Below are 72,089 nucleotides of genomic sequence, written 5' to 3'. Positions count from 1 at the left end.
AAACGGTAAAGGTAGGAGATGTGGTGGTGATACGATACCGGGGCATCTCCCCCAAGCTTGGCAGTTGCCAAGGGGAGTGCACATACCCATGTGATTATGTCTCCTTCTTCGGGGATGGTGATGTGATATTCTTGGAGATAATGCCCCTTAGGATACGATTCTCTTCCTCGAGCTTATTGAGTTGCTGCTTGAGATCCATTATCTCCTTACGAAGATTCCCTGTAACGGCTAAAGCTCCTTGCACCCAAGGGTGTTGCATAGCTGTGGGAGAACAAGTGACACTCTTCTTCATATTTTCATAAGAAACAAATCTAACATTGGAAGGGATAACCGAGTTTGGAATAGCTGAGCTCTGTAGTTCCCCCATCGTGAATCCAGCCCGGAAGCGAGATGTGACTTCTTGATCCTCCTCCATGGCATCTAGCCTCATCAAATCAGCCTCCATCTCTTCCTCCGTTGCTGGCCCAAAGTGGTCAGCATCGCTGTTTGTCCTTGGTCTCGATGCCGAATGAGACACCCGGCTCTCCCCGACTGACTCTTGAGAAGGCATCTTGCTCTGATCTGCAGCAGCAACAACTCGAAACAAGAACAGAAGACAATTGCGTGATACGGGAGTCAAAACCTTCGGGAGATTATATAATGAATTTTTACCGACCAAAATACGTAACGTGCAAGAAAACGGAGTCCGGAGAGCACAGGGGGTGCCCACGAGGCAGGGGGCGCGCCCAGGGGGGTAGGGCGCGCCCTCCACCCTCGTGGAGGCCTCGTGTCCTTCCCGGACTGCTTCTTATTTTTCTATTTTTCTAAATATTCCAAAATGGATAAAATTTGCCTTTAGAACAGTTTTGGAGTCGGTTTACTTACCGTACCACATACCTATTCCTTTTCGGAATCTGAAACGTTCCGAAAAGTGTCCCTTATGTATTCCTCCGGGGTTACGGTTTCAATAACATTGGTTTCAACATTTATAGGATTACCTAAGATATAATGTTTGATTCTTTGACCGTTCACCACCTTCGGATTTGTGCCTTCGAAGTTGTTGATTTTTATGGCACCGGAACGATAAACCTCCTCGATAACGTAAGGGCCTTCCCATTTAGAGAGAAGTTTTCCTGCAAAAAATCTTAAACGAGAGTTGTATAGCAATACATAGTCACCTAGATTAAACTCAAGCTTTTGTATTCTTTTGTCATGCCATCTTTTAACCTTTTCTTTAAACAATTTGGCATTCTCATAGGCTTGGGTTCTCCATTCATCAAGTGAGCTAATGTCAAATAACCTCTTCTCACCGGCAAGTTTGAAATCATAGTTGAGCTCTTTAATAGCCCAATAAGCCTTATGTTCTAGTTCGAGAGATAAGTGACATGCTTTTCCATAAACCATTTTATACGGAGACATACCCATAGGATTTTTATATGCAGTTCTATAAGCCCATAATGCATCATCATGTTTCTTGGACCAATTCTTTCTAGATCTGTTAACAGTCTTTTGCAAAATTAGTTTGAGCTCTCTATTACTCAATTCTACTTGACCACTAGACTGTGGGTGATAAGGAGATGCAATTCTATGATTGACATCATATTTAGCAAGCATTTTTCGGAAAGCACCATGAATAAAATGTGAACCACCATTAGTCATTAAATATCTACGGACTCCAAACCTCGAAAAAATAACTTCTTTAAGAATTTTAATAGAAGTGTTATGATCAGCACTACTAGTTGGAATAGCTTCTACCCACTTAGTAACGTAATCAACAGCAACTAAAATATGTGTGTATCCATTAGAGGCAGGAAAAGGTCTCATATAATCAAAGCTCCAAACATCAAATGGTTCAATAACAAGTGAATAATTCATAGGCATTTCTTGACGTCTACTAATATTACCAATTCTTTGACATTCATCGCAAGATAAGACAAACTTACGGGCATCCTTGAAGAGAGTAGGCCAATAAAAACCGGATTGCAATACCTTAATTATGTGCAGTTCTATCTCCAGCGTGGTGTCCTCCATAAGCTTCGGAGTGACACTTGCGTAAGATATGTTCCTGTTCATGCTCGGGTACACAATGTCTAATAACACCATCTACTCCTTCTTTATAAAGATGTGGGTCATCCCAAAAGTAATGTCTCAAGTCATAGAAAAACTTTTTCTTTTGCTGGTATGTCAAACTAGGTGGTATAAATTTAGCAACAATGTAATTAGCATAATCAGCATAGCATGGAGCAGTACGAGAAGCATTTATGACATTTAATTGCTCATCAGTAAAGCTATCATCAATAGGTAGTGAGTCATCTAGAACATTTTCTAACCTAGACAAGTTGTCTGCAACGGGGTTCTCAGCTCCCTTTCTATCAATAATATGCAAATCAAATTCTTGTAATAAGAGAACCCATTTAATAAGTCTAGGTTTAGCATCTTTCTTTTCCATAAGATATTTAATAGCAGCATGACCTGTGTGAATAGTTACTTTAGAATCCACAATATAAGGTCTGAACTTATCACAAGCAAATACAACTGCTAAGAATTCTTTTTCAGTAGTAGCAAAATTTCTTTGAGCATTGTCTAGAGTTTTACTACCATATTGGATAACATTTAATTTCTTATCAACTCTTTGCCCTAGAACAACACCTACAGCATAATCACTAGCATCACACATAATTTCAAAAGGTAAATTCCAATCAGGTGGCTGAACAATAGGTGCAGCGATCAATGCTTTCTTACGTATTTCAAATGCTTCTACACAATCATCATCAAAGACAAATGGTATATATTTTTGTAATAAATTAGTCAAAGGCCGAGAAATTTTTGAGAAGTCCTTAATGAACCTCCTATAAAAACCGGCGTGACCAAGGAAACTTCTTATACCTTTGATGTCCTTGGGACATGGCATCTTTTCAATAGCATCAATCTTGGCTTTATCAACTTCAATACCTCTTTCAGAAACTTTATGCCCCAAGACAATACCTTCATTAACCGTAAAGTGGCACTTTTCCCAATTCAAGACAAGATTAGTTTCTTCACATCTCTGCAAAACTCGATCAAGGTTGCTTAAGCAATCATCAAAAGAGGATCCATAAACAGAGAAATCATCCATGAAAACCTCACATATCTTTTCACAAAAGTCAGAGAATATAGCCATCATGCATCTTTCAAAGGTAGCAGGTGCATTACATAAACCAAAAGGCATACGTCTATAAGCAAAAGTACCGAAAGGGCAAGTAAAAGTGGTCTTTGATTGATCATCGGCTGACACAGGTATTTGAGAGAAACCAGAATAACCATCTAGAAAGCAAAAATGTGTATATTTGAATAATCTTTCTAGCATTTGATCAATAAAAGGTAAGGGGTAATGATCCTTTTTAGTAGCTTTACTTAATTTGCAGAAATCAATTACCATCCTATAACCTGTAATAATTCTTTGCGGGTCAATTCATCTTTATCATTAGGAACGACAGTAATACCTCCCTTCTTAGGGACACAATGGACAGGACTTACCCACTGACTATCAGCAACGGGATAAATTATACCTGCCTCAAGGAGCTTTAGTATTTCCTTTCTTACCACTTCTTTCATCTTAGGATTCAGCCGTCGTTGATGATCACAAACTGGTTTGGCATCTTTCTCCAAATTTATTTTATGTTGACATAGAGTGGGACTAATGCCCTTAAGATCATCAAGAGTATATCCAATAGCAGCGCGGTGCTTCTTCAGAGTTTTCAATAATCTCTCTTCTTCATGGTATGAAAGGTTAGCACTAATAATAACAGGATATATCTTTTTCTCATCAAGATAAGCATATTTAAGAGTATCAGGTAGCGGTTTAAGCTCAAACACGGGATCACCCTTGGGTGGAGGAGGATCCCCTAGGATTTCAATAGGCAAATTGTGTTTCAGGATAGGTTCCTGTTTAAACAATACTTCATCTATTTCCCTTCATTCATTCATAAACATATCATTTTCATGGTCTAGCAAATATTGTTCTAAAGGATCACTAGGAGGTACGGCAATAGAAGCAAGACCAATTATTTCATCCTTACTAGGCAATTCCTCTTCACGGTGTTGTCTACTAAATTTAGAGAAATTAAACTCATGAGACATATCACCCAAACCAATAGTAAAAACATCCTTTTCGCAGTCTATCTTAGCATTAACAGTGTTCAAGAAGGGTCTACCAAATATAATGGGACAAAAGTTATCTTGTGGGAACCAAGAACAAGAAAATCAGCAGGATATTTAGTTTTCCCACACAAGACTTCAACATCTCTAACAATTCCAATTGGCGAAATAGTATCTCTATTGGCAAGTTTAATTGTGACATCAATTTCTTCTAACTCAGTAGGAAATATCATGCATAATTTCTTTGTATAAGTCATGAGGTATAGCACTAGCACTGGCACCCATGTCACATAAGACATGATAACAATGATCTCCTATTTTAACAGAAATAACACGCATGCCTACCACAGGTCTATGTTTATCTTTAGCACAAGGTTTGGCAATTCTAGCAGTTTCATCACGGAAATGAATAACATGCCCATCGATATTATCAGACAAGAGATCTTTAACAATATCAATATTAGGTTCAACTTTAACTTGCTCAGGAGGTGTATAAGTTCTAATATTGCTTTTACGAACCACAGTTGAAGCTTTAGCGTGATCCTTTATCCTAACAGGAAAAGGTGGTTTCTCAACATAAGCAGTAGGAACAATAGGATCATTATAAGTGATAGTCTTTTCTTCAACTTTAATTGGTGCAGCTACTTTTACTTCTATGGGAGGATGATATTTAAACCACTTCTCCTTAGGGAGATCAACGTGAGCAGCAAAAGATTCACAGAAAGAAGCTACTATCTCAGAGTCAAGTCCATATTTAGTGCTAAATTTACGGAAAACATCGGTATCCATAAAAGATTTAACACAATCAAACTTAGGTGTCATACCTGACTCCTTACCTTCGTCGAGATCCCAATCTTCAGAGTTGCGTTTAATTCTTTCCAATAAGTTCCATTTGAATTCAATAGTCTTCATAATAAAAGAGCCAGCACAAGAAGTATCGAGCATGGTGCGATTGTTATCAGAAAGCCGAGCATAAAAACTTTGAATAATTATTTCTCTTGGGAGCTCATGATTGGGGCATGAATATAACATTAATTTAGGCCTCCCCAAGCTTGAGTGATGCTTTCTCCTTCGCGAGGCCAAAAATTATATATATAATTGCGATCACGATGAACAAGATGCATAGGATAAAACTTCTGATGAAATTCCAATTTCAATCGTTTGTAGTTCCATGACCCCGTATCATCACATAGCCTATACCATGTCATTGCATCTCCATTCAAAGATAAAGGGAAGACCTTCTTCTTAATAACATCATCGGGTATACCTGCAAGCTTAAATAATCCACAAACTTCATCCACAAACTTCATCCACATAGATCAGGTGCTCATCAGGATGCATTGTTCCGTCTCCTGCAAAAGGATTAGCCAGCAGTTTTTCTAACATACCCGAAGGAATTTCAAAGTAGACATTTTCATTTTCAGTAGGTTCAATAGGTTGAGGACCAACTCTTTGCTCTACTGGTCGGGGTGAAGATACACCAAACAAGCCCCTCGGAGGATTACTTTCCATAGTGAGAAGTGACAGTAAATTTCAGCACACTATATCAATTTTTCCTTACCAAATTCCACCGACCAAAGGCGCTTCACTCCCCGGCAATGGCGCCAGAAAAGAGTCTTGATGACCCACAAGTATAGGGGATCTATCGTAGTCCTTTCGATAAGTAAGAGTGTCGAACCCAACGAGGAGCAGAAGGAAATGATAAGAGGTTTTCAGCAAGGTATTCTCTGCAAGCACTGAAATTGTAGGTAACAGATAGTTTTATGATAGGATATTTTGTAACGAGCAACAAGTAACAAAAGTAAATAAAGTGCAGCAAGATGTCCCAATCCTTTTTGTAGCAAAGGACAAGTCTGGACAAACTCTTATATAGAGAAAAGCGCTCCCGAGGACACATGGGAATTATCGTCAAGCTAGTTTTCATCATGTTCATATGATTGACGTTCGGTACTTTGATAATTTGATATGTGGGTGGACCGGTGCTTGGGTGCTGTCCTTACTTCAACAAGCATCCCACTTATGATTAACCTCTATTGCAAGCATCCGCAACTACAACAAAAGTATTAAGGTAAACCTAACCATAACATGAAACATATGGATCCAAATCAGCCCCTTACGAAGCAACACATAAACTAGGGTTTAAGCTTCTGTCACTCTAGCAACCCATCATCTACTTATTACTTCCCAATGCCTTCCTCTAGGCCCAAATAATAGTGAAGTGTTATGTAGTCGACGTTCACATAACACCACTAGAGGATAGACAACATACATCTCATCAAAATATCGAACGAATACCAAATTCACATGACTACTAATAACAAGACTTCTCCCATGTCCTCAGGAACAAACGTAACTACTCACAAAGCATATTCATGTTCATAATCAGAGGAGTATTAATATGCATATAGGATCTGCACATATGATCTTCCACCAAATAAACCAACTAGCATCAACCACAAGGAGTAATATACACTACTTGCAACCTACAGGTACCAATCCCAGACTTAGAGACAAGAATTGGATACAAGAGATGAACTAGGGTTTGAGAGGAGATGGTGCTGGTGAAGATGTTGATGGAGATTGCCCTCTCCCGATGAGAGGAGCATTGGTGATGACGATGGCGATGATTTTGCCTTCCCGGAGGGATGTGTCCCCGGCAGAACAGCTCTGCCGGAGCCCTAGATTGGTTCCGCCTCGTGGCGGCGGAGTCCCGTTCCGAAAGCTTGCTTATGATTTTTCTTCAGACGAAAGACTTCATATAGCAGAAGATGGGCACCAGAGGTCCAACAGGGGGCCCACGAGGCAGGGGGCGCCCCCACCCTCGTGGACAGGTGGAGGCCCCCGTGACGTATTTCTTCCGCTCAGTATTTTTTATTATTTCAAAAAATAACTTTCGTGGAGTTTCAGGACTTTTGGAGTTGTGCAGAATAGGTCTCTAATATTTGCTCCTTTTCCAGCCCAGAATTCCAACTGCCGGCATTGTCCCTCCTAATGTAAACCTTGTAAAATAAGAGAGAATAGGCATAAGTATTGTGACATAACGTGTAATAACAGCCCATAATGCAATAAATATCGATATAAAAGCATGATGCAAAATGGACGTATCAACGACATTCGGTGGGTTTTCACCATAGAATAGAAGTTCATAAATTGCTTCAACTCTCCCATAATACTCGGTACCTCCTTCGCCGATAGTAGATACACAACAATTTGTAGACTTTCGGTGGGCCATAGATAGCTCTTTGCCATAGGTACGAAAGCGATACGCTTTGATGTCGTATTTGTCAAATGAACGGACCTTATAGTCAGAACCATTAGCGACTTGTCTCAATTCGGCGTCCATAGACTCTGAATTAGCCTACAAGTTTAATATGAAAGGATTGTTGCATTAGGCACAAATTAGCGAATGAAATGAAATGGTCTAATAGAAATTACCGTTTGTTTGAACCAAGAGATGAAACCGGGATAGCCGCCTCCTTGCTTTGCGAGAAGCTCATACTCTTCGACAGAATCCTTTTGGATCACCGCTCCATACGAGAATATGGCGACGTATCGACTGTACGAAATATCCAGGAATAAGAGCAGTTCAAAGGAAATAGAAGTTGCAAAACAATGTACCGAGAACTTACTCGATGTACGGCCGCACTTCTGTCAAGTTGTTGAAGATATACAACGTAATGGTCCGCCATTCTTCGTTATGCAAAGATACTGGTTTCGAACCACTGGCTGGTGCGAGATTCCCTTTGAATAGGCTGAGGTTGGATCCACCCTTTTGAGGTTACTCAGCATTGTACCGAGGCTTCGGATTATGCATATGACGATTTTTGGCTTCGTAGTGTGCTGTCACAAAGTTTGCCGCCTCCTCAGTGATGAATGCCTCAGCCATCGATGCTTCAATTCTATGTTTATTTTTACATTTTTGTCGAAGCGTCTTCTGCATCCTCTCAGTTGGGTAGCACCAACGATTTTGCACGCCCCCCCAATCTTGCCTCGGTCGGGAGATGCAAAATCAAATGCTGCATTGGATTAAAGAAGCCGGGTGGAAAGATCTTCTCTAACTTGCAGATCAACTCCGGCGCCAACTGTTCCATTTCTTCTAGCACGCCAGGCGATAGTTCTTTCGCACAAAGAACACGGAAGAAATAGCTGAGTTCTGCCAGTACTAGCCATTCATCCTCAGGGATGAAGCCACGCAACATCACCGGCATTACCCGCTCAATCCATATGTGCCAACCATGACTCTTAAGACAAAATATCTTCAATTTATCAAGATTCGCTCCCCTCTTTAGATTCGCTGGATACCCATCGGGGAACATCAACTGCTGTTGCACCCATAAGATAATTTCCCTCATAGCTGGCCTTCCAAGATTGAACCATGCCTTTGGCTTCGTCCAGTTTTGCTTTCCTTTCGGTTCTTTCATGTTTTGTAACGGTCTATCACATAGCGCCTCCAGATCGACTCTAGCCTTAGTATTATCCTTTGACTTCCTATCTATGTTGAACAATGTACCAAAAAGTGCCTCGGCGATATTCTTCTCAGTGTGCATCACATCGATGTTGTGTGGGCAAAGGAGGTCTTTGAAGTAAGGCAGATCCCATAAGCATGTCTTGTGAGTCCAGACGTGTTTAGAATTATACCCCTTGAAGTACCCTGGACGCTCTGGATCTGGCTCGAGAGCGTTTAACTGATCCAGGGTCTGTTGGCCTGTCAACGCAGGTGGTGCAGAGTTTTTGACAATTCTACCTCTGATGAAGTTCTTCTTGTCTTTCCTGAACTTATGGCGAGGATCCAGGAACTGTCTATGCATGTCGAAGCAAGAAAACTTGTGACCGGCCTGAAGCCAACGAAACTCAAGAGCTCCCTTGCATGTGGGGCACGGGAACCTTCCATGCACACACCAGCCAACAAATAGCGCATACGCCGGCAAGTCATGCGTCGAGTACATATACCAGACACGCATTATGAAGTTATGTTTGCTATAGGCGTCGTATGTCTTGAACCCATTATCCCAGGCTTCGTGCAATTCGTCCTTAAGCGGCTGCATGTACACATTCATATTTTTCCCCGGATAGTTGGGCCCTGGAATTATCAACGTCAGGAAAATGTTCTTTCTTTGCATAATCTGTCCGGGGGGGGAGATTGAGTGGAAAGACCAATCCGGGCCAACAACTGTATTGGCTTGCTGCCAGACCAAACACACTGAACCCATCCGTGCTGACGCCGGCTCGAGGATGCCTCGGATCTGTCGCTTTGTCATCATGTAATTCATCAAACTTCTTCCACGCAACACCATCCGATGTGTGTACCATCATCAGATTCCCATCTGCATCTAGTTCGGTTCTTTTGCCCGTTTTGTGCCATGTCATCTGTCTGGCCGTCTCTTCAACCATGAAAAGACGTTGAAGTCTTGGTACGATTGGCATATACTAAAGAACACTAACGGGGATTTTGGTCTGCTTCTTCTCACCCATACCGTTGTCTACCACAACATACCTGGAAGACTTGCAAATGGGACAATAGTTCAAGTCCGCATATTCAAGCCTAAATAAGACACATCCTTTCTCACACGCATGTATCTTCTCATAGGGCATCTTCAGTGCACGGAGGATTTTGTCCGACTGGTACAGGTTTGCAGGCATTACATTGCCTTTGGGTAGAAAGCGTCCAAATACTGTCATAATTGCGTCGTAGCATTCTCTGCCCAAGTTGAACTGAGCCTTCAGAGCCATTACTTGTGAGATGGCATCCAACTGACAAAGCTCAGTGTGCTCGTGGAGCGGACGTTTTGAAGACTCCAACATTTAATTGAAGGACTTTGCAGATTCCTCCATCTCCTCGTCCGAATCCCGAGCATCATCCAAGTCTTGCACCATCTTTTCCATCCCGGTACCATGATCCTCGGTGCGACGACGAACCACCCTCAGCTCGGTCACGTTGGGTAGACTCACCATGAAATGTCCACACCGTATAATTGGGCGTAAAACCACTCTTCTGCAGGTGTTTGTCCATTTCAGCCTTTGTCGTCTTTTCCCAATTGTTGCACCAGAAACAGGGGCACCGGGTTTTCCTCTGGCCATTTGCAAAAGCGGCTTGCACAAACCCCTTGGTTTTTGTGAACCATTCAGTGCTCCATTTGTTCTGACCAGTGTGACCGGTGTACATCCACGCACGATCACTCATCTTGACTTTCAGAGCTACTGGACACACTCAATATATATATATATATATATATATATATATATATATATATATAATTCACCATGTATATATTCATCAGTTGATCTAGTTTGTCAATTTTATTACGTCCATGCAACCTACACTCTGATAGGTAATGATAGGTCCTGATCCCACCCTAGTATGTGTAGATTGGGTTCATTTTCCCATGCTATGCTCCGGATCCGACGCAAAATTTCGGCAGCACCTCCCCGTTGTTCTCCTGATACACGTCTCTAAAATAAACAGAGAGGATGTGTACCTGGAGAACAACAGGGGAGGCACTGACGAAATTTATGCGTCGGATCCGGAGCAAAGCATAATGGGAAAACGAACCCAATCTACACATACTCGGGCTGTCCATGGATAGCGTTGGACAATTCGAAAGAATCACGGTTATAAATATGCAAATGCATGCATATTTATAGATTTAACCCTTTCGAACGGGAGACGCATAGTGGTTACGCATACTGATGATTGACACCTATAGCTAGCAAGTTTCATCGGCATGAAGACCGGAACAGAGCAAATGAAGGGGGAAGGAGGAGATGTCATTTGTGCTCACCAACGAACGCAGGGGCGGAGCTCGTCGAATGCACGGGGAGGTCGTCAAACACCACACCCTCGCAGCGATGAAACAACTGCACATTTGAATCCACCCGATAAACACAAATATGTATGATGTTTTCCATAACAAAATCGAAAAATATACAACCTAACTCATAATTCACAAATATATGACCCCGTCGGCCTCTGGAAGGCCAAAGAGCACCTTCTATATATTCTTTTCTTCTTCTTCTTCTTCTTCTTCTTCTTCTTCTTCTTCTTCTTCTTCCCTCCTCTTCTTCTCCTACTCTTTCTTCTTCTTCTTCTCCCCTCCTCTTCTTCTCCTACACTTTCTTCTTCTTCTTCTCCCCTCCTCTTCTTCTCCTACACTTTCTTCTTATTCTTCTTCTTCTCCCCCTCCTCTTCTTCTTCTTCTTCTTCCCCTTCTACATATTCTTCTTTTATTCTTCTTCCTTTTTCATCTTTTTTCTACTTCTTTTAATTATATGACTAATTATCTCAAACCCATGCACTAAATCTAGCACTAACACATATCTAGCACTAAACCTAACACTAACAATTAAACAGCAAAAAAAGAAAAAACAGAAAAATAACTCACCGGAGCTCAGGGGGGTCGGGGCTTCGCAACGGCAGGATGGCGGTGGCGACGGGGGCCGCAGGGCTCCGGCCGGGGCGGTGGAGCTCATCATGGGGGAGGGGCGGTGGAGCTCATCACTGGGGAGGGGCGGTGAGCGGTGAACCCGAGCCGGCAGGGAGGCGGGAGCGATGGGGCCGCGGTGGTGGGTGGTGGGGGCGGCGGCGGCGGGGTGGTGGGGCGCCGGGGCGGCGGGGTGGTGGGGCGACGGGGCAAGCGGCAGCGGCTGGTGGGGCGGCGGCGGCAGGTGGGGGGGCGACGGCGGGGGCGGCGGCAGGTGGTGGGGGCGGCGGCGGGCGGCGGGGGCGTCGGCGTGGTGGCTCAGGGAGGAGAGAGGGAGAGAAACAGAGAGATGGATCAGGGGCAGGGTGGGTCTCGCTGTTAGTTAGGTTAGTTCTTTGCCGTCCGCCAAACCTTTGCCGTCAGCTTTTTTTCTCTTTGCCATCTGCTAGCAGACGGCAAAGAGGGGGGTTGTTAAGTTTTTTTTAATCAGCTCGTTAGTGGGGACCACCACTCTCTTTGCCGTCTGCTAGCTGATGGCAAAGATTCTTTACCGTCCGATAGCGGACGGTAAAGAATTGGCTGGTGGCAAGGACCTTCTTTGCCATCAGCCAGTTCTTTGTCGTCCGTTTTCCGTACGCGGACGGCAAAGACCTTCTTTGCTGTCAGCCAGCGGACGGCAAAGACTTGGCTGACGGCAAATAAACTAATTCCAGTAGTGAGCACATAGGGATCGAAGATGATCCAAGTAGAAAGCTTCAGTAGTATGATAGATTTTGGGTGGTTCTTCAACCATTGGTTTAGTAGGTACAACTAATTTTTTGGTATTTTGCATTTCCCACCCATAACTAAAGATAGAAAACAAGAGCAGAAAATAAAAACTACTTAGTGATAAAGCAAACAAGCACACACGAGAATATTCACCCCACGCTATTGGTCCCCGGCAACGGCGCCACAAAAATGTATTGATAACCCACAACTATAGGGGCTCGTTTGTAGCCTTTTTCGATAAATAAGAGTGTCGAACCCAAGGAGGAGCTAAAGGTAAAACAAGTATTCCCGCAAGTTCTATCGACCATCGATACAAATCTACGTACACTTAACATTTCCTTTACCTAGAACAAGAATAAAACTAGAAGTACTTTGTAGGTGTGGATAGGTTTGCAAGATAATAAAGAACGTGAAAATAAAAGTTAGGTGTTGTTTAGATAAAGAAACAATTAAGTTAGTAAAACGAGTGTGTATTAGTGGTGGTACGATTTGCAGAATTGTGCCTTAGCAATTGATTACGTTACTAGACCGATAACAAGTTTTTATGTGGCAGAGGCCACTGCTAGCATGTCGTCCCTTACTTGATATTTGAAAGTGCATTTTATCGACTAGAGGGGGGGTGAATAGGCGATTTTTATGAATTCTTCACTGAGGAATTTTCGGGTGAAGAAATTCCTTAGCAAAGAACTACTTGCAGCAGAATACGGAATAATAAGTACTGAAAAATATGCATAGCAGAACACAAGCATGGTCATCATGATGAAATGAAGACAAGCACAGAGTACAGAAAGCGTAAACACAGGATAACACATGATGAAGACAAACAGACTGAAGAAATTGAACTGAGGAAATTGAGAAAGTCTTCAGTCAAAGTCTTCAAACACATACAGTAATGAGGAAATGAAAGAGTTGAGGAAATAGAACCAGTATGCTCGGTGAAGACAATGATTTGGTAGACCAGTTCCAACTCCTGTCTCAGTTGTACATCTGGTTGGAGTGGCTAGGTATTTAAACCTGAGGACACACAGACCCGGACACCCAGTCCTGAACACATAGTCCAGGACACCTAGTCCTCACCGTATTCTCCTTGAGCTAAGCTCACACAGACCTCGCCCAATCACTCGTGGTAAGTCTTCAGGTGACTTCCGAACCTTCACAAACTCTGTCACTCGGCGATCCACAATTCCTCTTGGATGCTCTAGACCATGACGCCTAACCGTCTGGAAGAAGCACAACCTTCAAAGGTAACAAGCGTCGGATCCACGCAGGATCAATCTCTTCAGTGATGCTCAATCACTTTGGGTTTGTGGGTGTTTGGGTTTGGGTTTTTCCTCACTTGATGATTTTCGCTCAAAGTCCTCGGAGGATGGGATGCTCTCAAATGACAAATGTCAGTTTCTCTCGGAGCAGCCAACCAGCTAGTGGTTGTAGGGGGCGGCTATTTATAGCCTAGGGAGCAGCCCGACATGATAAGACATAAATGCCCTTCAATGATATGACCGTTAGGTGTGTAGATATTTTGGGACAGCTGGCGCATAGCACAGCAACGGTCGGAAATTTGAGTATCAAATTCCTCAGGGCTATCATGTTCCTCACTGTGTAGGCAATCCGCACTGGCGAATTCCTAACTCCTCAGCCAGAACAAATTCCTCAGAGACCAGAAGAACTTCGTCTCTGTCACTAAAGAATATGACTGAACTGTATGAGATTTCCAATGGCTTCACTCGAAGGGATTGGTAGGTGTAGGATTTTCAGTTGAGCATCACATGGAAATTTTTCCTTAGTATTTCCTCGACCCCCTTTAACAGTAAGGTGTTTCCTATGACTCAAGAAATGGAAAATGAAACTACGAACACAAAAGTCTTCACGCTTCATGTTCCTCAAACGAATACCAAGTCTTCAAGGTCACACCAATTTCTTCACTTTCAAAGTCTTCAGAAAGTCTTCAGAAATCCAAAGTCTTCAGTCAAAGAACTTCATTTTTAGGGGTCGACTTTCTCTGTAAATATCAAACGCCTCATAGACTTATAGACCTGTGTACACTCATAAACACATTAGTCCCTTAACCTATAAGTCTTCAATACACCAAAACTAGATGCACTTACAATCTCCCACTTTTTGGTGATTGATGACAATATAGTTTAAGTTTTCAATGGGGATAAACATATGAAGTGTAAATACTGATATTGAGGAATTTGATTGCAAGATATAGAAGAACTCCCCCTGAAGATGTGCATAGTGAGGAATTTGCTTTTGAAGCAATGCACACTTGAAGAGTAAAATCATGGAGATCTCCCCCTATATCTTGTAATTCATACACGCATTTGACATAATATATGAAGAATTTGAAATGCATGACGAAATATGGTGACTGATGTAATTCAGCATGCGTGCAATAACATTAACGAGGAATAAGCATGCAGAAGGAACAGCAAAAGTATCAGGCCACCATAGAGTTTAAGTTTACAACTCGATCCAACAAAGTCATCAGAAGAACGAGAGTTGTAACTTAGAAAAAAACGCCCATATAGATAGACCCCCTTGAAGACTAACTTAAATTTCTCCCCCTTTGTCATCGAATGACCAAAAGGTTCGAAAATGAGGACTAACGCCCCTGAAGAATATCAAGTTGAGGAAGGAGCGCCAGCGTTGTTGGGGTCGTTTGTTGATGTAGGGCCTGCCGCAGTGTCGTCCAAGTCTTCATGCTCGTCGGTGTCACGCGATGAAGAATAGGAGCTGGCCACCAAGGACGGAACCTTGACCTTCTTGTATTTCTTCGGTGGAGGTGCAGACCAGTCAAAGTTCTCCTTGATACCCATTTTCTTCAGATCTTCTGCGCTATAAATGTGCGACAGAACAGCCCAGGTGCGGTTGAGGGTTTCATGAAGGTAGTAATGGTTTTTCTTCACTGCATTGTGGGTAGCAGTCATGTTGTGAAGAATTGAACCAAACTGACGCTTGACCCATTTGTGATTGCGATCAACCTTCCGGTGAAGACTGAGGAGAAGCAAACGATGAGTCATCACCCTAGGAGCTGTGCCTTGAGGATTTGGCTTGGTTGCGTTGGCGGCAGAGTCATGGGTGGCAGAGTCATCATTGGTGGAGTAGGATGCAGCCTTGCGAAATTGACCATCCAATGGACGAATGCCTTCATCAATAACAGCAGTAGCCTTGCCCTTTTCATCATCTAAGGAAAATGTCCGTTTGAGGACTTCAATCGGGGGCAAGTAGCTGCAATGGTTGAGTGTATCAGCTTTGTAGTTGAGTGAAGACCTTGTTCTGATGAATCTCATAATCCACGGAGCATAAGGCTTAAACTCAAATGGTGACATTGCGACAGTGGCCAGAGTCCTCATGAAGAAATCATGGAAGTTGACGGGAACGCCATGAATGATATTGAAAAGCAGATTCTTCATGATGCCAACGACTTCTTCTTCATTCGAGTCGTGGCCCTTGATAAGACTCAATGTCTTCGTCAGAATGCGATAGACAGTCCGAGGCACATATAACAATTCCTTCACAAGGAATTTAGTTCTTGGGGCCTGACCTGGCTTCAATGGCTTCATCAGCACTTGCATATAGTGATCTGTAAGCTCAGGTTCACTGTAGACGCAACGAGCAGCTTCAAGGGGAGGACTGAGAGGCAAACACGAAGCAATTCAGTAGCTGGTGCCTTGTAATGAGTATTTTCAGACATCTAGTCCAGCACCCATGAATTCACATCTTCAGAGTCTCCGGTGATGTGCAGAGTTGCATAAAATTGAAGAATGAGCTCTTCATTCCAATCACATATATCAGTGCAGAAATTTAACAGTCCAGCGTCGTAAAGAACACTGAGGACTAGCACGAAGCACGGCAGAGATTCCATATCCACGTGGGGAATGTGCTCATGATCGAAGACTTTGTCTTTGTTGAATAGCACTGAGGAATAAAAATTTGCCTGGCTGGCAGTCCAGAAACGCCTCTTCCTAATGCAAGCAGAGTCATAGGGGTTGTAATCAGTGAAGAATACGTGCTCGCCGAAGAAATCATTAGCCTTGAATTTTTGCTTCCTTGAGAATGGATCCTTTGGCTTGGGCAGGGGAGTGTCAGTCAGTTGCATTACAACCTCAGGAATCGCAATCTCAGGTTCTTCAGGCTGAAGATTTTTCTGGTTCCTCTTCAGTGGCAACCTGGGTCTTCAATTCTTCATTTTCATTTTCTTCAGCACTAGTGGCTGGAATTTCTTCATGAGCTTCATCAGATCCCATTTGAACTGTAGTTGCTGGGGACTGAGGAATTTGTTGCAATGGTGTGAAGAGTGGAGAGTTGGGGTGCTGACTTTCCCAAAAGTCATCATTCATCACTGGTGTGGTACAACCAATGTCCACGTCTTCATCTTCTATTTCTTTAACGCCGGCCTCTTCAGCAGTAAACTGAGGCATAGGCGAGGAAACTGTGGGGGTTGAAGGGATTTTATCCGCTTCAATTTCTTCATCCATCTGCTCTGACGAAGCAGCAGAAGGATTTTCTTCATCAGATCCGCTAGGGATCACATATTCTTCATCAAAAGGGACGATTTCCTTTGATGCCATGGAGGAAATAGGAACAACATCAATTGGATTAGCAAATGAGCTTGTCAATTTCTTCATCTTCTTCGGTGCTGAAGAATCTGAAGGAGCTGATGCTTTCCTTTTCTTCACTGCTGCACGCTCTGCAGCCTTGGTCTTCTTCACATCTGATGCAGATAGAAGAATTGGAGTTGGGGTAGGCGCAGGAGGAGCAGAGGAATGTGGTTGATTTTCTTCAGGCACAACTGATGCAGTTGCCCTGACCTCTTCATTTTCTTCAGGCGCACCACTAGTTGATGCCCTGGCAATTTCATCAGCGGCTAAAATGCAGTCATCAGCCCTGGAACTCACATTTTCTTCAGTAGCCTGAATGTCATCAGCGGTGCTGGCATGTTCTTCAGCTGGCTGAGCAGATGCTGCAGTCTGAGGAATTTCTTGTTGCAATGGGGCTGCAACATTGGAGGTGAACTTCTCAGTCAGTTTAACAAACCTGACCTTGGCTCCTTTCCAATCAGCATAATAAGCATTGAAATCATCGCTGAGGACTTTGATTTTAGACTGGATCTTCACAAGTTCATCAGTTGTCATAGAGACAACGTTGTTCTTCAGGAATTTCTCCTTCCTGTACTGCGCTTTCTTGAGCTGCCTGGCCTTCTCAAATTTCCATTTCTCTTCTTGGATGAAGGCAGTCAGCATATGACTTTGGCCAGGAGTCAGCTTGAAGTCAGGCATAGGAGTGTTTGGGTCCTTGTGCCAGAGATCAATGTAATCGAGGATCAACTTTGGATCCAAAGGCAGAGGCACATTTCTGCCCTTAGCTCTAGCGGCCCTGACTTGCCTATCTCTGATGATTTCAGCAAGTTCTTCATCATCAGCTTCGTCTTCTTCAGACGGCACTTGGAAGGTGACCTGCTTCTTGTGAGGACTTAGGCGAGAGCCTCGTCGAGTAGTGGTCTTTGTCTTCAGCAGAGAGGGTCCTGTTGAAGAATTTGGTGCAGCTGAGGAACTAGCTGAAGCTTCTGAGGCAATAGAGATGCCTGTAGTCCTTTGGCACGTGGCAAGATGCACAGGTGCTGAGGATTTGGTCAGAGCAGCTGAGGACTTTGGAGGAGCAGGAGCAGCGTGAGGAATTGGCCGTGAGGACATTGACGGTGAAGCACTTGGCTTACGCGCAGGCTTCTTTGCCGTCGATTTCTTCGACTTGACAGAGACCTCAGCGGCAGCACCAGTAGCAGAATCTTCATTGAATTTCCTCACTGCTTCTCTAGCTTGTTTAGCCAGCTTGGCCTGGCGCTTGGCCCATTCATCACGATAATCTTCACCACGCTTGAGGCTGGTGAGATCAGCTTCTTGGCTAGGTGCCAACGGAGGTCTTGAGCATGGAGGATTGAGTGTGAATTTCTTCATGTACTTGGGAGTCACATATCTGTACTCCCTCCACTCTCTTGCCCATCTCCTCTCTATCTTCTGAATGCGCACCTTGCGCTGATTTTTATCTTCCTCAGGGGGTGTTCAGTACCCAGCATAGATGTCCTCAGGGATTCCAAATGTAGTGTTGATCTCAGGCCTCTTTCCTCCTTTCTGTGGCTTCTTTCCATCAGCCATTTTCTTCAGATGAGGAATTTGAACAATTGAATTCTCTGAAGAAGTATGCAACCTTTCTTTGAGGAACGCTGCAAATGAGTTAAGTTGATGAGAACCTAGTGATTCAGCAGCGGACATGAGTACCTGTGAATAGAGTATAGTTGCGAGGAAGTTGAAGAGGTCATATGCGTTCTCAGAAGATTTTTCAAAAAGAACAAGTTTGAGGAATTTGACCAGATGAGTCTTGAAGAATTTCACTAAGCGTTCTTTTTCTTAGGTTCCAGAGTTGTATAGATCGAAGATCCACACAAGCGATGAATCTTGAAGAAAAATTATTGCTTAGAGAAACGAATCAAGAACAGATGACATGTGAGGTGTTTAGTGTGTGAAGAATTTGAAAAATAAACACCTTTGAAGATTTTGTAGAAATCATTTGAATCAAGGAGGGCAGTAAAAGTAACTTTTAATTACCCTGAACGAAGAACACGACGAACTGTGAGGTAGAGATGAGAAGTTCGTCTGTGCAGATCTTCCATGCCCTAACTCGGCGGAGGAAGATAGCTACCGCGGCGGCAGAGTGAAGATTTCCGCGGCCGACGCGAGTACGGCGACGACGAGGTCGAGGCAGTGAAGCTCTTCCTCACCGGCGACGATGAAGTAGCGGCGGCGCTAGGGTTTGAGAAGCTCGAGCTGGAGAGAGGTCGAGCGGAGTAAAGGAAGTGAGGAAGGGGAGAGGGGGTATTTATAGCCACGGTGAAAAACTGTTTGCCCGAAGAAATTGGACGAACGTGCGCCTGACCCTTCTCATTCGCTTGACATGTGTCACCCACGTACTGAGAAGTGGAGATCGTGTTAGATCGTGGGTGAATAGATAAGTATTTCGTGGGATGCGGAACGGTTTGAGCGGCAAAGCCGAAAATTTGGATAAGATAAGTTAAAAGTTCCGTTCGCAAATTCTTCAGCTGACAAGGACACAGTGAAGATTTTGAACGAGTTTCAAATAGAACGCACATGAAGAATTTGTGAATAGATTGGGTTGAGTATAGCATAGAGGGGGAAGGGTCCGATCACATTCACTTAGCAGAAAAACAACTTGAAGAATTAGCCATAAGTGAATGTTGTAGAGGACATAAACTCATATATATATATATATATATATATATATATATATATATATATATATATATATATATAGCCAATGAAGAAAAACGACGGAAGAAGGTGAAGACAATGCAAAGTTGAAGAACATGAACAACTGAGGAATTTCAAAACTAAGGAAAAACTCAAATTGAAGATTTTCAACTTTTGTGGTGGCGTGACCCACCATATAAGAATGATGATTTCAGACACCGCGTACAATTGTCGTAGGGCTCTGAGAATCAAATTCTTCATTAATTTCTTCACACTTAGAGTGTTATTCTTCATTGATTGCAGAAAAACGTTTCTTCATGTGTTGCACATCTAAGTCATCAATTTTGCATAAGTGTTAGGATGAGTGTCCTTTTCAAAGAACATTCGAAGATTCTAGGATATTTAGCTCACACCACAACTTGCTAAATATCTTCTCATCCAAGGGCTTTGTGAAGATATCGGCTAGCTGTTCTTCAGTCTTCACATGCTCAATAGAAATGTCGCCCTTCAACACATGATCGCGAAGAAAATGATGACAAATCTGAATGTGCTTTGTCTTCGAGTGCTGAACTGGGTTGTGAGCAATCTTGATGGCACTCTCATTGTCACAGAAGAGAGGCACATTCTTCACGTTGACGCCGTAGTCCTTGAGAGTTTGCTTCATCCACAGCAATTGAGCACAGCAAGAACCAGCAGCAATGTACTCAGCTTCAGCAGTAGACAGTGATACGCAGTTCTGTTTCTTCGAGGACCAACAGACCAAAGATCGTCCGAGGAAATGACATGTACCAGATGTTGACTTGCGGTCCACACGATCACCAGCATAGTCAGAGTCAGAATATCCAATGAGATCAAAAGCCGAGCCCTTGGGGTACCATAATCCAAGTGTTGGTGTGTGAGCTAGATATCGAAGAATATGTTTCACAGCCTTATGGTGTGATTCCTTCGGTGTAGCTTGAAATCGGGCACACATGCAAACACTAAGCATAATATCTGGCCTAGATGCACATAAATACAATAAAGAACCAATCATGGAGCGGTATACCTTTTGATCGAAGTCAATACCATTTTCATCAGTGCACAGATGGCCATTTGTGGGCATCGGAATTTTGACGCCTTTGCAATCTTGCATGCCGAATTTCCTCAGTACATCCTTGAGGTATTTCTCCTGAGATATGAATATGCCATTGCGCTGTTGACGAATTTGAAGACCTAAGAAGAATTTCAACTCTCCCATCATAGACATTTGATATTCTTCACTCATCATATAGGCAAATTCATCACTATAACGTTGGTCAGTACAGCCAAAGATAATATCATCAACATATATTTGGCACACAAACAATTCACCATCATAAGATTTAGTGAAAAGAGTAGGGTCGAGTGAACCGGGTTTGAAGCCTTTCTTCATGAGGAATTCCTTCAAAGTATCATACCATGCCCGAGGGGCCTGCTTGAGGCCATAGAGGGCCTTATTGAGTCTGAAGACTTTGTCAGGATGCTTTGGATCTTCAAAACCTGGGGGTTGAGCAACATATACTTCTTCCTCAAGCTTACCATTGAGGAATGCACTTTTCACATCCATTTGATATAAAGTGATATCATGATGGTTAGCATAAGCAAGTAATATGCGAATAGCTTCAAGTCTAGCAACAGGTGCAAAAGTTTCATCGAAATCAATTCCTTCAACCTGTGTGTAGCCTTGAGCTACAAGCCGTGCCTTATTCCTCACCACAAGGCCATTTTCATCTTGCTTGTTGCGGTAGATCCACTTTGTGCCAATGATATTGTGCTTGCGAGGATCTGGACGTTTAACCAGTTCCCAGACGTTGTTGAGTTCGAATTGATGTAATTCTTCTTGCATGGCCTGAATCCACTCAGGCTCCAGAAATGCTTCATCTACCTTAGTGGGCTCTGTGATAGAGACAAAAGCATAGTGCCCACAAAAGTTAGATAAATGTGAAGCTTTTGAGCGTGTGAGAGGACCTGGTGCTTCAATGTCATCGATGATCTTTTCAACTTGCACTTCTTTTGCAACGCGAGGATGAGTAGGTTGTCGTCGAGGAATTTGATCAGCATTTTCTTCAGCACCATTTTCTTCAGCATTTTCTTCAGGTGCATTAGCTCGACGTTCTTCACGTTCTGGAATGAATTCTTCAGCAGATTCTTCGGTAGGAATGACATCCTCAGTAGCCTTGAACTTGATAGTTTCCTCAGGTGCTGGTTCATCTATCACAGAGGGTAGGTGCTCTCTTTGCGAGCCATTAGTTTCATCGAACCGCACATCTACAGTTTCAACAACCTTGTGAAGAACATTGTTGAAGACTCTGTAGGTGTGCGAGTCCTTTCCGTAACCAAGCATAAAACCCTCATGTGCTTTCGGTGCAAATTTAGCATTGTGATGAGGATCTCTAATCCAACATTTAGCATCAAACACTTTGAAATAACTCACATTGGGTTTCTTGTCAGTGAGGAGTTCATAGGCAGTCTTCTTGAAGAATTTGTGAAGATATACCCTGTTGATGATGTGGCACACAGTATAAATTGCCTCGATCCAGAAGTGACGAGGCGTCTTGTACTCATCAAGCATAGTGCGAGCCATCTCAACAAGAGTTATGTTCTTGCGCTCCACGACGCCATTCTGCTGAAGAGTGTAAGGAGCAGATAACTCATGAGTAATACCAAGTTCATCAAGATAGTCATCAAGACCAGAATTCTTGAACTCAGTTCCATTGTTACTTCTGATGTGCTTGATCTTCACACCAAAGTTGGTTGAAGCCCTCGAGGAAAATCATTTGAAGACTTCCTGCACTTCATGTTTGTAAGTAACACTGTACCCATGTGTATCGAGAGTAATCATCAACAATAACAAAGCCATAGAGAGATGCGTCATTTGTGACTGCTGAGTAATGGTTAGGACCGAAGAGATCCATATGAAGCAATTCAAATGGTCGAGTAGTGGTCATGATAGTCTTCGCTGGATGCTTAGCCTTGGTCATCTTTCCAGCTTCACAAGCTCCACACAAGTGATCCTTGAGGAATTTGACATTCTCAATGCCAATGACATGCTTCTTCTTCGCAAGCGTGTGCAAATTCCTCATGCCTGCATGACCAAGTCGTCGATGCCATAGCCAGCCTTCTGAAGCTTTTGCAAGTAGGCACACGGCTGGTTGCGGTCCTGTAGAGAAATCAACAATATACAAGTCTCCTCTCCTAAAGCCTTCGAAGACTTTGGAATTGTCAGCTTCCATAACCACAACACAACGATACTTGCCAAAGACAACAACCATATCAAGATCACAAAGCATTGAGACAGACATGAGGTTGTATCCTAAGGACTCGACAAGCATGACTTTGTCCATGTGTCGATCCTTTGTGATCGCAACCTTACCTAGACCCAATACCTGACTTTTGCCTTTGTCAGCGAAGATGATATGCTTCAGATGCGATGGTGATAAGGGAGCATCCATCAATAGATTCTTGTCACCAGTCATGTGATTTGTACATCCACTATCGAGGACCCACTCAGTGGCTTTGGGTTGATCATCCTGCAGATGAATTAGTGCAGCTTACGAACTTCATATACTTCATCAGTGAAGAATATGACATCACAATTCATCAGACCAATTTCATCAAGCAATGCAATAGTTAAAAACAGTATGAGGACGTGAGAAATGAAAGTTCATTTCTTCATGATTAGCCTGCGTCCTTTCAGGCACTTTTCAGGTCTCCAGCAAATTCTTCAGACGTTAAAGTACATCTGGAGACCTGACCCTGCATAAAAGATTAGTTCTTTTTCTTCACCACCCACATCTGAAGGGGTGGCAAAGAGTTCATCACTCTGCGAGCTCCATACGAGAAAGGTGGCATAGAAGCCAATCCATTTCGTTTCACATAAGAGGAGTTAGGGTAAGCATATGAATAAGCAGAGAAATTCTTCGAGGACTTATGAACATAATGATTAGAAGAATAATGCTCATATTCATAGCCCTTAGCTCTTCCCTGCGAAACAGAGTTGTTAGCACGATGATGTTCATATGAGGACTTTGATCCTTTTGAGGAATATGATCCACGTGAGGAATTCGATCCGTATGAGGACTTGGATCCATATGAAGAATTTGGTCCATATGAAGAATTTGATCTGGGGTTCCTATTCTTCACAGGTGGTGTCATGAGGACATTCACCTGAAGACTTTCAAGGCACCTTTTGGGAACCCAGATTTTCTTCATAGGAGAACCGTTCCTGCAGTTAGTGCCAACATATCTAGCAAATACTTCACCATTCTGATTTTTAAACAGTTTATAGTTGGAGTCAAATGACTCATCAGAAGAATGAGAAGATTCACATGTAAAGCCAGATAAATTAGATGGATCAACTGGAGGTCCCTTTGCAGCAACCCATGAGGTTTTGGGGTACTGCTCAGGCTTCCAATATGTACCATCAGCATTGAGTTTCCTCTCAAAGGCAATACCCTCTTTCCTAGGGTTCCTGTTGAGGATCTGCTTTTTAAGCACATCACAAAGAGTCTGATGCCCTTTGAGGCTTTTGTACCTGCCTGACATGTACAATTCCTTCAGCCCTGCATCGTCAGTGAAACTAGCAATGTCCTCAGATGAGGAATTAGTGAGAGCAGAGACAGTTGAAGAATATGTAGCATTAGAAGCATTTGAACATTCAGGTGAAGAATTAACAGATTCACGTTCAATGCATTTCAAACATGGAGGAACAAATTCTTCCTGAGCAGCGCTGATTTGTTTAGCAAGTAATGAATCGCGCTCCTTCTGAAGATCTTCATAACTCACTCTTAGCTTCTCAAGATCTTGCTTTCTTTGAAGAAATTCATAAGAAAGCTTCTCATGATCAGATAAGAGAGTGTTATGATGACCTTGAAGGTTGTCAAACCTAGTCTGAAGTCTCTAGAGATTTTTAGTCAAGGTTTTAGTGCGATCCATTTCTTCACCCAACATATCATCACTTTTGTCTAGCATATTTTGAACCTTTTCAAAAGCCCTTTGTTGTTTCACAGCAATCTTAGCAAGTTTAGAGTAGCTGGGCTTGAGGTTTTCATCGGATTCATTCTCACTAGATTCAGAGGAGGTATATTTGAGTACCTTGGCACCCTTTGCCATAAGGCAATAGGTGGGAGCGTAGTCATCATTGCCTTCATCAGCCGTGTTGGTGAAGCCATTTTCTTCAGAGTTGAAGATAGACTTGCTGACGAATGCAGTAGCGAGAGCTAGACTTGCTACTCCAGACTCGGACTCCTCAGATGCCTCCTCTTCCTCATGTTCCTCAGATTCAGCTTCAGAGTCCATTTCCTTGCCAATGAATGCCCGAGCCTTCTTGGAGCTGCTCTTCTTGTGAGATGAAGACTTTGAGGATTTTGATGATGAAGATTTTGAGGATTTCTTCTTTTTCTTCGCATCATCAGAACTATAATCCTTGTATTTCTTCTTCTTTGATTCCTTTTCCCACTGAGGACAATCTTGAATGTAGTGTCCAGGTTTCTTGCATTTGTGACAAAGCCTCTTCTTGTAGTCACTGGATGAGGAATCATTACTCCTTGAGGATCTTCCAAAGCGACCACGTCTTGAGAACTTCTGAAATTTCTTCACGAGCAGTGCTAGTTCCTGGCTCAGTTCTTCAGGATCACCAAGGCTGCTGCCAGAGTCTTCATCTTCAGACTCAGAAACTGCCTTGGCCTTCAGTGCACGTGATCTGCAAGGGAGTCAATTGGACTCAGAAACTGCCTTGGCCTCAGAAACTGGCTCGAACCATAGAGGTCTCTCTTTTCAGCAAGCCGGAACTCATGAGTATTTAGCCTTTCGAGGATATCAGCGGGATCAAGTGACTTGTAATCAGCACGTTCTTGTATCATCAATGCCAGAGTATCAAATGAGGAATCAAGCGATCTCAACAATTTCTTCACCACCTCATGGTCGGTGATGTCAGTGGCACCAAGCGCTTGAAGCTCATTTGAGATGTCAGTGAGGCGATCGAAGGTTTGTTGAACATTTTCATTGTCGAGTCTTTTGAAGCGGTTGAAGAGATTGTGAAGAACATCAACTCAAGAGTCACGCTGAGTTGAGACTCCTTCATTCATTTTGGACAGCCTATCCCAGATAAGCTTAGCAGTTTCCAAAGCACTCACTCTTCCATAATGTCCTTTGCTCAGATGGCCACATATGATATTCTTCGCTTGAGAATCGAGTTGCTTGAATCTCTTCACATCGGTAGCGTTCAGTGAGGGTGAGACAGAGGGAATACCATTTTCCACAACATACCAGAGATCGTTATCAATTGCCTCAAGATGCATTCGCATCTTATTCTTCCAGTAGGGGTAGTCCGTCCCATCGAAGGTAGGACACCCAGCAGAGACCTTGATCATACCTGCGGTCGACATAACTAAAACTCCAGGCGGTTAAACCAAAATCACACAGAACAAGGGAGTACCTTGCTCTGATACCAATTGAAAGTGCGTTATATCGACTAGAGGGGGGGTGAATAGGCGATTTTTATGAATTCTTCACTGAGAAATTTGTGGGTGAGGAAATTCCTTAGCGAAGAACTACTTGCAGCGGAATAAGTACTCAAAAGTATGCATAGCAGAACACAAGCATGGTCATAATGATGAAATGAAGACAAGCACAGAGTACAGAAAGCGTAAACACGGGATAACACAGGATGAAGACAAACAGACTGAAGAAATTGAACTGAGGAAATTGAGAAAGTCTTCAGTCAAAGTCTTCAAACACAGATATGACAAGCACACAACACAGTATGAGGAAATGAAAGAGTTGAGCAAATAGAACTAGTAAACTCGGTGAAGACAATGATTTGGTAGACCAGTTCCAACTGCTGTCTTAGTTGTACATCTGGTTGGAGCGGCTAGGTATTTAAACCTAAGGACACACAGTCCCGGACGCCCAGTCCTGAACACATAGTCCAGGACACCTAGTCCTCACCGTATTCTCCTTGAGCTAAGGTCACACAGACCTCGCCCAATCACTCGTGGTAAGTCTTCAGGTGACTTCCGAACCTTCACAAACTCGGTCACTCGGCGATCCATAATTCCTCTTGGATGCCCTAGACCATGATGCCTAACCGTCTGGCAGAAGCACAGTCTTCAAAGGTAACAAGCGTCGGATCCACGTAGGATCAATCTCTTCAGTGATGCTCAATCACTTTGGGTTTGTAGGTGTTTGGGTTTGGGTTTTTCCTCACTTGATGATTTTTGCTCAAAGTCCTCGGAGGATGGGATGCTCTCAAATGACAAATGTTAGTTTCTCTCGGAGCAGCCAACCAGCTAGTGGTTGTAGGGGGCGGCTATTTATAGCCTAGGGAGCAGCCTGACATGATAAGACATAAATGCCCTTCAATGATATGACCGTTAGGTGGGTAGATATTTTGGGACAGCTTTCGCATAGCACAGCAACGGTCGGAAATTTGAGTATCAAATTCCTCAGGGCTATCATGTTCCTCACTGTGTAGGCAATCCGCACTGGCAAATTCCTAACTCCTCAGTCAGAACAAATTCCTCAGAGACCAGAAGAACTTTGTCTCTGTCACTGAAGAATATGACTGAACTGTATGAGATTTCCAATGGCTTCACTCGAAGGGGTTGGTAGGTGTAGGATTTTGAGTTGAGCATCACATGAAAAATTTTCCTTAGTATTTCCTCGACCCCCTTTAACAGTACGGTGTTTCCTATGACTCAAGAAAGGGAAAATGAAACTACGAACACAAAAGTCTTCACACTTCATGTCCCTTAAATGAATACCAAGTCTTCAAGGTCACATCAATTTCTTCACTTTCAAAGTCTTCAGAAAGTCTTCAGAAATCCAAAGTCTTTAGTCGAAAAACTTCATTTTTAGGGGTCGACTTTCTCTGTAAATATCAAACTCCTCATAGACTTATAGACCTGTGTGCACTCATAAAGACATTAGTCCCTTAACCTATAAGTCTTCAATACACCAAAATCACTAAGGGGCACTAGATGCACTTACAATATTCTATGCACTTATGATTTGAACTATTAGCAAGCATCCGCAACTACTAACGTTCATTAAGGTAAAACCCAATCATAGCATTAAGATATATATTGGCCCCCCTTCAATCACGTATGCATCAATTTCTATGGTAGGCAGAAGCTGCTGTCACCCTTGCCCTCCAATGCATAGTCCTATCAAGATACAACTAACCCTATGGTGTGATCCACACGCACGCTCATAGAATGGGAACCAAAGGACAGCAACATAACTACAAGCAAATTAAACCAACCATAGCAATTCACCAATTACCGGTACGACAATAAAAATCTACTCAGACATCATAGGATGTCAACATATCATAAAAATATGAAGCATAAAGCACCATATTCAAGTAGAGGGTACAGCGGGTTGTAGGAGAGTGGACCGCTGAATATAGATGGGGGGAGGTGATGGAGATGTTGGTGAAGATGACGGAGTTGTTGAAGTAGATCACCGTCACACAATGATTGCCCCGGCGGCGTTCCGACGCCATCGGGAGAGAGGGTGAGAGAGCCCCCCTCCTTCTTCTTTTCCTTGGCCTCCCCCCCCCCCCCCCTAGATGGGATGAGAGTTCCCCCTTTGGTCCATGGCCTCCATGGCGGTGGAGGGGCGAGAGTCCCTCCGAGATTGGATCTCCCTCTTTGTTCTCTTCTGTTTCACGCTCCCCAGATCTGGGGCGGGTTGTAACCATGACATCGCCCCCTAATGAAATACATCGTGACGCAGCTCACCCATGTATCCAGACTCAAGGAACACACACGAAAATATGCTTCACACTTCAGACACCATGCGCGCGGTCCATCCCTGTCAAACAGAGGGAATTCCGGATGCGGTGGCATGGCGTAGCGAGAAAAACCAAAACCACGCTTCCCCATGAATGAACTCTCTCCAAATTGTGGATGGGAATCGAACGTACCCATGATCGGAGGAGCCTGCGGGGATTTGTGCCTTGGTGACATCCCCCGGTGATCTCTAGTCCTGCTGTGGCCAACTGCCACATGGTTGTCGCCACCATATGTTTACGGCCCCTTTGTCGGCCGCACGAGGCTCGCCTCCGTCACATGAGGGATCAGGGGCGACAGATCCAGTAGCCAGAGTGGTAGTGGTGGGGTGGTGGATGTTGCGGGAGTGGAGCTACCGGCGCACCCTCTGTGCTCTTGCCCTTGTCCTGCAGCAGCGCCTGTAGATCGCCCACCTCCGCGCGGAGCTCGTCAACCGACTGCTCGATCGCCGGCTGCCACCCCTAGAAATCGAGTACCACAGGGTGAATTTCGTCGATCTTTGTCGACATCGCCGAGATGGCCGCCGTCAGGTCCGCCATGGCCTTGACCTGCTCCTCCATCGTGGCCGCCTTGCCGCGCCTCGTCTGGATAATCGAAGGAAATCGACCAGCCAACTTGTGCCAACGAGATGGCAGTGGTGGGGAAAAGGCTCTGATTACGAACGTTTACGCTCTGGGTTCGATCTTGGTACAAGAGGGTTCGATTACACGAATTTTGATAGGTAGCTAGGGTTCTAAGCCAAAGGGGAAAGGGGAATCGAGAAAGAGATAGCCGCCGCCAGAATCGTCTCGTTTCTGCCTCCTCCAATGCTCCCGCCTCCTTCTTAAGTTTTTTTTTTTTGAGTTGAGCCTCCTGCTTAAGTACTGGCTAGGTGGGAAGCGGCTGCTGGGCCTCCGGTCGCGCGTTGGTGCTCCTTGGGCCGCCTCCTCCTGTGTCACGTGCCAGGCGGCACACACGACCCACCACCACGAAGTTTAGCTCTGGCGGGCGCTACTAACTAGCCGCCACATACCTTTCTGCATTTTTTATTCAAAATAGCGCACACCTCATCTTTTTACATGATTTCAACATTAAACTTTTCTATGAATAATACACACCATTCGAAGCCCTGTGCTAAAATTTGAGCACTTTTTTAGTTGGTTTGCTATTTTCGAAGCATTAACTAATTTTCTAGCCACTAAAAAGAGCATAACACAATTCCATTAAACATACCATGCACAGGAGTTCCGAAAGGGATGAAACATGACATGGTGTCTTCATGGACCAGTGTACAGTGTGGTAAAAATTTAAGAGTGTTACAGTAAAAATTTGATGCACTTCGTGTACGAACTGGCGAAGTATCAACCTTTGGAATGGAAATCACCACCTGCCACACACAAATTAATTTCTATACACCAATTCAACTTCAATCTTTTTGCATGATTAATACACACTATTGAAAGCCACGTGCTCAAATTTGAGCATTTTTTATTTGGTTTGCTATTTTCGAAGCATTAACTGATTTACCAGTCACTAAAAAGGTCTAACGCAATTCCATTCAGCATACCGTGCAAACAAGCTCTGAAATAGATGAACTTGGCATTCAGCATTACGAAAAAAATTGACGCACTTCATATGCAGACTGGCCACTCTCTAGCAAAGTATCACCATTCGAAAGGAAACTGTCGCGTGCCACCCAAAAAAATATTTTTTTTACTTGATTTCAACTTACAACTAGTTCTATGAATAATACATACCATTGCCCCCATTCTAAAGTTAAAGCAATTTTTTAGTTAGTTTGCTATTTTCGAAGCATTAACTAATTTACCGGCCAGTAAAAAGAGCATGACACAATTTGGTTGAATCGTATCATGCAAAGGAGCTCCGAAAGGATGAAGCCTGGCATGGTGTCTTCATAGGACCCTTGTAGGTGTGGTAAAAATTTGATAGCGTTGCGGAAAAAACATGATGCACTTCATGTACGAACTGAACGCTCTCCGGTGAAATGTCAACCTTTTGAACCAAAACTGCCGCCCGTCACACAAAAAATGAATTGCCACATGCCACACAAAAATTAATTTTTATACATCATTTGAAATTCATTATTTTTACATGATTAATAAACACTATTGAAAGCCCATGCTCAAATTTGAGCACTTTTTGAGTTGGTTTGCTATTTTTGAGGTATTAATTTATTTACCGGCCACTAAAAAGATCAAAATGCAATTCCGTTCAACATGCAGATGCAGTGCAAACGAGCTTTGAAATGGATGAAACATGGCATGGTGTCTTCATAGGACCCTTGCTGGGTGTGGTAAAAATTTAAGAGTGTTGCGGCAAAAACTTGATACACTTCATGTATAAATTGAACACTCTCGGACGAAGTATCAGCCTTTCTAACGGAAACCGCTGCTTGCCACACACAAATTAATTTTATACATTATTTCAACTTCAAACTTTTTCCATGATTAATATACACGATTAGAAGCCCCATGCTAAAATTTGAGATTACTCTGGGTTTAGTAAAAAAAATTCAAGAATTTTCGGACTTCAGATCAAACCGCCCGCCACTGCAAACTTTTGGAATTTTTATTTTGGCTTTTTGGCTCGGGTTGCCGGAATATCGTTTTGGTGGGCCTATTTTTCGTCGCTGGTGCATGAAAATCAGTGGTGCTCTCTTCTTAGGTCCCTGCTACTAATGTTTTCATCCGTCCCGCGGACGTATTTGTTAGAGTTTACGAGTGGCGGATAGTAATGTTGGCCTGTCGCTGCTGTGCAAAAAGCATTGGTGGGAAATTACATTTACCCGTCATTACTACTTTTCAAAAAAAAGTGGGGGTTTCGTGACCATTGCCCGCTACTAATTTGAGCCAATCTATAAGCCTTTTTCGAGTAGTGCACATGGCAGGGACTCGCGATCAGGCCATAGGTCGCAAAAGGAAGCCACGTGGAGGCCTAGCATCCCCCTGCGGCCATTGGGAACCTGTGGTACAGAAATAATCCTCGATTTGTTTGTCCCTGAAAAATTGATTTCTCTATTGCATCAAAAACAATGGAAAACAACAACTTGGCTTTGACACTGCATTAATATGGTAATCCAATAAAAATAATATAAAAGGTGATAAGAGTATGTGTAAATGATATAAATGTAGCATGGACATAACAAAATTATAGATACATTTGAGACGTATCAGAGAGAGTAGACGTTAGTGATGAAATTTGGTCCCTTCTGGATCTGATCTCTAGTCAGCATAGCCCGTTCTTGGCACGCCATGTTCATCATAGTGGCAGTAATCTCAAAGTTGTGTGGCGCATATCCCGTACGGAAGGGGATTTATACGTGGTGATTACCCAAGTTCAGGCTCTCACTACGTGGTAACCCCTACTCATGCTTGAATGTATTGATGGAGGTAAGCAGTATGAGAGCTATATTATGGCGTACAATTGCGAGATCACAAGGATCATGTAGGTGTGTCGAGATTAGATGATCTATGATCTAGCCCTAGCCTTGCTTACATATGGGAACAAAGCTAGGGTTTACAAGGATCTTGGTCAGTTGCCGCCGAACAGGGAATCCTCCAAGATTCCTAGGGTACTCACCAAATACATGCGCCTCCTACCTCTTGGGCGGAGTTCAGGTCGCCTAGGGTACCCTGTGTACATGGCACTGTCATGATCCCTTTTGTGCTTCTAAAGAAGACAACATGTAGGGCGGGATGCTAGTGAGAGAAGAATTGATGAGTCGTCAGTAGTTGATAGATGTTTCCATTGCCAATGACTAACTCTTTTTTCCATCTTCTCAATAGAAGGGGCCCAATCTTTTATGCTTATTCTTTTGTGGTCAATCGGGATGTCTAAATACTTGCTAGGAAACCCTCCCCCTTTACAAGGCACAATCTCCTAAAACAACTGTGCCTTCTCTTACGAATGCCCCATATAGAAGACCTCTCTTTTATGGAAGTTAATTTTCAATCCAGAGGATCGCTCAAAGAGACAAGGTCTCACCTCACCAGTAGCCTTTATCCTTATAACTTCATTTCTCAAATGATAGATAAGTCATTTACAAGCATATGCGAAATAGAGTCGGGTGGGGTACACTCCCAGATGGAAATGGATCTAGAACTAAAACAAAGCTTAGCTAAATAGTCTGCTATCTCGTTTGCCTCGTGAAAGCAATGCTCGCAAGAAACTTTCCCAAAGTCACTAGCCAGGGCATGACTTCCATGTGACTCACTCAACTTCTCTAGTCTATCACATTTAGCAAATAATTTTTTTCTTTTGTCTCATGTATTCAACCTCAATGTTTCTATGCCATCCAAATTTTCACCTAAGAGATCTCATCTTGTTCTGCCACTGATCTAGGTAGGTGGCACGAGCATATTGATGATTTTTTAACACAGTACATAAAGCGCTCATACTGATCTAGGTAGGTGGCACGAGCATATTGATGTTTTTTTAACACAGTACATAAAGCGCTCATACATACGAGCATACACTCACCCTTATGAACACACATGCACACCCTACCCCGATGAGCACCTTCGAGAGACTGAGCCGGCATATCATCTTGAGATTTACGAAGTCACCGTAGGCGTCTCGTCATCGACGGGAACGTCTCCTCCCACTGAAAGCGCACCACCAGAAATCCTGAAATAAATCCAGGAATAATGCGAGCACCAGGACTTGAACCCTGGTGGGCTAGGAATACCACTGTCCCTCTAACCATCCAACCACAGGTTGGTTCGCGAGCATATTGATGTTGCCACACTGCTACAGATATTCCTGATTCTTATGTTCCATCGAAAATCCCGTTGGGCCCCAAAGTAAGGGTTTGTAGTAAGCGAGGAATTCTCCCTAGGTGAGAACCAAGGTTATCAATCCACAGGTTCTCCTACGAGTCAGTGATTAGCCCTGCACTTAACTAAGAAAATTTTATCTTTGTCCCAACTTGTCTAGGGAAGGTTTCAACCTCGGGAGCTTTGCTAGTTACAAGGATTATATATCATGTATTGGAAAGAATTTGTATGCAAAAGTAAAAAGATTTCAGAATATTAAAGAACATAAAACGTTTAAGCAGAGTAGTGTTTCAGAATATTAAAGGAGGACTACTGGCACATGGCCATCGAGGCATCAAAGTTTGTGAAGAAGGCTCCGGCAGCAATTTCCTGCTTCGCCAGAGTTTCGGGAAAGACCTTCTAGACTGGACTGTCTCATATCACAATGAAGCGATGATAGAAAAAAAATAGTGATAAATGCCTCCGAGGGTTTCATAATAATAAGTATATAAAGGCAGCAGGACGAAAAAAAGACGGAGAGGGTGGATAGGGGGCATACACGTCCTAGCCCTGGGGCGTTGGGGTGGGAGTGCGGGGCCCACAAAACCCCTCTCTTGCCCACTCTCCAAGGTGTCGTGATGTGAATATGTGCAAAGTATATTCTTCCTATTTTTTTGTCCCTGGAAAATACCATTTCTTGATGCACAAAAAGGGCAAAAAATAGCTCACTTGGTACTGAATTAATATGGGCTATTACTGGCTTTAGAGGTTGTTTTAAGGTTGAAAAGCACGGGTATCCTCAGGGCTCAGTTTTTGGGGCATTACTAGAGATGCTCTTAGGTTATAGTTTTCCTTACCCCATTATTGCTCCATGGACTTTGTTCATGGTCTTGTTTTTGCTTGTTTTTAAACGATGGCATTATTACACTGACCACTTATAGGCTATAGCGCATACTCATTACAAAGTTTATTGCAGTCACAAAAAAGATATTCTATCCAAAAAGTGTGGCATGCCAGATGAATGGCGCCTACCAAGGTTTTGGGTACCGGGCGGAAAATTCGGATACCGCCCGGTATCCGCGTTTCTCGCTACCCCACGAGAAAGCTGCGTACCGAGCAAAAAAAGTCAATTTTTTTTTAAAATTTTTGAATTTGAACGGCTATAGTGAAGTCAAGTATGGCAGAAATTACCACCAGACCAGTGTATGGCAGAAACTCTACTAAATCAACAAGTTGTGGTAAATATGGAGCTCGCTTCCTCTTTTTTTTGCATGGTAATACGTGTCTCATTCATATCATAAATAACAAAGTACAAGTCACGTAAAGACCGACATGACAAAACTGAAAAGATAGCAGAACATCTCTGAGCTTGACACCAACGCCCGTCACCTGCCTCCGGCACCACTACAGTAGCCATCGAAGAAAAGAATGATGAATCACCTTCTCACCCGAGCTCGACGCGGCTCCATCGCTGATATGCAGCTTTGCGGACCTCCAAGGTGGCTCACCAAAAGTGAAGCCCTTACCGTTGAACGAATCAGACCGGGGCAACACCCCGAACACGCCATCGAACTCCAGATCTAGCACCCCACCACGACTAAAACGCCGAAGGAGGAAACCATATCTACCATCCACGAACCACGAGCCCAGCACATGCTCCGTCTTCCAGATGTCGTCGATGTAGACCACAATCTGCATCCGCTCCTGGACTACCTCCCAAGCTCCGCGCCGACGCTGGAGCAAACGCCGTCGCAACGGCGGAGCCCGAGGACACATGTCCACCACGAGGATGCCGCCGCCGCCACGCCATCCTTGCTTGAATAGACTGGTTTCCAAATCCATCCCTAACCATAGGACCGATGGCCTTGTCAGGGAAGGATCCGAAGAATCTTTATTCAGCGTTGTCATCGTCGTCGCCGAAGCAAAGACGATGAACAACCTAAAAACCTAGACTACAAGAGTAAAAACGATCCACACGCGTGGATCCGGCGGGCCCCCTCATCACCGACGACCGAGGTCGCCGGCGGAGAGGAGCCGCCGGAGAGCGGCGTTGGAAGATCGGCCTCCCCTGGCAGTGGCTAGGGTTCCAGCTCGCTCCCTCGCACACACTGGTAGGTCGCTAGGTCGACACCTGTACTCCCACCATTTCTTTTTTTGCTAAACCAACTCATAAATAAAATTTAAAAACACAGTAGGAGAATCGAACCCACGACCTCATACACGTTGAAGACGGACGGGGAAAACCTGCCACTGCACCAACAACGACTTTGTGAACTTCTTGAGCTCCGAACTAATATATTCCTAGCTCAGAAAATTTTGAATTCAAATTATGTTTCAAAAATTCGAGCGGTTTTTCCTCGGAATTTTGCGGTTACCGCGGTATCCGCGTTTCTCGCCCACCTTCGGAATTTTGTTGGGATTTGGTAGCCAAAACGTTGGCGCCTACTCCCTCTGTCTAGGTTTATTAGACCCCCTCGTATTCTGTATCAAACTTTGACCATAAATTTAACTAATAACATAAAAGTTTTATGTTAAATAATATCGTTTGAAACTTCTTTTAAATATGAATCCAGTGATATACATTTTTATGATATTTAATATATTTTTTCTAGTTAAATCTATGATTAAAATTTGACTCAAAATACAAGGGGACTTATAAACCTGCTACTTGCACGCCGCTAAAACCGAGACGTAAACATTTTGTCAAATCACTCTAGCCTCTTGGTTCCAAGCTCCACTACCTCATGCTCTCGTTGTAGTAACTCCAATTATATGTGGTAACAATCATACTGTTGATTTCGTATTGAAAATGAGTTTTCAATGGTATAAATTTAAAGTCACAACAATATATATTATTGATCTAATTTATGGTTAAAGTTAAATTTTGAAAAACTTGTGCTACTTATTCATTGGAATGGAAGGAGTAAGAGCAACACTTACATATAGGAGCGTACTTTTTTACTGTAAAAATAGTATCATTCCGAATCAGCCAAATTGACCAAAACAGTGCCGCAACTTCTACAAAATTTAGAGAACGACGTGATTTGTCCAACCCCCATAGGCACATACTCCATTCTTTCTAACACCACATTTTCGAAGTCGTTTTTTTAAAGATTTTTATTTACAATGAATATCTCTGATGAAAGGGCCTTGCAGGATAGGAACGAACACAAGCAAGCTAAGAAAACGATGGGCATCCAAGACATCCGCGATGGTGTGGCATCCTTCTTCGTCATGCTGAATAAGGAGACATACATCCTGTTTCGGATTGAGATTCTTGTAGTCCTGGTCACACTCTTGTTCTTTGTGATGTTCATCATGGATGTCTTTCGTCGCAACATCCACAACACAAAGATGGCAACTATCTTTAGCATCTTGGATGCCGTCTCTGACTCCATTGTCGTATACCTGCTGGGGGCCATGCAAACAGCGAAGTTCAAGAATCGACTGTTGAATCAGCTGTTCCCAGTTTGGGGCCTCGTGCTTGTTAGTTTCCGTTACAACATCGATTTCATCTCTGGATATGGTGTTCATGACCAACATGGGCGACGGTTCATAGAGTGGAGGAACGTGGTGAAACTTCTGGGATCAGCCTTCTTGAACTTGTCGAGCGACTCAAGGTTTGCAGTTCCACTATGGTCGCTTTTGGCTCTGCAGATACTGAAGAGCGGGTACAGATTCTATGTGCATAGTCTGACAGTCAAATCTGTCTGGCATGGCAAGAGTTCAGAGGTCGTTACAGAGCACATGCGTGCCGGCCCTCACAGTAGCAACTGGAAACCTGAGGAGTGCAACCCAGAGAATATGGCAGGATACAAATACTTGGTCTATGGAGAAAGCAAACAGAGCATCAAATTCAAGAAGCCTCAGTATGCCATGTATATCGATACTGCCCAGAATGTCAAGAAAGCTAGGCGTGGTCGTCGTCCGCGTCCAGGGAGATCAACACTGATCACCCTAGACAAGATCTGGGGATGTTACAGGCATCTGTTAGACCAGGACAGCAATGAGGGGAATGATCAAAAGGATCTCTCTCTAGCCTTCGCCTTGTCTAGATTGCTTCGGTGCAGGCTAGAGGATGTGACACTGCAACAAAAACTCTTCCACATTAACCGAAAGCTAGTTAAGAATAAGATCCTTGAGGAGCAGAACGCTAGCCGTGCCTTCAGGATCATGGAGCTGCAACTCTCTTTCGTAAACGACTACTTCAACACCCGCTACCCTATGGTGTTTTGGTGTGGGTTCCTTTCTCTCTTCTCAAATTTGCTTCTCTCCACAGTGACCTTCGGTGTTGTCTGCTGGCTTGCTGTGGATATCCATAAGGTCTATAAGCCCCCAAAGAATGATCGGGCTCGAGTGGTGCATGGGGTCAATGTTGACATGATCATCACCTGGGTATTCATGATTTTTATGCTGTTCAAAGAGATCTGGGAGATGGTCAGCTACTTAGTCTCAAACTGGACTAGATTACTCCTTGTGTGCATGTATGCACAATGGAAGGAAGAGCGCACTAGAAACAGATGCATGGAAGGCACAATATCATCCTTTTTCAAATCCAGGATAACTAGTAAGCTGTGGCATGGACATATTGACCAGTATGTGTTTCTGGAGTCATACGATGACAAACCAAGAATTTGGAATTTTCTCCACTACATAACCATAGGAATGTCGCCAAAGAAGGACGATCGAGCAACACTCCACAGCGCCATTGATGTGCCAGAATGTGTCACACTGGCAGCATTGGAGAAGCTCCGCATGAGCCTAGAGAAGCTAATCCTAACAGAAATCAAGAAGAGACCATCATTAGGGGTCGTTCTCTGTCCGAGGCCATCATATCGCTGTCTGGTGCAGACTGTGACCGAAGGAAGGGGTATCGTTGGGCCTGCTACGACCTGCCCACGTGCTCCCATGTAATTCTTGTGTGGCACATTGCAACCAGCCTCTGTGAGATGGAGCTTGCTCAACGCCATGATGTCGACTTAAGCAAACATGGGTTCCTGAACTTCATCTTGTCGTACTTCACAAGTTGCTGCTCATCGAAACCATACCTCCTGGATGTGGACAACAAGACAGAGGAAAAGAAGAAAGTAACAGGGAGGTTGCCTGATGAGCTCCATGATATGTACATCACTGCGAATAGCTTGTCTCGGTACTGTGCATATTTGCTAGTTTCAAAGCCTGACGTGATCCCCGACAGCTTTAATGTACCCAAGATGGTCTTACAAGAAACTGTGACACGATCCCGTGATGATATTCTTAAGAACTGTGACTCCTTAAAGAGCAGGTATGACAAACTGATGGAAGAAGCAGAAAAGGCCACCAAAGATGTTGACGACGTCATGAAAAAGGAAGATGTTGTGCGACTAGGTGCAATGCTGGGAAAACAACTAATTGGTGAGTCTCAAAAAGATTGCTGGGAGATCTTGTCCGGGGTATGGGCAGATTTACTAGTACACATTGCCCCCACTTGGAATGCAGAGGTACACAAGAAGTGCCTTGAGTCAGGAGGGGAATTCATAACCTATTTCTGGGCATTGCTATGGCATTGTGGAATTGAGAAGAGCAACTTATGGCTAGTGGAAGGTCTATATGACATTGTGGTGGTCAGAGGGATGTGGAATGGCGGGAACACATGTTACTTCAATGCGGTGTTGCAGAGTCTCCTTGCACTTGATAAGTTGCGCGCAAGGATGTTAGGACATGATGCTTTGACAGGGGACCTTGGTGAGGAACTGCAGAAGCTTTTCAGAATGACAACCAATACAAGTGGTGCTGAAGGTGTGCTGATGCCAGACAAATTCTTCTCATATATGTGCAAAATGAAATCAGATTTCAAACTTGGCGTGATGGAAGATAGCAATAACATGCTTGGTTCCTTGCTAGATGGGTTGAACAATGAGGAACATACAATGGTTGAGTCACTCTTCTACAGCGAGGTCGCTAAACATGTCTCTAGCAAAGAGTGTGAGCACACATCAGTTACCAGTGGTGGCGAGTACCTTGATCTCAGTTTGGCAATACCACCAAAGAGGCCTGCATCAATCGAGGACTGCTTGGACTTCTATGCCACTGGGGAGATCAAGGATTGGCACTGTATGCACTGTTCAGCTGCTGCTGCTTCTAGAAATGCATCTTTGAACCAAGAAGATACATCAGACTATGATGGCCAACCTGAACAGTCGGAGAACAAAACATATGAAAAGGGGGAATCCAGCCATCAAACTGACAAACAAACAAGAACACCGAATCAGAACAACGGAAAGCTACCTATGCTTGATAGCAACTCAAATCAAATGGAAGAGAGCCATAGAGAACAGAAAGAGGAAGAGAAGATATACAGAGCTGCAACAGTGCAATATCGCATTACCAAGGCGGCACCCATACTAACCATCCAGCTGAAGAGATTCGACTATTCCCACACTGATAAAGCAGACAAGTTGGAAGAACATGTGAGCTTTCAGGATACTCTTGATATGACAAAGTTCATGGACCCTGGGTACGCCACTAAACACTTTTAGTCAGTTTAATATAGCTAAATTTTAGCCTGTTGAAATATCAGGTCTCTTATGATCTCAGTGGGCATAACAACGTTTTTCAAGCAAAAAATTCTGGCAACTAAATTATTTTCCTCTGATTTTCAGGCAGGCGGAGGATGTTGAGTACAAATATCGTCTGGTTGCTGTCATTGTACACAGTGGGCCAAAGTTGCATGAAGGACACAATTTTGCTTATGTGAGAGCAAGCCAAATTGGAGGCCAGCAACAGGAGAGCAGCGGCACCCCCTCTTGGTTTTGCGCAAACGACGAGAGCGTCACACAGGTATCGCTTCAACAGGTACTTGAGTGTCAGGCCTACATGCTTTTCTATGAAAGGGTTGAACTGCCGAAGGCTGAGCCAGTTGTAGAAGAACATCTGCCAACGGAGCACTGATCACGAAATGATGGGCAGGGTGACAGATGATCGAGAAGGGGAAACGTTTGAGGATTATTTGTTTTTGTTGTTTCATTCGGCAATCAGCACAGTTTGATTTATTTGTGGGGTGCTCTCATTTTGGAAGGGCTTAGAGTTTGGATTGAAAGCAAGCGTGAGGCGTTGCTTTGAATTTTATTTTCGGTTTTCAGTTTGGTTGTAAGAAATAACTTCATACATTTGCAAACTGTGTGTTCTATTTATTGTTTCGGCTGCTTTTTTTTTCCTACCTCCGGTTGCATACCAAACCAAACCATCTATACAGTACTAACTGGGGGTAAATCAGTTGTTGTTGGGTTCGCACTCTGAGAGAACTTCCCACCTAAACGCAATGTAGTTCCATGAGGTGTAAAAGTCAAGATTCAGTTGCATTACTGTCTTCTTTGAGAAGCACATTTTCTGCTTCCTGCGGTGGAGTGCGGTTCACTACTGAATACCGGCAGACTGTGTTCATATCTGCTGTTTTGCTCACCTGCAATTTTTGCAAGCAAAACCAGTTATCTACATTTATTAATTGGAGGTAATAAAGCAGTTGCAGTTGAGGTCGCTGAAACCGAAGAGCGAAATACCCAAAATTGGTGACTGAAGCATTGACGACGCATACCAAACAGCAGAGCTAATGAACCAGGGTCGCATTCCTCTTGGAGACCTGGAACCCAGCAAATCCTCGGCCTGACGGAGTGCGCGCTGGGATCCTTTCCCAGCCCCCGCTCCTTCCCCCGCCCTCGTCGGCGGGTTGCGATGGTCCGCGGGAGCACAGGCCCCGCGATGCGTCCGGGTCTCGGCGATGCTGCCGCCGGGGACGTACTCCGCGCATGCAGGGGCCGCGACAGGCACGACGCGATGGTTGCGCGTCCGGCCGGCCTGAGCGAGCAGTCAAGGTCGGAGGCGGCCACCCCGGCGGTGCTCGCTCGGGGCGGAGAAGGGAACAGATCGGTCGTAAAAACAGAGGTGCTACTCCTTACGTCTGGAAAAACAGAGTTGTTCCCAAACAACTGGAATTTTTAAACAAGTACTAGCAACGTGCCCGCGCGCGTTGCAACGGATCCAAAATAGTAAAAACCGTACTTAATCCTCAAATTTGTAATACCGGACAAAACATCCCCAAAAAGTCTGCTAAGAGCATTTACAACCGCGGTTACCTATTCTAACAACCTATATGCCCGCGGGCGCGTCTGGCGTGTCTGCTGTCACTGAGTAGAGAGACCTATTTCAGTCGCTCCACAACCACGATTGCCTAATTTTCGCATCCAAATTCATGCTAGCCATGCAAAGTACGTAGATCCATAGCATAGAGCATAAAACATAACAAATATGACATCCGACATAGATTCAGCTCATCTTCATCAGAAGGGTTGACATAGTACAAACTTAACCCAAATAAAACATAAAACATGCAATTTAATATAGGGGGAGGGCCGAAGTTCACCATTTCCTCGCCGGCCGCTTCCCCTTCGCGGTCTAGGCTGTGGTCCTCCATGCATGTGTCGACGGCGGGCGGGGCATCGTCATCATTATCTGTTCTCATGCCGATGTCGTTGTTGGAGCGGGAACTCACGTAGCCTGTCATGTGTCGGGTGGCGCGATTCTGCTCCCCCGCGAGACATGCAGCTCTATTCGCCGCCTCCACCTTCTTCCTAGGGAGATTCTCCAACACCTCCAACGATCGAAAAAACGCCGCTGCATTTCACGACGCTGACGGCGGGCCGCCTTCATCGTCCTTGCCCGCCGCCGACCCGCCTGTCCTCGTCTGCAGGTGGTGATGGCCCGCGGGAATACAGGCTGTGGTGCGTCGGCAAAGCTGCCGCTAGCGACGTACTCCGCGCGAGCACAGGCAGAGATAAGGCACACTGCAATGGTATCGTGCCCGACCGGACTAGGCGGAGGCGTCCACCCCGGGCGACCGGACTAGGTTGTTCGGAAGGATGCGTTTGTGAGCGGGTTGAGAAATGACCCAAAACATTTTCCATGACCTAGTGACCAATTCATGGCACCATGTCGTTTCGTTTTCGACAAGTTTTGCATTTTCTGAAATTATTTTAGTGAAAAAGGCCAATTAGTGGTCACATGTGTCTTTTTTTTACACAGTACAGACACACACGTTCATATATGTGCGCACACACTCACCCTATAAACGTACACATCCGTACTCTACCCCTATGAGCACCTCTGAAAGACTGGGCCGGCATTTTCATTTTGAGATTTTACAAAGTCACCGTAGGCGCGTCATAGTCGAGGAGAATGTCTCTTCCCACTGAACACGTATCATCGTAAATCCTGAAATAAATTCAGAATAAATGTGAACACCAGGATTTGAACCCTGGTGGGATGGGATACCACTATACTCCTAACTATTCAACCACATGTTGGTTCGCAATGATCAAACGTGTCGCAACGTGCAAACTTGCACGGGGTAAAAAAATCGTTCAAACAAGACATGGATGCCTGCCATGGGCATTGCCTCCTTGGTGGCAAGAGTTCGGGATTCATTTGATGTGGATTAAATTGATGTTGCATAAACAACACCTTGGATTAATTTGATGTTGTTTAAATATATATTATAATCTTTCTTGCTCATATATAAATTTTATTCCGGTCACTTGATGCTATATGCATCCATAACCATACTGTAATTCTAGTCACATATGACACATACACATTTGCGAGCGAGGAACTTGCCTACGCAAAAAGCTTCCTTAACTTTCTTTGGAAAATAAGAACTTTCACAATCCCCCAAGCATGACAAATCCTTGCATAGCATGTCTCCAATACGATGGTTGTGGCAGTTCTCTATGAAAAGGAAAAAAAAAAGGAAAGCATCAGTAAGAAAGATGGTAGATTTCTCAAGCACCGATAGTAGGAGAGATGAGAGGGGGAGCCGGAGTGAAAGAGTGTACCAGCCAGAGTGTAAATTCCTACGAGCAAAAGCACAATAAAAAAACAACTCATAGTTTTCCCATCCATTTGTTTGTTTTTCTGTGTTCTTGGTCATGTGTTCGGTGGTATACATGATACAACTTTTATAGCCGTCTGGGAATGTTTATTGCCAGCATGCGCCGTCTAAGAACATTTATTGGAAGTTCTGTTCAAAATTAATAATATCTTACAACATTAATGTCCACCGCCCATGTTGTCTTTCTGAGATAGTTTTGAATCAATGTGTTATGAATATCTATATCTGTGCCATATAAATGGGTGTATTAATGAGATATCATAATTATTTTCATTTTTTAAAGGAAGGAGCTCATATATAATTTGAGTTAGATACCTTATCCAATATCTTTGGACTCATGTGTGTTACTATATGTTGTTGGGAATATATACCTTGGGGCACCATAGGAGAAATTCCATTATTAAATAAATACCTTTAGAGATTTTCAATTTTTTCTGTAATTGGTGAAACCATAGAATGTTTTAAATAAAACAGATTTATAATAAGGAGCTATATACCCCCCCCCTCCCCCTTCAGTTATTTACTGTTGAGCCAACCACCTTTGCCAGTACATAACTCACAAAAAACCTTCCATAGTTGTAACATTTACTCCTAAACATATTATGGAGCAAGTATGTTGGTTGTTGGTATGTTGTACTCCCTCCGTTCCTAAATATAAGTCTTTTTAGAGTTTCAAATAGACTACCACATACGGATGTATATAGACATATTTTAGAGTCTAGATTCACTCATTTTGCTCCGTATATAGTCACTTATTGAAATCACTAGAAAGACCTATATTTAGGAACGGAGGGAGTATAACATATCTCCATCTTTGTAAAACCAGACAGATGGATGGGACTGTGATACATGTATTTTCCATCACAATTCAAAAGATAAATACTCTACTTTCATTCTTATATGATCACCACTACTTCATTTTAACTTCAACTTCTTATATTGCAGAGAATTACCGAAAGGACTACTGGAAAGTTGTCTGAAGGGGGGGGGGATAAAAGTTTCACAAATAAAATCTCTTTTTAGACGTAGAGAAGAATTCAATAAAAATATGCGAGCATGGTTTGGATCAAAAGGAGTAGGTTTCTGGTAGGCCCAAGCACCCAACATAGGTGCCTCGACCCTTTAGCTGCCTGGACAAGATGACTGGGGCCCACATGCCACTGCGGGTACCCTCTCTGTGGTATTTTGCTTTCGCTCGCTGAAACCGTAGCTTCCTGTTGGCGTGTTTCTACCATGATTTCCCCCTTCGTCTAGCGAATTCAAAGAAATCGCCGTCATCATCACTACTAAATAAATATGAATGTCGTCAGCTAAGTCATCTTCACCATCTCCATCAACATCATCTCCCCCATCCATTTCCATAACATCTTAGTGAAAAGTGTGTAGATCGGTTGCCGTTATTACCACACCCATGCTATCTGGAGAGACGCCACTAGTGAAATTATGAATCGCTACCCTTTCTTTATTCATAAGAATACAACCTCGTTTCGCTTGCTATTCTATTATTTAATATTCAAAATTTTAATTCTTCTTGCATACGAGATCAACTCCAAACACTAGATATGCTAATCCTTATAACTAGCAAAGCTAGTGAGATTAACAACTTCACCAGAAGTGTTTGGGACCAATTAGAAGTTTCTTAGTTAAGTGCCAGGTTAAGAATTAGCTTGTAGGAGAACTTCCCAGATTGATATCTTGGCTCTCATTGGGTGAAACTAGTTTGTTACTAAAAACAGTGTTACTCAGGGGCGTGATATGTCTCAAACTCCATGACTTAGTCCAGAAAATGTTTGACCTACCATTACCTTCAATGAACGCACATGTTAGAGCTGATGAAAGTGCATCTAATCCTTGCGCAGTTTTGGTAATTCATAATAACATATATTTGATTGAACTAATACCTATTGAAAGAATGTCCAGGAAAGTTCAATATAGGTACAACAAGGGATGTACCCCTTAAAACGCTAAGGACAATTGTTGGATCAAGCCTCAAGACTTCATTTTATATTTGCGTGATCAAAACATTTAGTCCATAGGTATGTCGGTTACTCCTATAAAGGATGCTAGCGTACCCACCTCCCAGGGATCTTCACGGCCGAGAGAGATTCCTGGCCGTCCACTCGCATTGTGGCTTGCGTCGATAGCCTCTCGGGAGTGCCGCGAGCCGTCCGATCTGCCCGGACGCCTCGGACCCATACGACCTGGCTGGAGGGTCCATGATAGGTGGAGGGATCGATGGAAATACTTTGAATCAATCTGCAATGGTTGTCCATGTTTTGTACTTTATTTTTTGTTATTGATCTTGTTGTCTTACATCAACTTTAATAAAAATAATAATTAAAAAGGGATAACCCCGACCTCTTCATCATGTATGCACACAACCATTTACTAAACATAAAAAGTCCAAATCACCAAGTACCAAAGCGTTTACATCAACACACGACCACACCGGTTGAAACGCAAGATTACATAGCTCATCCACATAATCTGCTACTGGCACGCCAGCCAAACTAGTTGAATGACCCCCCCCCCCCCCCCTTTGACCATTTCCACGCGGCTACACCCAACGGCCATAAGCCCTCATGTGTCCACATGATGTTGTGATGACCATGTACGTATTGACGCCGTAGTTTTGACGATAAGCTGCAAAAAATATGGAGTAGATGATCTGTTCAAAATGCATTCATTCTGGCAATTCCACATTGCCCAATGCAAGGCACAAACTCCCACATGGATTTGGCCCTTCAAGGCATGATGAATACCACCCAACTAATTAATTACCAAACAAAATTGGTATAGTTGTAGGGAAACGTAGTAGAAAACGAAAAAAATATCGCACCTGCGATCAACCAAGATCAATATTAAGATGCATCACAAGTTGGGATCATGATTGTTACCGTCACCGAGTTGCAGCGGAAGAAGAACGTGTCGGTGTAGATCATACTTGGAGTCCCTCGAACTGTAGATGAACGATCCCTCGTACCACCCACGAACAGTCCCTTGAACTAAAGACCGAAAGCACGTCCTCTCTACTTGGTTGCAAGCGTGCAACCTTCACGATCCGGCAACGCTTCGCCGTACGTCCAGAACTAATCATTGCCGGAGAATTAAAGAGAGGAGATTAGAACCACACTAGGCTTCTAATTATGAGTAAAAGAGGATTAATCCAACTCTAATTAGTCAACTAGGACCAACTAGAACTAGAACTAGAAGAACTAAAAATAAACAAGGGAAAGGAGAAGATAAAGAAAATAAATAAATATTTGCCGAGTACAGAAAAAAAAGGTACTCGATAAATGGTTATGTTTGGAATGTAAAAAAAAGATACTAGGCAAAAATTGTTTGCCGAATGCAAAAGAGAATGTACTTCACAAAGACTTGTTTGCCTGAGTGGAAAGAAAGTAACGCACTCAGCAAACAACCTGAGACTAGGTAATGTTCCATAACAGTAGTGCCTCTAGTTCTTAAACAATCGATTCCAACAACATGCAAATATGTCATCTCAACATGCAATTATGCATGACAAATTTCCACCTCAGGATACCATAATGCATAGGAAAATTCTTTCAATTTTGTGATGCTAATATTCAATAAATAATTTACAACTATTGAATAATACAATACAATATATTATATATATTTTTTTTATTTGAAAAAAAAGAGGAATACGCCCAGCCATTTTGATGCACACATCCATTTATTAAAAGGTTACAAGTGTTAAGATCATGTACTGAAAGAAATTATTACAATGAAAACTGCTACAGCCAACAAAATCGATGCTCCAAAAATGTCATTTCCAACAGCATTTTGGTGTGTTGAATTTTTTTTGCCACGGCTTCTACAAATGTCATCTCACGATGAAATTTTGCAAGCATTGAAAACATTTGTTAGTGTTTGTCACTAAAAAAATTCAATATTTTTGATTTTACTGTTCACCCGAGCTCATTTGAGCTCAGGACTAGAAGAGTACTTTTGTACACACATATCATACTATTCGACCACTATCCTAACCGGTTATGTGTAGCCCGTGCTATTGTATCCCAACTATTGCACCAATAGACCATAAACCGCCTCGCTTCCTCATGGTGTAGTAAGTAGCACATGCGGATCCATCATGAAGCTCTATAGATAACCTACAAAAAAATGTGAATCTTTGTTGTGTTAAACACAGAATCATTTCTACAGTTCTAAATAGCACAAAGCAATACACATACTCTCACACGGATTCACATCGTAGTCTTAGGCTCCACCCCAACTAACCTGTTACTAAACAAATTTGACACGCTAGTAGGTAGAGGTATATTAAATGACACATGAATTGTACGACACAAAAAGTGGGCAAACAAGCATGCCAAAAATGATGAACCATCTCCTCTTGATCATAGAAATAACATTGTTTACTACCCTTCCATCTGCGCTTAGCTAAATTGTCTTTAGTAAGAATCACACCTCTATTTAGAAACCATATGAAAATCTTAATCTTTAAAGGAACTTTGGTTTTCCAAATATGAATTGAACGAAAAACCGGCCCAACATTAATCAAGTCTATGTACATTGATTTAACTTTAACGGAGAACACTTTAGAAGCAGTCAACCTCCATTGGAACATATCATGCTCATTAGATAAGGTAACCTTCATCAGCCTTTTAACTAATTGAAGCCAAGCAATCCATCTGTCCCCAACCTGAGCCTGCCTGTACTGGACATTTAAGGGGACCGGCCCCAATATCGTACTAACATAAGCCTCCTTATGTTGCACAGTACTATAAAGTGTTGGGTATTGTAGGGCTAGAGGTTTATTCATCAGCAAAATATCCTCTAAAAATCACGTAGTGCGCCCATTTTTAATAATGAATGTACCCCTATTGAAGGAGGCAACCTTAGTCCCCATCAAACCCTTCCAAAAGGGTTAGTCATTTGATTGAGCCGTTAATTGTGACAAGGTCTTAGAATGTAAATACTTTTTTCTTGCCCCGGGGGGGGGGGGGGGGGGGGCTTCCGATGTTACACAATAACTTTATTTACACTCCACCCTCATCGATGGATAAACAGTAAAGCCATTTACTAAGCAAACATGTATTTTTTATTTCAAGATTCTCATTACCCAGACCAACTTGATTCTTAGGTCGACACAATATATCCCACCTCGCTAGGCGATATTTTGTCTAATTCTCACCACCCTGCCAAAAAATAGATCTATAGAAATTAAGTCTTTTCCGCATCCCTATTTTTACTTTGAAGAACGATAGCATGAACATAGACGAGCTCGTAAGCACCGAGTTCACGACTACTAGCCTAACACCATACGACATAAGTTTCCCTTATCAACAACTAACTTTTTTTTAAATCTGTCCCCAATGCACTTCCACTCTTTGTTTGTTAGCTTACGGTGATGAATCGGTATTCCTAGATAACTAAACGGGAGAGAACCAATCTCACAGCCAAACAACTGTATATAATTATTCTCTTCCCCTTTTTGGTTCTTCCAAAGAAAAGACCAGTTCACATCTCAATATTAATTCAAATATTCATATGCCATACAACTGCATTTCAATAAATTATGTTGCAACCGATTCCAAAACCAACCAGCGCGGGGTACAATCTACTACTCCGTCCCATAAAGTCGTAATGTAAGACGTTAGTGTAGTGTTACATTATGGGACGAAGGAAGTAGTTTATAAAATCTATTAGTGCAGTTACAAGCAACGTGACTGCATTGATCCCTATATAACTCGACAGTACAAATATTCTGGAGCGGAACTCTTCTTTTCCGCCCACCACGATCTGAATTCTGAAGTCCACTACTCTATATTGGGGTTCAACTCCTCACTTACAGCCGCCGGCATGCTAGTATTTGAAGATTGCGTCGCTGTTGTACAGCTGGTCGACGAGTACTGCTGCGTGGTAACCCCGGACCCAACCGTGGTGGTGCTGTCGCCGTACTCCATGGCGGAATCTCCGAAAGGCTGCAGGTACACGGCCACCGGCATCTTGGACGGCAGCACCGGCATCCTGAACTTCCTTGACTGCAGCGCCTCGGCTGCCTGCCTCATCGCCGGCCTCATCTTTGGGTCCGGGTGCGCGGACCACAGCCCAACGGCTACCACCCTCTCCATCTCCCACCGGTCGAACACGCCGCCGAGACGCTCGTCAGCGGCGTCGAGGGCGGCGCCCCTGCCATAGAGGTCCCAAACCCACTCCAGCAGCCGGAACACCTGGCCGTCCCTCGCACCGGCGCTGGGCGGCGCCATCGGTCGCCGCCCGCACACGATCTCCAGCAGCGTGACACCGAAGCTGTACATGTCGGACTCGGTGGACGCCTTACCGGTGATGACGCACTCCGGGTCGAGGTAGCCCGGGGTTCCCGCCATGGCGGTCATTGTCTGCAAGCTCATGCCGTGGTCGATGAGCCGCGACAGGCCAAAGTCGCCTAGCTTGGTGTTGAAGGACTCGTCCAGCATGATGTTGCTCGGCTTAATGTCACCATGGACGACGCATTGATCCCATTCTTGGTGGAGGTACAGCACGGCAGACGCCAGTCCAAGAATGATCTGGTATCTGATAATAACAAAAGTAAGGGCACAATCAAGCCAAATCAGATTTCATCCAAGTACTCCGACTAAGTTCTGAATGCCGCTAGAATGTCCAATCCAAGAATTAACTCTACAAAAGAAGGATGTGCCTCTATTTTATCATCATCTGGCACTGCTTGACTTGCTTTCATAACTTTTAGTCGTGTACGATTGTGGGCCGTATATGAAAAATCCTATTTGTATTCTTCAGTCTATGTTTAGGCTATACTCAAAAATAATAAAAGGAATTCCAAACATGAAGGTGTCAAGACTTGACCCCAAACATATAGGTTATGGTTTTTTATTTTTTATTAAAACTTCAAACGAAGTCTACAAAACATCAAACTTGACATTATGTCATTATATGATCCCTAAAGTCGGTGGTAAAAATTTGAGAAACTTTCGTAAAAGTAGTGACGTAAACTGCTTATAAATCGAACCATCTCCAAAGAAGAATCATAGTTTCAAGATGGAATGTGTCAAGTTTGAAGGCTAGGTGATTGATGAATATACACCATGACATCTTCCATGTCAAAATTAGAAATTTTCTGGGGTCTGTTTGCTATATTTAAGTCATCAAGTGCATTTTATAAGTATTAGTGAATATAATTAAAATTTGAACTACAAGTGCATGAAAAGTTGGTAAAATAGGGTTGAAAGATCCTATTTCTATTCTTGAGTCTATGTTTAAGCCATACTCAAAAAAGTAAAGAAATTTCAAACATTAGTGTGCCAAGACTTAACCGCAACGATGGAGGTTATTGGTTTTTTAATTCTGAAAATACGAACAAACTCTAAAAATATGAATTTGGAAAGGTGTGATTATATGAACCCTAGAAACACTACTAGGAAAAGGCCTGCTAGTGGCGCACCTGTTTTGGCTACTAATAGCGTACTACAGGTGCGCCACTAGCATCACGCCATTAGAATTTTTTACTAATAGCGCACCTGTGGTGCGCCATTGGGAGTGCGCCATTAGTATATCCCACGGTGCGCCATTACTATCTGACTTACTAATGGCGCACCACATAGAAGTGCCCCATTACTAACAATTTTTTTTAAAAAAAAATTCACAATTTTTTTTAAAAAGTAATTTCACATTTTTTTTCGTTTTTTTTCTTAATCTCGGGTCACTATGGCTTAATCTCAAGCCAATATGCTTAATCTCAAGTCAAATCGCACTCCGTGGTCAAACTTTCCGGAAGGTCACCCATCCTCACACTACTCCAGCCCAAGCACGCTTAACTTCATAGTTCTATCCAACCCCAGCACCAGCTCACTTCACAGACACTTGTTGATATATCTATCATATCAATCCTATTAAACCTTGTTGATGTTTAGGACTTTGTTCATGTTCATGAGTGTGATGAAATTTTGAAAAAATATTTCAAAGTTCCCGATCATATTACGTATCATATTTTGAAAAAAAATCCATAAAAAAAGTTTTTTTGAAACCAATTTTTTTTCTATTACTAGTGGCGCACCTAGCAAATGGTGCGCCACTAGTAAGTTTGAATTTTTCTTCATTTTCCCCCTCTAGATCTTAAAAGCCCCGTATCTTTCGTTCTGTTAGGTTTTTGGGGATTTTGAAGATGTTGAACGGGTTCCCCCCGTTCAAATCGTATGTAACTTTTCGAGTAGATGATTTTTCATATAAAAAACTTTTTAATCCGAGTTCGTATGCAAAAGTTATGCCCATTTTACAAATTCCAGAGAGATTTTGCAAATAAAGTCAAAATTCATATTTGTAAATTCTTCCAACAACTAGACCACATTTTCATCATTTTTTTTATTTTTTCTAAAACAGAAAAGGCGGTCCGGGGGGATTTTTGGGCAAAGTTAGTAATGGCACCATTACTAACTTTGAAAAAAAATAATAAAAAATTGTTAGTAGTGGCGCACCGAGGGTGTGGTGCGCCATTACTAGTTTGTGGTGCGCCATTACTAGTTAAACTAGTAATGGCGCACCGAGGGTGTGGTGCGCCATTACTAGTTTGTGGTGCGCCATTACTAGTGCGCCATTACTAGTTAAACTAGTAATGGCGCACCACACCCTCGGTGCGCCACTACTAACAAATCCTGGTGCGCAATTACTAATTTTGAAAAAAAAAATTGTTAGTAGTGGCGCACCGTGGATGTGGTGCGCCATTAGTATTTGGACACTAATGACGTACCAACACATGGTGCGCCACTAGTAGTGGCGCACCACATGTGTGGTGCGCCATTAGTCTCCATATTATCTATAGTTCTTTTCCTAGTAGTAAAACTATGGTAAAATTTTGAGAAAGAATCATAAAAGTTGCATCTCCTAGAAAGAATTGTGGTTTCAAAAGGGATCAAATCAGGTTTAAGGTGAAGCGATCCCTGCTTCATATGTTGGACATGAAAAAAATTCTACATTCAAAAAGACCATTACATGACACATGTGAAAATTTAGCATTTTTGGAATCCATTTTCTATATTTAAGTCATTAAGTCCATTTTCTAGAGATTTAGTTAATATAATTCAATTTTTAACTGCAAGTCCGTGAAACAGTTCAAGAAAATGTTTTAACAATTCCTATTTGTATTTAATGAATCTATGCTTAGGCCTTACACAAAAACAGAAGAGAAGAAAGAAAAAAAAAAGAACAAAATAAGAGACACTCGGTAAGGCCTAATTATCTTATGACAAACATGGCACTATGACGAGTTTCCATGTGCATTTTCGGAGAGACACTCGGTAAAGACACCCTTCCACCGGATCATACCTCCCCACCGTTTCATTCTCACAGATCCAATGGCTGCCTATTCCTCTCTCCCTTCTCCCTCCTCTCTTCTCTCTCTCCTTTCTCTATCAATCCCTCTCTCACTACTAACTCTCTCTCCTTCACCCAATCACCGCTCTATTCTTTAGACGACGTCGCCGAAGACCATGCGGGCATGATGTCGCTACCACTGCCAAACATCTAGGGCCGCCTCCTAGAATTTCACCGCGGTCGTGTCACTCGGTTGACCTTGCTGTTCATTCTCATCTTAGAGCCAGCTGCTCCCTCCTCGGGGGCCAGCAACGCCCAGAGATAGCGAATAGACGTGCATGCACGGCCATAACCTCTCTCCTCATGGGGCAGCGACACACGGTGGCAGCGGCCATCTCCGGCTCATCCAGGGGACCTACCTCACGACGGCCTTATCCTAATGGAGATGGAGCTTTGCTGGGCTTGAAGCCACTTCCACTGAGCTCGATGGCGATCCCGTGGCCGCTGCCCTCTGCCTATGTCGCACAACCGAAGATGCATGAGGGGATCCTTACCGTGATGATCTTCCCAACCCGCCGCCAGGCATCCTGGCGACCCCGTGTAGGATGGTTGGGCTAGGCTGAGGTCGCCTGCGTTTTCTTTAATTATGCTAAAATGATTTGCCAAGTGTACCACTCAGCAAGCCCCTCTACTTTTGCTGAGTGCAACACTCGGCAAACTAACGCTATGGCACGTGACAATGGCACCATTCGACTCTGTTCCGTCTAGACTATTTCATTGTCGAGTGCCTTTCTTTTACATTCGACTCTGTTCCGTCTAGACTATTTCATTGTCGAGTTCCCTTTGACGAGTCTAACACTCAGCAAACCTTTCGTCGAGTGCATTTCTCCCATTGCCGGGCACTCGGTAAAGTGCCGAGTTCTGATAGTGAAAAAAGCAAGACATGTTATTATTGGAAAACAGTCTTGCTAAGTCCAGTGTCTCAGTTGATTCTATATTCGTGAGATCTTACATTGCGATCCGTGCAAAATTTTGTTTTCAGCTTTTCTGTTTCTCTCTAGCATATTATGTCACTTGATGGAGACTTGGTTAAATCTTAGTCGACTAAGACCTAGCGACACCCATTGAAAAAGCCTAAGAAATATCGAAACCGCATAATCAAATAGTAGTAATGCTAAGAAAAGCCTAAGAAATACTAGCATCGACCAAGAACTTAGATCTCAATGGACTCAATCAAAGCTAGAAAAGGACAGTTCAAATGATACGACGATTTTTCTAGTCTGTAATGTAAGTATTTTCAGCATACGATACTATCAAAAACATTCTTATATTATGGGAGAGGGACTAGTTCATTTAGTCAAGGTAGAAAAGTAAGTAAAGAATAGGACTGGAACGATATGGATGTGCACGTGGCTCAAAGCATGCGTACCTAACTTGCCAAGTCAGAACGTCGTTTTTGGTGTTGCTGTAGAGGTACCCATCGAGGCTGCCGTTGTGGACGAGCTCGTAGACCAGCAGCAGCCGCCTGCGGCCATGGCACCAGCCGGTTAGCTGCACATGATTCCGGTGACGCAGTCTGCTGATGATGGTGACCTCCGACCTGTACTCCTTCCTCCCCTCCAAGGACGCCCCTCGGAGGAATACCTTGACCGCGACATCGCGGCCGCCGAGTTCTTTCATGTGGCCCCGGTACACCGACCCGGATCCGCCCTGCCCCAGCCTCCCTTCCTCCGCGAAGTTCCTCGTCGCCGCCGCTAGGCTGGCGTACGGGATCGGCCGGGGTCCCGTGCTGGAACCGAACTCATCGCCGTCGGCATCGAGGGAGTCCGGAGTCATGTCGCCGGCGAGCATGTCTTTGTCGTCTGTTTGCCTGTTTCTCCTGCTCGCACGACGGAGCAGCACCGCCACGGTGACCGCGAGCAGGAGCGCCACCACGGCTGCGGCGGCAACCCCGGCTATGAGTGGTAGGGTGGCCTTCTTGGTTGACGAGGTAGATGGGAGGGCCGTGTAGTTCCTTGTCGGGAGCGTGGAGTGGAAGGACCACGAGAGTAACGTGTGACTGCTGCCGAAGGCATCACCGGTGGCCGCCGAGAAGCCTAACGCGACCTGCTCCGGCAGCAAGCTTCGCAAGTCGACGGTGGCGCCGAGGGCATACTCGGCACCACTGTCGCGGAGGACGACGTCCAGCCACGACGTGGCGTTGTCGTAGGTCACCGTCGAAGACATCACGCCGGCGTCCACGAGGCTGCCTTCCGGCAAGATCCTGAAGTTGCCGCGTGAGTCGACGTTGTTCACGTCTACGCCGATGTACCGGCTGCTGGGGTCCCACGCGTCACGGTGGGTGTCGAACTCTACGGCGACGAAGCTGGCGCTGCCGGAGGCGTTGGCCGAGATAATCGTCGTCCCGTTCTTCGGGGCATGTTTCTCGTCGAAGAGCCCAAGGCAGCCGTCGTAGGACTCCTGCGGCATTTCGGGCATGTAGGGCGCGACGAAGAACGTCATGCCGTGCCCGGGGGTGCTGCTCCGGCCAGGCAGGGACTGGATGCTGAAGTTGAAGCTCGTGGTGAAGCTGGCCGTCTCGCCCTTGACGCCGTCCCAGAGCTGCACCGCCTGCTTGTACAGGACGCGGCCCCTTGCTCGACCGCCGGCCTCGTCGCCGACGAGCTCAATCCTGCCGTCGGTGACCATCGCGTCATCCTCCTCTCTGAAATCACCGGAGCGGAAGGAGTTGTAGCTGAACGAGATAGCGGTCGCATGATGGACATGTACACAGAGGAGCAAGAAGCACAAGCATAGCTTCAGCTCAGCCATTGCTGTTGCTCTGAGTTGTGATGAGGGCTCCACTGGGAATAGTATAGTGGCGTACGTGCTTCTAGTTTTGCTATCGAGGAAGTACGTTTTCCAAACTAATCTCTACCGCTTAAAAAAAACGTAAAGTTACCGTTCCATCTTTCTTTCCACAACCTCTTCGTCCAACCATCCCTGTATAATAATCATCATCTTAATTTACTTACCGAACCAATTTCATTTTAATTTACTCACCAAACTTCTGATCAAAGTATAAGGTAAATCACATGCAGAATTTGATAATTATTTATTTACACAATTGCATAGTATGTGCAGGTAAATCACTTCCGATCAACATATAAGGTAGATCACAGACATAATTTGGTGAACATTTATTTACACAATCGCATAGTATGGACAGGTAAATCACATGCTAACATACTATAGTATATTAATGGCATAGGACTTAGATGTGCAATACTTAGATCACATCTAGATGTGCTTTAACAAAACTATTATATCCCGTTGCGACGCACGGGCATTGCTCTAGTAGACATAAAAGTCTGAACCACTGTAACTGACATCTTAGGACCAGGACAACAATAATAATGTGCCTACAGCATGAACATTCAAGGACAGTGACAAGTGGACTAGCATGCGTACCATGTCTTCCTTGCATCCACTAGGCCGGCCGATCGGCATCGTCTTATCAAGTTTCTCGGAGGAGAGCGACGTCCAGGCCAGGGCGACAAATACTTTGGACTACCAAGAGTGCAATCAGAACAAATACAGGTGAAATACATGCATGAGACATGGACAAGGGGCTACCTACTTGAATTTCCGAGTTTCCCGAGTTCCAGGAAAACTCGGCGAAAGCCAATTTCCACTCGGCAACGTGTTTGACTAGTGTAGTTCTCTGCTCAAGGTGCTCGGCCCAAACCCTTCAGGCAAATGCCACTTCGCCAAGAGCCATCTATCGGGGATTCGGAAAACCTTTTGCCAAGCCCTAGGCGGGGCACTTGGCAAAAAAGGGCACTTGATAGGCCGGACGGAGACGGCGGCAACCACGTGGCAGGCCACTTTGCCGAGAGCCTTTCATAGATACTCGGCAAATTCGGAGGCCCCGGAGCGCGACACGTGGCGCCCAAAGTGTGCCGAGATGTCGTCTTCGCTGAGTATCTATGGCGGACTTACTCGGCAAACATGGACACACGAGCAGATGACATGTGGACATTGATGTTTGCCGAGATTTAAAGTATGCCGAGATTGCCGACATTGTACTCGGCAAAATGTGTCTTATGGTTGACTGACGCGTGGCATGGCAGCATCGCTGACATTCTTTCTGTACCACACGACAAAGGCTGGCACAGTCCGCGAAGTACAACTCTGTATCTCGGCAAAGTTGTCAAGTTCTTGACATTTGCCAAGTTCCGTCCTCGGCAAATATATGTCCAGTAAAATCCCAGGTTGTGATGTTTGTCGAGATCCGCCCCGTCCAACTCAGGAAAGAGTCCACCAAGATACCAGGTGGCGCCATGTGGCACCTTTGCCGAGTGCTACATTCGATAAAAATGTTTAGCTGGGTATTGCACTTTGCAAAGCCTCGTAACAAATCACATATACAAATAATATCCCGCATATATATAGCACAAATATCACTTCCCAAATGACTCAATCATTGTCACATTATAGCCAAACATCATTGCAGAACATACATAACAAACTATGGTCTCAAGCACACAAACACAATGTCTCAAGCACACAAACACAATGTTCTCAAGCACACAACATTCTCAAGCATAGCAAGTTTACAAAAGCACAGTTGCATGCATAGGAAAGCACAAAGTTCATCAAGATAACTAGGAGTTCACACGGTTTTGGTGTTCGGAGCAGGAACATCGAGAGTAGTCATTCGACTTGCTTGCCCAACTCCAGGTGCAACTACCGGCACATTGTTTGACCAAATTGACGGAATAACCCATACGCATGTAACATCCCAATTTTCAATTTCGATGTCTTACTATTCATTCATATGCATATCATATTTTCTTTGCAGTTTTGGATTCTATTTTTGCAATATTCAAATAGTTTTTCCACTCAAGAAAAATATTAAGAGGCAAGATAACATGACTTCTTCAAAATAAAAGAGTTGGAAAAATTATTAGAAAACTATTTGGAATTTTAAAGTTAATTGAGAAATATTTTAATACTCAAATTAACTATTTTGTAAAAATAATATTTTATAAAGATTGCATTTAGGGCAGAACAAAAAGCACAGGGTTACATACGAGCCCAGGTATTTATGCGAAATTTTCTGCAAATTTTAGAATTTTATTTGTATTTATTTTAGCCCTAAACTCTCCCTGGTATAAAATAAAAGAAAAACCTATCTTTTGGAGTTAAACCGCGCCCAACTGAGCAAGATGTGTTGTCCTATTCTCAAAGACTTTGGGGAAGTGTCAGGGTTGCGCACCAGTTTGCTCAAGTGTATTGTGCTACCTAGTAAGTGCAAGAGTGTGCACCTTGACATGGAAAAGAATTCTATAAGAGCAGGTCTCACGGGTTAGCAGGTGCGACCCATCCTGACGGATGACACATGGCATTCACAAATCATAAAGCATCTACCTCACCCTCCACCTGAAATCAGGGGGGGGGGGGGGATTATATGCTTTGTGATTTGTGGATGCCACGTATCATCCATCAGGGCGGGTCTCACCTGCTAAATATGAGACCTGGTCTCATATAATCTTTTTTCCCCTTGACATGTTGCAGGAGGGCCTGGGGTGCCCCATCGGAGCCTTTCCCTGCCTCTAAGAGAGAATTTCTTATTTGGCCCTTTCTTAAAATCTCCTTCTCTTTTTGGCCCAAAACAAAATTTTCTTTCCATTTTGACACTCAAACTTTATTTTGTTCCCTCGGTGACATTGCGTCTATTTTTGTCACCCACGGTGTTAAGTGTGAGGTAAATAGACCATTTTGCCCCTAGTGCACTATGTGAATGTCCTGAATATCTAAGTAAAAAGGCAATCAGTTCACCGATTTTTATTAAAGATGTTCACTGATGTTTTGCATATATATGTACTTCAATAAAAAAATTTCTTAGCTAAACTAATCTGTGCGTACAAAAGCCGTAGAAATATGTGCAACACTTGTATGATCATATTTATATCATTATCATAGTGGTTAGTTTATCACGTTCCAAAGTATTACATATAGACTACTAAATCTTCTAGCTAACACACGTTTAGAACTAGGACAGTACGCATAATAAACCCTCGAAACAAGTACTGTAGTACACAACGCGCACGGGCAGCTGTACACTACGCACACGACAGGCAGACCATGACGACAAGAACGCATGTTGCTGGCCACGAGCAGCCGGACACCACGCAGACGACCAGTGGCGTATCTAGGGGGTGGACAGGGTGGTCCATGGACCACCCTGGAATTTCCCCATAATCTATATAGCATAGAGAAAAATATATTTTTTATAATAAATAAATATATTTATGTGAATATTTTGCATTGGTGGACCACCCTGGCATGTTGGGCTAGCTACGCCACTGCAGACGACCCGGTAGCTGGGAACGACGGCAGCCAGCCACGCGCGCTGCGGGAGACCAGGCGCTCGCCCGGACTGAGAGCAAGTCTAGTAGAGCCCTCAAACCCTGAAACTCCTAAAAATAACTGTCTTTTTACAGTTTTTGCCGGAAAAAAGCCGTAGACTAGAACCTCTAAACCTTTAAACCCGTAAAAAAATTTAGAGGTCGAACCCTCAAACTGTTTCCCAACCTGTAGAAGTGAGGGTTGGGAGGAAAAACTCCCCCAACCCGCACTCCTCTTTCCTCTCGCGCGGGAGGGAAATTTCATCCACGCCTCCCCGGCTCCTCCCGCCGCCTCGCCCCGCCCCGGCCATGGAGGCCTCCGCCGCCGCCGCGCCCCCGCCCGCCGCCGCGCCCGCCCCCGCCCCCGCACCCGCCCGGCACCCGACCGTGGCCGACGTGGTGGCGGCGACCCACGTCGGGGCCAAGCGGCGGCGGGCGGGCCTCGCACCGCCTCCTCCCGCCTCCCGGGCTCGCGCCCGCGACCCCCGTCCCCGCCCCGGCGCCCGCCCCCGCCGCCGCGCCCGCCCCCAAGAAGAGCCGGCCAAAGGCGGCCTCCCGTGGGCCGCGAGGGGCGTCCTCCAAGGTCGCCGGCTCGTCCCCGGCCGTGAAGAAGCCGCGGAAGAAGCCCGCGGCCCCGCCCGCGGCCCCGCTCGCCGCCGTCGCCGAACCTCCTCCCGCCGCGCACGAGGTGTTCGAGGAAATGGCAACCCCATCCTCGTTCATGGACCTCCTCCAAGACGCGGAGGTGGACCTCGGGGCTCCGCCTCTAGAACCCTTTAGGGTTGGTGACAATTTGGAGGAAGATGAGGAGGATGAAGGGGATGACGAGGAGGAGGTGGCCGAGATAGGGGAGGAGGCATTCACCGCCGCTTCCCGCCCACACGCGCGGTCGACAAACTACACCGAGGCGGAAGATATCCTCTTGGTTCGTGCTTGGGCAGCTGTGGGGATGGATGCAAGCACCGGCGCCGATCAAACCGGTAAATGGTATTGGCAAAGGATCGAGGAAAACTATTGTAGGATCAAGCCGAAGAATAGTGGGTTCATCTCTCGCACTTACCGGTCGCTTCAAGGCCGGTGGGAGTTGATGAAGCCCGCTTGTGCTCGTTGGAGTGCGGCCATGGACCAAGTGAGGGATGCACCAACTAGTGGAACCGTGGAGAGTGACTATGTGAGTACATATTGTTGGGTAACGTAGCAATAATTCAAAATTTTCCTACGTGTCACCAAGATCAATCTAGGAGATGCTAGCAACGAGAGAGAGGGAGTGCATCTTCATACCCTTGAAGATCGCTAAGCGGAAGCGTTACAAGAACGCCGTTGATGGAGTCGTACTCGCGGCGATTCAACTCGCGGAGGATCCGATCTAGCGCCGAACGGACGGAGCCTCCGCGTTCAACACACGTACAGCCCGGGGACGCCTCCTCCTTCTTGATCCAGCAAGGGGAAAGGAGAAGTTGAGGGAGAACTCCAGCAGCACGACGGCGTGGTGGCAATGGAGCTCGTGGTTCTCCGGCAGAGCTTCGCTAAGCACTACGGAGGAGGAGGAGGAGTTGGAGGAGGAGAGGACTGCGCCAAGGGAAGGGTGTGGCTGCCCTCCCACCCCCTCAATATATATATGGGGAAGGGGAGAGGGGGCCGGCCCCTCTAGATGGATCTAGCCTAGATGGGTTTGGGCGCCCCCACCCCCTAGGAAACTTGCCCCCCAAGCCGGGAGGGGCGGCTGCCCTAGGGGTGGCGCCCCCACCTCTCCTGGTTACGTGAGAGGGGTTGGGAGGGGCGCACAGCCCCTTAGTGGGCTAGTTTGCCCCTTCCCCTTGGCCCATAAGCCCCCCCCCCCCAACGCTTGCCGGGGCCTCTGAAACCCCTTTCGGACATGCTGGCCATAGCCTGGTACCCCCGGAACAATTCTGGACTCCAATACCCTTCGTCCAATATACCGATCTTCACCTCCGGACCATTCTGGAGCTCCTCGTCATGTTCGGAATCTCATCCGGGACTCCGAACAACCTTCGGTAACCACATACTATTTCCCATAACAACTCTAGCGTCACCGAACCTTAAGTGTGTAGACCCTACGGGTTCGGGAACCATGCAGACATGACCGAGACACCTCACCGGCCAATAACCAATAGCGGGATCTGGATACCCATATTGGCTCCCACATGTTCCACGATGATCTCATCGGATGAACCACGATGTCGGGGATTCAATCAATCCCGTATACAATTCCCTTTGTCTATCGGTATGTTGTCGGTATCCCAATACCTCGTTCAATCTCGTTACCGGCAAGTCTCTTTACTCGTTCCGTAACGCATGATCCCGTGGTAACTCATTAGTCACATTGAGCTCATTATGATGATGCATTACTGAGTGGGGCCAGAGATACCTCTCCGTCATACGGAGTGACAAATCCCAGTCTCGATTCGTGCCAACCCAACAGACACTTTCGGAGATACCTGTAGTGCACCTTTATAGCCACCCAGTTACGTTGTGACATTTGGTACACCCAAAGCATTCCTACGGTATCCGGGAGTTGCACAATCTCATTGTCTAAGGAAATGATACTTGACATTTGAAAAGCTCTTAGCAAACGAACTACACGATCTTGTGCTATGCTTAGGATTGGGTCTTGTCCATCACATCATTCTCCTAATGATGTGATCCCGTTATCAATGACATCCAATGTCCATGGTCAGGAAACCATAACCATCTATTGATCAACAAGCTAGTCAACTAGAGGCTTACTAGGGACATGTTGTGGTCTATGTATTCACACATGTAATACGGTTTCCAGTTAATACAATTATAGCATGAACAATAGACAATTATCATGAACAAGGAAATACAATAATAACCATTTTACTATTGCCTCTGGGGCATATTTCCAACAGTCTCCCACTTGCACTAGAGTCAATAATCTAGTTCACATCACCATGTGATTAACACTCAAAGTTCACATCGCCATGTGACTAATACCCAAGAGTTTACTAGAGTCAATAATCTAGTTCACATCACCGTGTGATTAACACTCAATGAGTTCTAGGGTTTGATCATGTTATGCTTACGAGAGAGGTTTTAGTCAACGGGTCTGCAACATTCAGATCCGTGTGTGATTTACAAATCTCTATGTCATCTTGTAGATGCAGCTACCACGCGCTACTTGGAGCTATTCCAAATAACTGCTCTACTATACGAATCCGGTTAACTACTCAGAGTCATCCGGATTAGTGTCAAAGTTTGCATCGACGTAACCCTTTACGACGAACTCCTTTTCCACCTCCATAATCGAGAAAATTCCTTAGTCCACTAGATACTAAGGATAAGTTCGACCGCTGTCATGTGATCCCTTCCTGGATCACTATTGTACCCCTTGACTAACTCATGGCAAGGCACGCTTCAGGTGCGGTACATAGCATAGCATACTGTAGAGCCTACGTCTAAAGCATAGGGGACGACCTTCGTCCTTTCTCTCTCTTCTGCCGTGGTCAGGTCTTGAGTCTTACTCAATACTCACACCTTGTAACACAGCCAAGAACTCCTTCTTTGCTGATCTATTTTGAACTCCTTCAAAATCTTGTCACGGTATGTATTCATTTGAAAGTACTATTAAGCGTTTTTTGATCTATCCTTATAGATCATGATGCTCAATGTTCAAGTAGCTTAATCCAGGTTTCCATTGAAAAACACTTTTCAAATAACCCTGTATGCTTTCCAGAAATTCTACATCATTTCTGATCAACAATATGTTAACAACATATACTCATCAAAAATTCTATAGTGCTCCCACTCACTTCTTTGGAAATACAAGTTTCTCATAAACTTTGTATAAACCCAAAATCTTTGATCATCTCATCAAAACGTACATTCCAACTCCGAGATGCTTACTCCAGTCCTTAGAAGGATTGCTGGAGCTTTGCATACTTGTTAGCATATTTCAGGATTGACAAAACCTTCTGGCTTTATCACATACAACCTTTCCTCAAGAAAATTGTCGAGGAAATAATGTTTTGACATCCTATCTGCAAGATTTCATAAATAATGCAGTAACTGCTAATATAATTCCAACAGACTCTTAGCATCGCTACGAGTGAGAAAGTCTCATCGCAGTCAACTCCTTGAATTTGTCGGAAAACATCTTAACGACAAGTCGAGCTTTCTTTAATGGTGACACTTACCATCTTCGTCCGTCTTCCTTTTAAAATCCATCTGCACCCAACAGCCTTACGACCATCAAGTAGTTCTTCCAAAGTCTATACTTTGTTTTATACATGGATCCTCTCTCGGATTTTATGGCCTCGAGCCATTCGTCGGAAACCGGGCCCACCATCGCTTCTCCATAGCTCGTAGGTTCATTGTTGTCTAGCAACATGACTTCCAAGACAGGATTATGTACCACTCTGAAGTAGTACGCATCCTTGTCGACCTACGAGGTTTGGTAGTGACTTGGTCCGAAGTTTCATGATCACTATCATAAGCTTCCACTTCAATTGGTGTAGGTGCCACAGGAACAACTTCCTGTGCCCTGCTACACACTAGTTGAAGTCATGGTTCAATAACCTCATCAAGTCTCCACCATCCTCCCACTCAATTCTTTCGAGAGAAACTTTTCCTCGAGAAAGGACCCGTTTCTAGAAACAATCACTTTTGCTTCCAGATCTGAAATAGGAGGTATACCCAACTGTTTTGGGTATTCTATGAAGATGCATTTATCCGCTTTGGGTTCGAGCTTATCAGCCTGAAACTTTTTCACATAAGCGTCGCAGCCCCAAACTTTTAATAAACGACAGCTTAGGTTTCTCTAAACCATATTTCATACAGTGTCATCTCAACGGAATTACGTGGTTCCCTATTAAAGTGAATATGGTTGTCTCTAATGCCTAACCCATAAACGATAGTGGTAATTCGATAAGAGACATCATGGTATGCACCATATCCAATAGGGTGCATTTATGATGTTCGGACACACCATCACACTATGGTGTTCCAGGCGGTATTAGTTGTGAAACAATTTCCACAATTTCTTAATTGTGTACCAAACTCGTAACTCAAATATTCATCTCTATGATCATATCATAGACATCTTATCCTCTTGTCACGATGATCTTCTACTTCACTCTGAAATTACTTCAGACTTGTATTTCATCAAGTAAATATACTTAGTATCTACTCAAATCATCTGTGAAGTAAGAGCATAATGATATTCACTGCATGCCTCAGCACTCATTGGATTGCACACATCAAATGTATTACTTCCAACAAGTTGCTCTTTTGTTCCATCTCACTGAAAACGAGGCCTTTCAGTCATCTTGCCCATGTGGTATGATTTGCAAGTCTCAAGTGATTCAAAATCAAGTGAGTCCAAACGATCCATCTGCATGGAGTTTCTTCATGCATATATACCAATAGACATGGTTCGCATGTCTCAATCTTTTCAAAAACGAGTGAGTCCAAAGATCCATCTACATGGAGCTTCTTCATGCGTTTTATACCAATATGACTCAAATGGCAGTGCCACAAGTATGTGGTACTATCATTACTATCTTATATCTTTTGGCATGATCATGTGTATCACTACGATCGAGATTCAATAAACCATTCATTTTAGGTGCAAGACCATTGAAGGTATTATTCAAATAAACAGAGTAACCATTATTCTCCTTAAATGAATAACCATATTGCGATAAACATAATCCAATCATGTATATGCTCAATGCAAACACCAAATAACAATTATTTAGGTTTAACACCAATCTCGATGGTAGAGGGAGCATGCGATGCTTGATCACATCAACCTTGGAAACACTTCCAACATATATCGTCATCTCACCTTTAGTTAGTCTCCATTTATTCCGTAGCTTTTTATTTCGAGTTACCAACACTTAGCAACTGAACCGGTATCTAATACCCTGGTGCTACTAGGAGTACTAGTAAAGTACACATTAATATAATGTATATCCAATATACTTCTGTCGACCTTACCAACCTTCTCATCTACCAAGTATCTAGGGTAGTTCTGCTTCAGTGACCGTTCCCCTCATTACAGAAGCACTTAGTCTCGGGTTTGGGTTCTACCTAGGGTTTCTTCACTAGAGCAGCAACTGATTTGCCGTTTCATGAAGTATCCCTTCTTCCCCTTGCCCTTCTTGAAACTAGTGGTTTTATTAACCATCAACAATTGATGCTCCTACTTGATTTCTACTTTCGCGGTGTCAAACATCGCGAATAGCTCAAGGATCATCATATCTATCCCTGATATGTTATAGTTCATCACGAAGCTCTAGTAGCTTGGTCGTAGTGACTTTGGAGAACCATCACTATCTCATCTAGAAGACAACTCCCACTCGATTCAAGCGATTGTAGTACTCAGACAATCCGAGCACATGCTCAACGATTGAGCTTTTCTCCCTTAGTTTGCAGGCTTAAGAAACTTGTCGCAGGTCTCACACCTCTTGACGTGGGCACGAGCCTAAAATCCCAATTTCAGCTCCTGGAACATCTCATATGTTCCGCGACGTTTCAAAATGTCTTCGGTGCCTCAATTCTAAACCGTTTAACATTACGTACTGAACTATCACGTAGTCATCAAAACGTGTATGTCAGATGTTCGCAACATCCACAAACGACGCTCGAGGTTCAGCACACCGAGCGGTGCATTAAGGACATAAGCCTTCTGTGCAGCAATGAGTACAATCCTCAGTTTACGGACCCAGTCCGCATAATTGCTACTATCAACTTTCAAATAAATTTTCTCTAGGAACATATCTTAGTAGAACTAAAGCGTAAGCTACGACATAATTTGCAAAGACCTTTTGACTATGTTCATGATAATTAAGTTCATCTAATCAAATTATTTAATGAACTCCCACTCAGATAGACATCCCTCTAGTCATCTAAGTGATACATGATCCGAATTGACTAGACCGTGTCCGATCAGCACGTGAGAAGGACTAGTCATCAACGGTGAACATCTCCATGTTGATCGTATCTACTATACGACTCATGTTCGACCTTTCGGTCTCTTGTGTTCCGAGGCCATGTCTGTACATGCTAGGCTCGTCAAGTCAACCTAAGTATTTCACATGTGTAAATCTGGCTTACACCCGTTGTATGCGAACATTAGAATCTATCACACCCGATCATCACGTGGTTCTTCGAAACAAAGAACCTTCGCAACGGTGCACAGTTAGGGGGAACACATCTCTTGAAATTTTAGTGAGGCATCATCTTATTTATGCTACCGTCGTTCTAAGCAAATAAGATGTAAACATGACAAACATCACATGCAAATCATAAAGTGACATGATATGGCCAATATCATCTTGCGCCTTTTGATCTCCATCTTCGAGGCGCGGCATGATCACCTTCATCACCGGCATGACACCATGATCTCCATCATCGTGTCTTCATGAAGTTGTCTCGCCAACTATTACTTCTACTACTATGGCTAACGATTAGCAATAAAGTAAAGTAATTACATGGCGTTTTTCATTGACACGCAGGTCATACAATAAATTAAGACAACTCCTATGGCTCCTGCCGGTTGTCATAATCATCGACATGCAAGTCGTGATTCCTATTACAAGAACATGATCAATCTCATACATCACATATATATAATTCATCACATCCTTTTGGCCATATCACATCACATAACATACCCTGCAAAAACAAGTTAGACGTCCTCTAATTGTTGTTGCATGTTTTATGTGGCTGCTATGGGTTTCTAGCAAGAACGTTTCTTACCTACGCAAAAGCCACAACGGTGATATGCCAATTGCTATTTACCCTTCATAAGGACCCTCTTCATCGAATCCGATCCGACTAAAGTGGGAGAGACAGACACCCGCTAGCCACCTTATGCATCAAGTGCATGTCAGTCGGTGGAACCTGTCTCACGTAAGAGTACGTGTAAGGTCGGTCCGGGCCGCTTCATCCCACAATGCCGCCGAATCAAGATAAGACTAGTAACGGTAAGCAAATTGAACAAATCATCGCCCACAACTACTTTGTGTTCTACTCGTGCATAGAATCTACGCATAGACCTAGCTCATGATGCCACTGTTGGGTAACGTAGCAATAATTCAAAATTTTCCTACGTGTCACCAAGATCAATCTAGGAGATGCTAGCAACGAGAGAGAGAGAGTGCATCTTCATACCCTTGAAGATCGCTAAGCGGAAGCGTTACAAGAACGCCGTTGATGGAGTCGTACTCGCGGCGATTCAACTCGCGGAGGATCCGATCTAGCGCCGAACGGACGGAGCCTCCGCGTTTAACACACGTACAGCCCGGGGACGCCTCCTCCTTCTTGATCCAGCAAGGGGAAAGGAGAAGTTGAGGGAGAACTCCAGCAGCACGACGGCGTGGTGGCAATGGAGCTCGTGGTTCTCCGGCAGAGCTTCGCTAAGCACTACGGAGGAGGAGGAGGAGTTGGAGGAGGAGAGGACTGCGCCAAGGGAAGGGTGTGGCTGCCCTCCCACCCCCTCAATATATATAGGGGGAAGGGGAGAGGGGGTCGGCCCCTCTAGATGGATCTAGAGGAGGAGGCGGCGACCAGGGGAAATCCTAGATGGGTTTGGGCACCCCCACCCCCTAGGAAACTTGCCCCCCAAGCCGGGAGGGGCGGCTACCCTAGGGGTGGCGCCCCCACCTCTCCTGGTTACATGAGAGGGGTTGGGAGGGGCGCACAGCCCCTTAGTGGGCTGGTTTGCCCCTTCCCCTTGGCCCATAAGGCCCCCCCAACGCTTGCCGGGGCCTCCGAAACCCCTTTCGGACATGCTGGCCATAGCCTGGTACCCCCGGAACAATTCCGGACTCCAATACCCTTCGTCCAATATACCGATCTTCACCTCCGGACAATTCCGGAGCTCCTCGTCATGTCCGGGATCTCATCCGGGACTCCGAACAACCTTCGGTAACCACATACTATTTCCCATAACAACTCTAGCTTCACCAAACCTTAAGTGTGTAGACCCTACGGGTTCGGGAACCATGCAGACATGACTGAGACACCTCTCCGGCCAATAACCAATAGCGGGATCTGGATACCCATATTGGCTCCCACCTGTTCCACGATGATCTCATCGGATGAAGCACGATGTCGAGGGTTCAATCAATCCCGTATACAATTCCCTTTGTCTATCGGTATGTTACTTGCCCAATATTCGATCGTCGGTATCCCAATACCTCGTTCAATCTCGTTACCGGCAAGTCTCTTTACTCGTTCCGTAACGCATGATCCCGTGGCTACTAGTCACATTGAGCTCATTATGATGATGCATTACCGAGTGGGCCCAGAGATACCTCTCCGTCATACGGAGTGAAAAATCCCAGTCTCGATTCACGCCAACCCAACAGACACTTTCGGAGATACCTGTAGTGCACCTTTATAGCCACCCAGTTACGTTGTGACGTTTGGTACACCCAAAGCATTCCTACGGTATCCGGGAGTTGCACAATCTCATGGTCTAGGGAAACGATACTTGACATTTGAAATGCTCTTAGCAAACGAACTACACGATCTTGTGCTATGCTTAGGATTGGGTCTTGTCCATCACATCATTCTCCTAATGATGTGATCCCGTTATCAATGACATCCAATGTCCATGGTCAGGAAACCATAACCATCTATTGATCAACGAGCTAGTCAACTAGAGGCTTACTAGGGACATGTTGTGGTCTATGTATTCACACATGTAATACGGTTTCCAGTTAATACAATTATAGCATGAACAATAGACAATTATCATGAACAAGGAAATACAATAATAACAATTTTACTATTGCCTCTGGGGCATATTTCCAACACATATCTCTTCACTATTTTGATTATGTGTGTGTACTATGCTATTGGTGGGTTCTTATGTGATTATGTGTGGTTGATAGGAGACAATTGCCGACATGAAGTACAAGGTGATGGCCGCTTCCAAGGGCAAGCCATTCCCATTTAAGCATGCTTTGGCAATTCTTCAAACCTTTGACAAGTGGAAGTTTAGGGATCAAGAGACCGCACCCAAGAAGTCAGCAATGCTTAGGATGGATGATAGTGAAGATGAGGAGGAGAGGAACTTGGGCAAGCCCGATGGAACCAAGAAGGGCAAGCTAAGGGTGAAGATGGAAGGAGAGGCATCAAGCCTAAGGGAGAAGATGGAGCACATGATGAAGGAAAGATAGGAATTGACAACGAAGACATTGGGGACGAAGCTTCTTATCACCGAGAAGAAGAAAGAGGTCAAGCTTGCACAAGTTGAAGCAAAGCGTGAAGAAGCAAAGCGCAAGGCAGACTTGGAGGAGAGGATGATCAAGCTCAAAGAGGCAAAGGTATGGAAAGAACTCATGGTGGAAGAGAAGGAGCACATGATGATGTCCAACAAGGACATGGATGAAGACCAATTGCAATGGTGGAAGGACTACAAGGAGGACATCGCGGAGAGGAAGAGGATGTTCCGTGGTGCATCCTCTACTTTTCGAGGTGACACTCCGATGAGTAGTTGTGGCGATGGCGGTGTGGACGACTCCACCGGCGCCTATGGAGATGCTTGATGGAGCCCGCATGTGGTCTAGGAGATGGCGCCGAGGTGCAACTTTTTGGTGATGGTGCCGATGAGAGGGGGAAGATGATGATTTTGTGATGTAAACTATTAAACCCTGCATCAATGATTGTCATTTGGTAGTATGTTTAGAGGTTGATTGTGTTCTTGTAGTCATAAATTGTGAGATGTCAAATGATAGATTTAAAGGTTGGGGTTGAGGCAAAGACTAGAACCCTCAAACTCAACCCTTAAAGCAGTTTAAGGGTTGGGTTTGAGGGTTCTAGTCTTTGCCCCTGTTTTTCAACCCTTAAAAGTGCCAAAAGCTGGCACTTCTCAACCCTTAAAACTGCTTTAAGGGTTTGAGGGTTTGAGGGTTCTACTAGACATGCTCTGAGGCAGGCCGAGCCCGAGACAATCGATCCAGTTGAAGCTAGTCCAAGCATTCGCGTGCACGTGTAAGTGCTTGTGCTACTGCTAGGAAATCAATCAAGCGCATACAAGAATCAATGAAGCTGCCTATGTGCTTGTTTTAGCCTAGCTTTGCACGTACGCATTCCAGCGATCTAAAACCAACACCGAGGCTGAGGATTCGTCTAGTTTCTCCCCGCCAGGCCGCCACATCTGCAGCAGCAACATCAACTCGGGGTTGGGAAACGGGAGGAAGTTTGGTAATAGAGTTTTCGGTGTTTTCCCTAGTGAGCTCAAGCAGGGGTAAAAAAGACTTTTCAGGTTGCCCTTGACGGTATTAGTGGCCAAAACTGACAGAAATGTCATCGAAGGAACAAAATGAAGTTTGAATGTCAAAAAGGTAAGGTTTTTTACTAGCGCCAAAAAAGGTAAGCAGACTTAAAGGGCCAAATAAGGAATTCTCTCTCTGGGTAGTGGGTAGGAATTGCTTAGGCCAATGGCTGGAGCTGCGCTGTCACGTGGGAGGTAGTCTGCATGCACAAGGGGTCTGGCGGGATTGGGCTACCGAACTTGAGATGGTTGAACATGGCGTTGAAGGTGAGCTGACTCTGGTTGTAGCGTGTTTATGGGGCGAGGCCTTGGAAGGAATTTGACATATTTACAGATCTGTAGTGTTTGTTCACGTGGGGAATGGTGGATCCTCCTTCTTCTGGGATGATCAATGGATCGATGGCATGCTAGCCCAAGACATCGCGTCAGCAATTTATGATCGGGTCAGACCGCGTGTGCAAGCGTCACGGATGGTTCTGGAAGGCCTTACCAATAGTGCGTGGTCTCAGGATGTTGGGCCTGACATGAACTATGACGAACTGGTACAGTGCCTTGCCCTTTGGGAATGTGTTTTGGTCATTAATTACCTTACTGCCGGAGGTGGAAGGTGAAGCTAGATGGGCCTGGGAGCCACCAGGAAAATTCTCTGTGTAATCGGCTTAGAATAGAAGGTATGTTGGACGGGAGAAAGATCTAGTAGGACGGTCGTATGGGATTGTCGTGCCCCCCTTTGATGTAGATTGTTTGCCTGGCTCGCTTACAAGCACTACAAAAAAATACACTTCCGTGATGATACGTGTTTGTCACAGTAGGTCGCGTTTTTTGTCATGCATGTACATCCATGACAAATTTATGATAGAATCAAGATAGTCATACCTGTGCTGTCGTAGAAGTGTTCCATGACATTACCAAAATTATCATCACGAAAGTGTCCACTTCCATGACGATAAATCGCGCGTCACAGAAGTGCTTTCGTCAAGGGTGACCGACACGTGGCATCCACCGTAACGGAACGCCGTTAAGCTATCGGGTCGGGTTTTGGATTCGATAACCCGTTAACAGCCCCGAATAATGGGGATTTTCCACGTGTAAAATCATCATTGGCTGGAGGAAACACGTGTCGGCTCATCGCTGGGACAGATGTCATCCACTCATTGGACAGAAGGCGCCTATGATACGTCGACACGTGGCACGGCCCAACAGAGGCCCATTCCTGTGAAAAGGCCGGCCCGTTTGACTTGGTCAAAAGGTGGCGGGCCGGCCCATGGAAAGCCTGTTAACGGCCTGTTCGCATATAGCCCATTTACAGCCCGCTAACCCAAGGCCCGTTACGCCCTATTCGAATTAGGCCCAGTAGCGTCATCTGGGCCATCCAATATGATTCCAGCCCGTTTTCACTTCTGGCCCATGTATGGCCCATGACGTCTTTCGGCCCATATGAGGCCCTATGTAACTCTTGGCCTATTAACGGCCCGTGGTGAAACTGGCCCGTAATGAACAGTGTATCACTTTACACCCATTAACGGCCCGTGGTGAAACTGGCCCGTAAAGAACAGTGTATCACTTTATACCCATTAACGGCCCGTTATTCCGTTGGGCCGTTTCCAGCCCATGTTATCTTTCGGCCTTCTCAGAGCCCATTTATTCTTGGGCTATTTTCCAGCATTCGTTTACTTACGGCCCGTTACTGTCATTTTCTGCTTGTGGGCCAAATTCAGCCCGTGGTTACAGTCGGCCCGTTTGTGGTCCGTTAATACGTTGGGCCGTTTTCATAGCGTCATCAAATACGGCCTATTAACGATGGCCCGTTATGGTCGGCCCATGAACGGACGATTCCAACTCTAGCCCGTTTACGGCCAGAATGCGGTCTGTTTGGCCCATGTTTGGCCAATCGATCATACGGCCCGTATAAGGCCCATTGATGATACGGCCCATAGAAGGCCCATTGTTTCTACGGCCCGTAGAAGGCCCACTGTTTCTACGGCCCGTAGAAGGCCCACTGTTTCTACGGCCCGTAGAAGGCCCACTGTTTCTACGGCCCGTAGGAGGCCCAGTGTCAC

General features: G+C 44.4%; 1 protein-coding gene and 1 pseudogene across 1 annotated transcript; one reads left to right on the top strand and one right to left on the bottom strand.

Moving 5' to 3' along the window:
• Positions 1–36,323: 36,323 nt before the first annotated feature.
• Positions 36,324–40,064, top strand: LOC123178618 (uncharacterized; annotated as a pseudogene).
• Positions 40,065–48,589: 8,525 nt separating this feature from the next.
• LOC123183347 (L-type lectin-domain containing receptor kinase IX.1) lies at positions 48,590–55,222 on the bottom strand. Its single transcript, XM_044596138.1, has 2 exons — positions 53,795–55,222; positions 48,590–49,614 (listed from the first exon to the last, which is right to left on the bottom strand). Exons 1-2 carry the CDS (start codon positions 55,174–55,176, stop codon positions 48,858–48,860), a joined length of 2,139 nt encoding a protein of 712 aa, XP_044452073.1. The 5' UTR covers positions 55,177–55,222; the 3' UTR covers positions 48,590–48,857.
• Between the last annotated feature and the right edge of the window lie 16,867 nt (positions 55,223–72,089).

This window comes from Triticum aestivum, chromosome 1D (genome assembly GCF_018294505.1).
Source record: "Triticum aestivum cultivar Chinese Spring chromosome 1D, IWGSC CS RefSeq v2.1, whole genome shotgun sequence".
NCBI lineage: Eukaryota > Viridiplantae > Streptophyta > Magnoliopsida > Poales > Poaceae > Triticum > Triticum aestivum.
The sequence above is the reverse complement of the archived record's forward strand: the minus strand, read 5'-3'. Positions and strand labels throughout refer to the sequence as shown.

Bases quoted from the DNA above. Each gene is read 5' to 3' on its own strand.
- LOC123183347 (XM_044596138.1), bottom strand. From the start codon at position 55,176: ATGGCTGAGCTGAAGCTATGCTTGTGCTTCTTGCTCCTCTGTGTACAT. The intron at 49,615-53,794 runs GTACGCATGCTT...TGTTATTATCAG, and splicing joins GTTCTGACTTGGCAAGTTAG to ATACCAGATCATTCTTGGAC.